The sequence below is a fragment of the Argiope bruennichi genome, chromosome 4, assembly GCF_947563725.1.
Source record: "Argiope bruennichi chromosome 4, qqArgBrue1.1, whole genome shotgun sequence".
Lineage (NCBI taxonomy): Eukaryota > Metazoa > Arthropoda > Arachnida > Araneae > Araneidae > Argiope > Argiope bruennichi.
In genome coordinates this window covers 41,466,415-41,538,503 of record NC_079154.1, presented here as the reverse complement: position 1 = coordinate 41,538,503, position 72,089 = coordinate 41,466,415, and positions in this window count along the sequence as shown.

The following is a 72,089-nucleotide window of genomic DNA, read 5'->3' as shown; positions in this document are numbered from 1 at the left end:
GTCCATACTAAATGCAATGATTGTAAATTTTCTTTGTTTCAAATTGGTAGCTTTGTGATATTTCGTATAACTTTTAACCTTTGAAGCATTTATATTGAAAAATCAACATTTCATCAATCGTATGCTGAAAATAGTTTGAAAAAATGACATTATTTCTTTTCTATTTCAACGAAAATGTTGAAAAACGATTTTTAAAAGACATTAATTTTTCGATTGCCTTAATGACTTCCAACTGCAATCAGAAGTTTATTAAATAATCATAATTCTTTAACTAGTGTGTGTCATAATTCTTTAAAAGTGTGTGTCAAGCTTTTCATCTTTCAAGAAACGAAGTTTGTATTGAATATACTCATAATATGTCAAAAGCGAAGAAAAGTAGGTTGAACCTTTCAAAAAAATCCCTTTATCGATTCTACAAAGAATGAAATGGACTCTTCTAAATTGGTAATAGAGATAAATTGTTGAACTGAGATTCCTTTCCAAACCCTTCTCCCCCCTCCTTCACGCAAATCGCATCCATCACGTGATATTTCAAAAGACGTCACTTCCACTCGAAGACTAATTAGAGACTGAAGATTCTTTCTGGAAAGCTCCGATAACGATTTCGGTATCGGAAAATCGACGATGCCAAACTTTGTAAAGTATACGCAGAACTTTTTTTTCTATTCTATCCCAGTATTTTCATTTTTTTCCAATCTTTTAAAATGTCTTGTTTAATGTAAGGATTTTGACGATAGAAGCAAAGTCCACGATCCCCTAATTTAAATGTCCTGTCTTAGGGAAAAAAAAATCCACGGAATAAAAAGTATGGAAAATATGGTTAAGTAACAGTTTTACAGAAAGAGGGTTCTCTGTTTTTCTTCTTACAGAATGAGGCTATTTATCAGGGAATTAATAGGCTGTTTTGGAAAAGCAATTGTCGGCATTTTGTAAAATGGTATATAATTCAGTAAAGATGGAAAAAAAATACCAATAATTTTTCGAACGCATTTTAAGGCTGTACTTAGAAGCATTATATATTTCGATATTGATGTAAATGTTCATCTTTGAATATTTAAAAATTGGTTTATATCATTTTAAGAAATATTATCATTTTATTAAAAAGGAATTTATAATATGTAATTTTGAGTACATATTACTATTTTACTCATTATTATAGAATACATTTCCTAATATAAATCCGTTAAGGAAGAAAACAAACGCTTGCATAAAATTACTGTATAATAAAAGACATATAAGATAGGTTCAAGTAAACTGCCTGCTAAATATATCTAATTGAAAAAAAGCATGGATAATTAAACACATAATCGTTCTCAAGGTGAGCAATAGGTGAGCAAAAATAGATATACTTCTGTAAAAAAAGAAAGAATAATACGCATTTGTAACAATCCTTGAAGTTCATTGAAAAAACTAACGTTAAAGAACACTGTGATTTAAAGTATTTTAAAAGGAATACTTTTATTTTTTACCAATAATATATATCAATATTTTATGCACTTTCTTATATAGTAATTAATCATTGGAGTAAATATTATTTTAAGATTCATCTGACTCTATCTGGGCAGTTTACAGCTTTTCTTGCGCGTTTAAAAGACATATTTCATACTGAATTTTTTAGAGTTGTCTTCCATAATTTTATCAATTTAGCCAACTACGGAGCAGTTTATAAAAATTGCACAAATAGGAAAACTATTTTATATGATCTAGACCAACAAATTACACAAAGTTGGATACTTATAGAGGTAAGAAATGTATTGGCAGAAGTATTTTCTGTTATTCTATTGCCAAAGCAATTAGTAGCAGAATCGCTAAGGCATACATAATACATATAAAACGTAGCATACGTAGCAGAATACATAATACATAGAAAATATAATACAAGATCACCGTTATTCGCATCGTTATTTATATTTTTATTTCCTTTAATTTTATTGTTATTTTAATTATTTATATTATTATGGAAATTGCATTTTGACCGTAGTAATAAAAGTTTATCACTAATGCTATATCAGTATTTTTTTGTTAGATTTGTAGCTTAATATTATAAATACTTATAGAGTGAAAATGACTCCATTTTAGATCATTAAATGATATTTTAATGCTTCGAGAGTTTAAACAGCGAAAAAAACCTTAAAACCAATGCTACAAAGCGAAAGGTTCGAAATATTTATTAACTCTTCGAGTATGTACTAAGGTAAGGTCTGACTTAACCTGGATAGCTCGTAGCCTTTGATTGTACGTTTGAATGATGTATTTTTTACTGATTTTTTTCAGTGTCAGCTCTCATATATTTTCAAATAAGCAATTTATGGATGAACACTTCTTAATTTTTAAAAACTGCAAAAATGTTTTTAATGCACTTAATCAACCCATTACACCAAGTCAAGTATATGAAAGATATAAGAAATTTTTTTACAAAAGTATTGTTTCTATTATTGTTTTGTGCATTGATTGCTCTTGCGTCTAGCAACATAATTGAAGGTAGATACAATACACTATTACCATTATTCGCTTCTGTTATTTTATATTTTTATTTCCTTTAATTTTATTGCAATTTTAATTATTCAAAATTACACGAAAATTATCTTTTGACCTTAGTAATATATGTTGATATATATTTTCGATATTTTTATATCTGTATTAATAATTTTTTTTTCATATTCCTAGTTTCAAATTATAGATGCCTATAGAGTGAAAAATTGTTCCATTTTAGACATTAAAATAATATTTTGAATTTAACACTCCGAGTGTTCACTTATTTATATATAAATGCAAATATTTGTATATGGGAGCAAAAAAAAAATCCTTGGTAGAAATGCAGCAACGAAAAAGATTAGAAGTATTTATAGCAGCAAATGAAATACAAAAGTTTTCTACAAAGATTAAAATATCAACCTCAGCTTATAAAGCGTATCAAAGGTTTCTATGTAAAGGATTTCAGGTATCATAAATTTTTAATACCGGTTAATTGAAAAAAATCATTACCTTCAAAATACCTCAAAAACATATAAACTTTGGAATATTGCAATACTTCAGGTGTTTATTAAAGAGGATTCTCAACCGATGTCTGTTTCGGTGGAATCATTCTGTCGTTTTCTTCTTACACCATTTACAAGAAAAGGCGTTAAATGGCGTGGAACCGCCATTTCGAAATGCTTTCAGCCTATCCTTTTTCCTTTCTGAAATGGTTTTCACGCAGTTCACGAGGACAGCCATTACATAAATAATCGCCTGATTAAATTGATCGAAAAGAATGGGAAAGAGTTCTTCGCTCTTTATGGGATTCGATTTTTTTTACAAGTTTGATGCGAGATCAGAGGTTTAGAAACTGTATATTTCGTTATTTTTTTAATATTTGCACGTAAGAGGAATGATTGTAATTTTTAAGAATCAACACAAAAATCCAGCATTGCAGATAAATCATTTGTATCACAATAGTATCTGAATGCATCTTTAATACGAAATTAAGATGTATCAGAAATTAAGGCATAATAATCGGGGTATTTTAGTCGATCCTTTTTATTTCTGAGTATTTTTTTATATGGTTTCTTTTTCCATCAATTTCAAAATAGATAATGCTGGATATTAACATAAAAATAATGAAATTAATTTTCAATGTAAGAAAATTTTGAAAATATTTGAATGTTTTGGTTGTTTTCTATCTATGGACTTAAAGACAGTTTAGATTAAGATAATAATAATAATTATTATTATTATTTGCAAACACTGGCAAATTATACATAATTTTCACTACTAACTATCTTTGGAAGATAATCGGGGAACCGTATTTCTCAATGAATAATTTTAAAAATTGCTCTTTTTTTTTAAAGTAAACCTATAATTATTTTGTAAATAGGGGAAATACATTTTAAAATATTATTTCGTATCGTAAAAGTTACAATATAAGATGAATAGTTTAATTTCATGTATCTTATACTATATAATAATGAAACAAATGAGATGCTATTCATATAGGGTCATTCATCAATTTCTTTGAAACCCTTTACATAATACTCCTTTTACAAAATTCAATTTTAGTTACATGAATGCATTTAACAATGCATATTAATAAAATCTTTAGATTCGAATTGAAATTGAATTTAAGATGTAATTTTCGTGAAAATATTAGTTTCATATTGTATTTCGAAAACAACTTTGATCATAATTTCAAGCATTATGTTTCCGAGCAGAAATAGCTCCTTCTTCTTCTTGGTCTTCTTTTTCCTTTTTATACTTGTTAAGGTTTTAGGTAAGATTACCATTCTTAAAAGAGTGATAGTTAAAGTGTAGTTTTAGGCTAGTATTAAGGCTGTTGTTAGAAATTCAAAGAACTGTGTATGAATTAATGTTAATTTGAGGACATTATGTTCAACATTACATTGATCACTTGAATGAGGCTGGGAATAGACTTCTACTTTCAGTCAACAACGATGTGAACAATTAACTTTCACACATTTTTCGTTAAGAAAGGCGTTCTTAAAAACAAACTTGATTACATGTCCCTTCTTTTAAATTGATAAAGCATTAACCAGTCATTGCATTGAAGTCAATGATTAAATTGTTTCCGATTGCGTGATTTACTCATTGGAATTGCATTGGAATCAAGTTTACACTATTCTAATTCTACTAATATAAGTGTCATTTAACCCCTAAAATCCTAAGATCATCCAGGTGTAAGATAGGAACTCCCGACTTTCTTTTTCAAAAGATAAAAAAATATCTGCCTCTTCAAATATTGCAATGACACCCTTCTTAAGGACTTAATATATAAAATAAGTACCACGTTTAACTGATGAAAACTAAACAGATATGTGCTCAGACTTCCTTTCAAATCTCCCAGAAAAACTTCACTGTCCCCCAAACCAAACCCGAGCATTTCAAAGCCTTCGATATGAATATTCAATATTCCATACTAACGGAAGTTTAGAGGAAATATAGTGATATCCATGAATCTCTGACGCCCACCGAAATTGTGTTGAACGGACGTTTAGGGTCTTTCAGTGTCTGTAAAGTTAATAACTCCATAGTTATTTCCATATCAAAATACAATATATATATATATATATATATATATATATATATATACAAAAGTATTAAAATCAAGTTAATAGAAAAACCAAAAAAAAATATATATAAAAAAATAATAAAAAATAATCCGGCCTGAAGACTTTTTAAAGGGTCACCCTCAGGCAGGGATTCAAAGAAAGGGATTTTTTCTGTGAAGGAAATACAGACATTAGTCTAATAATGATTCCTCGTGACCCGAAAATCCCTTGAAATTAGGCCCAAAAGATATACCATTTTAACAGAAAGGAAAATACAAAACAACAAATTAGAAGAAAATAACCACTACAAAGTAAAAATACAATAACAAAAATAATAATAAAAATAAAAAATAGCACTAAAGGAAAAAACGAAAAGGTCAGAACATATATATATATATAGTGTCTAGAGCAATTGCTGATGAGTGAAGATAATAATAAATTATTCTAATGAAAAAAAGAAATTTATCTGAATTAAAATCCTCTAAAGACTTAAATAGTGAATAAAAATACCCTAAAGTTTGTGAAAATTCTTATTTTGAAAAATATATTGAAATTTCTGCAATATAAACTTTAAGAAAGGATTTTACATTTAGTATATAACTGAGTATGATCTTAAAAGATTCTCCATTATAATATACACAGATTCTTTTATGTTAATACTAAGCCAGTACGCATATAAAAACCTTTTATTATATCTATAAAATTACCAGTCCACACTAAACTATAAAAACACATAAACTCTCTTCCCTATAGTAACCACACAATGCACCCCCTATAGGGTAAAGTATGTCAAATACACGTAACCGAGAATGCCCTAGATTAATGCGTAACTAATTCAAATAATACTCATAATTTGCATGTTTTTGTGCTTAAACAATTTCCAACTTCGTCTTCTCGTCACTGGGATGTAGTCATAAAGTTTGATAGCTCCTTTGTGAATTTAGAAACGACCACAGAATGTCTTAAGAGCATTTATTCTCTTCTATCTAAAATGGCCTCGGGCGTCCCACTTACCCAAAAGTGTAGTTATGTAATTGGACCAGCTAAACACTATTGAGAGGGATACGAGGAGATCAACCAAGCTTACATGCTTATCCTTCTCGGAAATGAGAATTCTTAGAATTTCATTTTTGTTTCTTTTGGCTTATCTCCTAGGCGAAGAGGTAGCGTTTGTCTTTGTTGTTATTTCAAGTAAATTTTTCAGTTTGAAAAATAGTTGGAGTCGTTTTAAAGTCTGAATAAATAGAAGGAGTAATTCCATAACGTTTTATCTTTTTCTGTCAAGTGTAATCTGATAGGCAAATAAATGGAAGAAAACTTTCTTTCAAAAGATTTTATGAATTATATGAATGAATCAGTTCTATTTGTGGATAATTATTTTATTTTTAATGAAGAGTGGGAATTCAGAGGGAATTTATTTATCTCATATATTTTTAAATCTTGATCGTTTAATTTGCACTAGTAGAATTGAGATAAATCTTTTTCTGTTATTGGAGATATATTTTTAAAAATTCTGACTAATTAATACTTGGGTTCTATATTTTTTTATTATTTAAAGAGATGTCATTGAAAGCTATATTAAAGATATTTAAAATGAAAGAAAATCAATGGTCGTCCCTAAAAATATATGGACATTTTTGTACTCTTGACAAGATTATACGTCTTAACATTTTTATCATTTAATGTATGCAGAAACGAAACTGTTAGAAATCTTTAAAAAAATCTTCACATATTAGAACATATTTATCAATAAAGAATGGTTTTAGCTTTTGCTTGCAAAAAAATTGGCATGAACGCATATAATGATAAGTTTATAAATAAAATCAGGAAGAATTATTGAAAATAATGAGTAATAAGGTACCATAATTGCAACCTTGTTAAAAAACTGTGAAACGAAAATCCTCCTTAGCGTCAATATTTATTCGAAATAGGTTATTTTTCAGAAACATTGAATTTCTGAGACATGGGGGATATAACTAGGAATGAAATAAGTTTCACCTTTTATTTTTGAACTTTCATCTGAGGGACAAGATGAAAATTTCAAGAACCGGAGAGTTACTTTTCATAATTTTTATCGCAGGGCACTCAACAGCCAGTATTTATTTTATTAAATATTTGCATTTTTCGTGGATTTGAAATAATTTACTATATCATAGAAAGTGATACGAATTTAGGAGCACAGAAAAGCCCGTTTCCGCAAAAGTGTTCACCACTTTAGTTCAAATTAATAACTGTACTTCATAAGAATCTGTCGCATAATTTATATTACATATAGTGATTTATATTATCTATATTAAATTATAATCTATATTATCTATTTTAAATTATAGTCTATATTATGTATATTACATATTTCCTTTTCATGGAATTTTGTAATTAATACCGATTTAAAATTGATTGACATCAAATATGGAAGGTTATAAGAAAAACGGCATTTAGAGGGGGAAAATATCATGTTAAGGGATGAAGCTGAAGAAGATGATTTTGATGCTTTTCAATACGAAATGGAGGATGTGGAAATGGAGAAAATAAATATTGCTGACTCATTCATGGTTGAATTTTCAACAAATATGCTTATTTCAGTATCAATTACGTTAAAAGTATTAGAAAGAAAAAACGTTATTTGTATATCCGTGAGATTAATTGAATTAATGTTGGTCAATTGAATATGATGGGCTGGGCGAGAATGAATATGAATAAATTCCAACTTATTTTAGTAAATAATGATAGTTTGCAATTTTTGAGAAAGATTTATTTTCAGGAGCATAAATGTCAGAGAATAATAAATTTAACAGGTATGTTCTTCTTGAAGTAAGTATTGTAGGCTACTAAACGAAACAACTAGTTATTACTCATTTTATAGACTGTTCATAAATCTTAAAAATTTTCATCTCGTATCTCATAATTCATTCATTTCTGCTACTATGAAAGTTCATCTCCTGTCAAAATTAGGGATGGTATGATTAGAAATTATTTCAAATTGGAGATATTCAATAAATTATGATAATTTATATATCATATTCAATGAAATAAAATATATAATTCCTTTGAAAATAGCATAAAAACTGTACTTTAAAGTAATTGAGACCTGGCGATTAAATAAATTTATTAAAAATAAAATATAGTTGAAATAAATCATATAATTATTATCAAAATAATCCTTCAAATATATTTCCCTAAATTAATTCGTTATTTTGACCAGAATTTGATATTGTTTTTTTCCCTATTACTTATACCATAATCCCAGGGGTAACTGGGAACATAACAAAGTAATTATGAACATCCCTGCAACAAAAACAACTTAAGTAACACATTAATGATTGATTGATTTGTTGTGGTTTACAAGCGCAAAACTATTTCTGCTTATGTACCTCCAATCATATGGGGCAATTATTGAAATTGGGAAAAAATGCTAAATGAGCTCTCCAGATCATTATGAATGCACTCACATAATTTAAAGATCCATTGTCTATCTCCAGTGATCAATTCAAATCGAATAAAATGGTAAAGTCTGTGATACCAATTCCCAATTGCCCTAATTAACCCTAATCATTTAAAAATGTTTAAATAATACTTTGAAAAGATAAATTATTATTCATGAGATATTTTAACAAATAAATTGAAAATAACAAGTATAATATTTTATATTAAAACATGATAATACTTATTTACATAATCATCTAGGGATGCTTGAATCATTTCTTTTTAAAATATAAAATTTTTCTGCATTTATTCTCTTTATAACAAAATAAATAGTTATGTTCACAGATTAAAAAAAAATTCATCATTCACCTGATAAAAACGGTTGCAAGAGCAATACTAAATATTAAATACCTCATTAAAATAATATTAAATATTAGTATATATTAATAAGTAATTTAACTATTCTTGTTATCATTTGCCATTTTCAAATACCCGTAATACCTTACATTTCAGATTCTTGCCTAAGGAAAAAGGCTATTTTTGTGAATATTTACAAATGATTAACAAATGAAGTAGAATCTTTCAATATGTCAAATTAAAATTTATATTAAATATATTTATTTGCTTCTGCTTTTAGAATAATTTATTCGTTTAAACATATAAATATATTTATACTTTTAATAAAATCAATACATTTTGGAAAAATTAATTTTTGTAAACTTATTTCCATCACAACGCAGCAATTTTCTTCTTAAAGGAAAAAAACTCATTTATCTGAGATCGTATTAATTTTGTAACAAGTGAAGTGGAATATGTATATACTTCAGACGTATGTAAAATCAAGCTTGCGGTTTTACTTTCCGAAAGTCGCTAAAAAACGAACTCTATTCAAGATTTTATCATGTTATTTCCAGAATTATTATCCACTTGCAAAAATTAATCAAAGAACTTTTATACAATTTTAAAACTAAACTAAATGTGGTTGATAAGCAAGAAAAACGAATATGTTAATACGTGGTTAAATATTAATTTATTGAATTATTTTTTGACTAAGTTTAAGAAAGTTATTTGAGCAAAAAATTTTTATACTCACCCGTTCAGAAAATTATAATTTTAAAAAAATATGAATTCTTATTTAGTTTTGCTTTTCTTAGAATTTATTCTGGATAGCAAGAAGAGTTGGTTTTCTTGATATCTATCAGCAAATGTGTTTATTTTATACAAGTCATGTATGTCTCATTAGGCAATTAAATTTCTTAATAAAATTATTTCTTACAAGCTGTACACAGTAGTTGTTGCTGTGTCTCAATTTGATTAAATGGAAAAGAAAAGGAAAAGCGCAGACTTGTGCTATGCTTAATTTTACTATGTATGTTGATATTCAATATTTTTTCGTCATTCCATTGCCTATGTAAATATAAAAATTGACTCGTTTGCCGATTCTAGAACATGAAACATATGATTTTCCATGTGAGTAGTAATTATTTAGCAATAGATTCAAAATGTAGCAATAAATTCAAACGCACAATTCTTAAGATTAACCTTGGTAATTGCTGTTGTTGAGCAACAAATGAACATCAATGGAATTGGGAATTGTAATATCTTAAATTGAAATGACATATATGTTGGAATTATATGGATGCAAATAATAAAAGTCTCTTTATTTTTGAAAGATCCTGTCAAGATTGTTGTTTAACTTCTTCATCTACGAAAGATCTTGCCAAGATTGTTGCTTAACATTTTCACCTTTGAAAGATCCCGTTAAGATTGTATCTTCTATTACATTACTCGTAATTTTTTTTTTTTTTTACTGCAAGCCTCGGCCGTTACTAAGCTTCGGTTGACTGATATTTCGTAATATGATAATTGGCACGCAACTTTTCAATTGGAGTACTTGCGATTGCATACCTGACAAATTTAGTGAATTTAAAATTTCTGTTGGATAATTAACCGCTTCATATACTTTCACAATATTGTCTAGAACCTTGTATCTCATTGCCTCGTTTTGAATGTTGGAATGAATAATATTATTAAGTTCATTAATGTCTTTGTTCTTGGCCACAAGAATAGTTCATTCATTTAACCAATCCTTGTTCTTACAATTGGTTTGAACATTGGGAAATACTTTTTTCAATAATTATTTTTTGACATTATTAAATGGCAGAAGCTATGAGGCAATGCAGTGTGTCATGGTCAATTGGCAACTACCCATTCCCGATTTCCTGCAAGTGATGTGAGAATATCTCAGATGAACAATCGTTTTGCAGATGGAGAAGCATATTTGTAATTCATTCCAACCTTATTTTTTTTTTATCGTAAATTATTTTTTATTGTAAATTTTATTGTATTTGTAATTTATTTCATGTTGCCACAAAGTAGAGTATTAAAAGCAAGCATTTATATCATCCACTCATGTCGATCAAAGAATTCACGATAACATTTACCTGAAATCGGCATCAAGCAATATTAAGGCTTTCTTGAACGGTCTTTTGAATCGCCATCTTTCGCACTCAAATTTCGCAATGACTTGCTTGCATCTATCTAAAGTCTCGAGCTATATTTTTATGCGCCATTGTTCATTCATCAGAAACAATAAATTTGCATTTCTTCAATACATTTCTCATGCCATGACAATTTCAAAGCGGAATAATCATTTTTGCACCTAGTAGCAATGTTACAACTATTACGGAACGACGCAATATTTAATTTAATTAACGGCACAATAATAACATTTTTAAAATCCAGTTGCTGTTATAATCAATCTAATTAGAAACGTTTTACTAATTCCTCTTGGCGCATCTAAGAAGATTTTCCAACTCCGTTATTGTCAGTTTGCAGCGTTTGATTGTAAAATGCCTTTTACTCAGAATTTTATTTAGGAATATTTTATTTCATAAACGGCAAAAGATCATCCGCATCAAAATTTTATTAACGAAAGGAAGGTGCAAATAGATTTAGGGATAGCATTCTGGATTGATTGAGAACTTTGTTTTCACACACCTTCAATCATTATCAGCAGTTCGTTGCTGATTTCTTCTGTTAAATCAATGCTCATACTTGAATTTTCTATGTGAAGGAAAAGCATTTTGAAAATATTTCCATTTCCAGTCGAAAGAATATATTTCAACTATTTGTGATTTATATTTCTTCCGTAATTCTGGAGAACATGAAGTAAGCAAGTAGTCGAAATGATTGCAAGCAATATACCAATTTCATTTGGATGGACGCGTTGTACGTGTCATTCATGTAGATATTTTAGTATTAGTCGTTCCTCATTAAATTCATAATTTTTTATTGACTACTAAAAGAGGCATATGTAATAATGCCGTCGACAATTCTCTGTTACTGAAACGATGTTGGACCGAACACATTTAATAACAGCACTCGAAGAATGATGTATTAATCCTGATTGGAATGCACAATGCACAGTCTGCCTATCGTAGTTCCTCTGAATATGGCAGGTTGTCCGTCAAATCGTGCTTCTCGTTTGTAACATTCAAATGTTTTTCTACTCAAACTCCACGTTAAATATGTAGGCCTTCGCCTTTTTATTTATATAACTTTTATAATCGCATAACTACTGCTATTTTTTAAATGTTTATACTTATTTATGTATTACCCTCTGGCTTTTGAAGGCCAGATGGTCATATACAAGTGAGTTTATATCTGTTTCATATGTATTTTTTTTATTAATGGGAGGAGGAAATGGACTCGCTCGTGTTTACTCATCCCATAGGATAACATAAAATACACAGGTGTCACTAATTGTCTGATACAGTTGAGTCTGAAAAACATCAAAAGTTATTTTTTATAAAGATGCTTAAGGATAAAATATAACGGAATTTCTGAATTCATAAGAATTTTATTGCATACCCATTAAGCCAGGTTAGAAAGGCTCTCGTTCAATGCAGGACTCGTAATTCTGTTGCACAATTTTTCTGGCACATGTTCCATGTAACCTCTCATAGAACACTTCTTCTTCTTGAAAAGAATGTTAAATAGACTGCTTTCCCCTCGAAACATACCAAAACATCTTTTAATATCAAATGTACCAACATTTTGATGATTGATTTTACTATAGATTTCGTATTAACAATGAAAACAAGTTGAAAGACTAATTTCACATAGAGAAACTATAATTTGGTATGAGAAGAAAATGCTTATTTTTTTAGAAATAGTAACAATAGAACAGAATGAAGTTTTGAGGAATGCGCAAGTCTTCGTAAATAATTAGAACAAAATTGCGCCTCTGTATACCATGTTATGAAAAGAGAAAAACGCGAAAATTGAGAGCCTGAAAGTATATTACATGTATAATGTGTATGGAATATTATAAATGTATTTCGTTTATAATGACTGATTACTAATTACTTAAAAATTTAAATTTAAATAAGAGTTTTATTCTGATATTTTACTTATTCAAATAAATAAATATTTTAATAAATAAAAAGATAATAGCTTATTTTATAAAAATATTTCTTATTTTTAAAGTTAACTTTTCTAACTAAACATTACAAACTTGATAAATTGAAGTACTAATTCTTTTTGTAATCTTTTGAAAGTATCCCTCAACTCAAGGTAATTCATCACTGTCAAATATGAATAGCTGACAATATCCTTCCCGCCCCCCGAAGATGCCTTTGATAATAACTTGGTTTAAAATATACACCCCTCGTTTACAATAGAAACCGGCCAAATCCAGTAGTCCAAAATCGAAGAAGTCGCTTAAGTAATGAGAAGGTTAAAGTTTGATTGATAATTCTAACATAGATCAATCAATAACTTCAAATATATCGAAATGAAAAACGAAATATTTAAATTCGTTTGAACAAATAACACCGGAAAAGTCTATTTACAATTTAACTTGAATTCGAATGTAAATAAACTCTGCTGAATTCCACCCCTAATGGCACTGAAAATTAAGAAAGGCATTTGGAAAAACAAGATGAAAAACAACAACAAAAAAAACTATACTAAAGTGATAAGCACTGTGGTAAATGACACATATCAATTCGAAAGACAAACCACAGAAAATAATTAAACCAAAATGGAAATGAATTGAATTCTGTGAAAAATTCAGCTTAAAAATTAGAGAACACTGAAATGGAATCATAAAATATTTAGTACATCATGTGTTGCTTTTATGTATACAGATGGCATTGTTTTTCAAAAAAGCATATTTTTACCTGTTACAGTTACGGCATTTATATAAAAAAATATTTTTAAACGAAACCGTATTACTAAAATTACAATCAGGACATATATTTCATATTTATTTATTTATTTGTTAACAAAAGGGAAATATTCTCATTTTTATCTTGCACATATCTTTGGAAAAAAATTAAAGATTAGGCATTCTAGTCAGAATCACAACCCAGTCATAATGCTTTATGATTGATTCATTTTATCTTTATTTCATTTTTAAAATCGATTCTTAGGTGTAGAGCAGTAATTATATTCACTCACAAACGAAAGTATTTAATATTGTCAGAAGGTGTATGTATATTAACTCAATTACTAAAACAATGAAAAATGTTGCTTAGTGAAAGTATTTTAATTAATATTTCTCAACATATATTCTATATCTTGAAAAATTACTTTATAAAGAAGTTTCCACAACCACAAAGTATACAATATATGGTATAATACAAGGTATGAAAAATTGATATAAAACATTCCTAAAACTATAATTTCTCAAACCCAGTTTTCAGACTTCTGATCTGGCAATGATTATTTTTTTGTCTTTTGAATACTTTGGAATCTTAAATTGCCCTATGAGGAAACAATGCAAATAAATAATGTTATAAATAATAGAGAACATTTAAACGTCTCTTGTATTTCTTTCTTATTTAGCTATAAATATTGTATTAACCATCATAATGTATTTCTGTTAACAATTTTGAATATTTTCAATGGTAATAAATTCATTGTAAATTATTCACTGTAAATTTGATAAAAACTTATGAATGCAGAAAATTAAGTTCATGCTGTATTGATTCATATTAATTTTATTTTAAACACAAGTCGTTACAAAGCATGTTATTCTTACTAACCATCCAGAATGTATATTAAATCTTTACTAGCAACCCATTTTTCGAACTTCTTTAATTAACTACTTAAAAGAATTCAAATATTAATAAATGCCTTGTATGAAAAGAACACATTTTTAATAAATAATTGGTTTATTGCAGATTTAAAGAAATGCTTTACTCTATGTTAAGCAAAAATAATACAATTTACACCATTATATTTATCCGGAAATTATATTTTCGTAACACGTATAAATTCAGACTTTCAACTCCGACTATGGATTCAATAGCTCATGATTTATTAGTAAAGGTCTGAACACTAATCAAAGCTAAAAATTGTTCTTTATGCTCAGTAGAAACTAGAAAGAATAGAAATGCGCCTTAGTCATAAATAAATTACCGAAATAAAGCGTTTTCGGCTGTATTAACGAGGTTATTTCTCCCACTTCATCTCGAAACAAATATCGAAATTGCATTTACGATGGCTTCGATTGAATTCGAGAACTGCATATTTCCCTCGTGATAGCTAAACGGGGCTGAATTCTTACCATTTGAAGACATGATATGCCCTTTGGGAGTAATTAAAGCGAAGGGAGGAACGGACCTTTTCATTTAATTTTGTTAATGTACTGCCGGCGAAGACGTAATATAAATAACACCTCGTTAGCTCAAGTTGTTCGTTTGAGTTCCCTGTATTTGTAGTTTAAGAACCCTTTACGTCGATTAATAAATCGATATAAAGGGTTCTTAAACTATGAAGGAAGCTATGAATTTAAATTATTTGATTCAAACTTCCTAATTTAAAGCTATGATTTTTATTCATTTTCCCCAAAAAACGATTTTTGAAGCAATATGAATATTGATTTTGCCGCTTTTCTGTATAAGCTCTGTATTTAATGTTTCTTCATTGGTCTTTGCTAGGAATTAATTACTTGTAATTGTCATTATTTTGTCGTTGTAAATTCTAGTGGGCACGTCGTTCCTTATAAAAGTAAGAAGTATTGTATAAACAGAAAACTTTAATCTTTAATATTGTATATTAAAATATGTTACTTCAAGAAGGCTTAGTAACTACTGACAGCGATTTATTAACTTTTTCAGTTGCAGTTCATGCTATCGCTGTGTTGTTATAAAATGTTTTGTCGATCTTCATAATTTTTTATAGGTATTTGTATACAATGTGTACAATTTTAAATACAAATGTAAAATTAAGTAAACATTTAAAAGATATTAAGTGATGATACAATTCTTAGCAGGTATTCTAATAATGTTATGAAACTGTAATATTGTTTTTCTATAACGTTTTTATTATCATTGAAAAGAGATATTTACAGATTTATCAAAGAATACCTGAAAGAATGATCATTCGATGACCCCAAAAATTATTAACGACATTTTTTTCAGCTTTGTGACGAATTTGGTAACAAAAAAAAATTAAAGGTTCTGAAAAACAAAAAAAACTACGTCTAAATATCTATTATAAAAAGAGATCCAGATATTATTATGGAAAATTCTATACATTGTAGGTAAACCTATATAAAAACGAGGGGCTGAAATGCGTCAGTTAATTCTCTCTTTGACCGTAGAGCGAGCTCTCCAGTTGTTTGCTCTGAATTTTTTTTTTTTTTTTTATATAGTGAATTGCTATCAGCTTGTGTGATCAATGTCTTCAAGTATTGTCCTTTGCGTTGAGAAGTCCAGGAATAATTGTAAATGGGGTAAGTTGTAGCACGCACTTTTACACAGAGTTTTTAAATTTTTTATCAGAAATTTCGTTACTATAATTATATTCTTGTGACATAGTTTCTTAAATCCGAGACATTCAGCTTCCAGAGCCAATATATTATAAACATATCACCGTGGCCACAATTCTCTTGAAGAAGATTGGTTCAGTTCTTAATGTTCAAAATTCTGGTACAAAATGTGCATGTGTGCGATTGGAGGCAGTATATATATATATATATATATATATATATATATATATATATATATATATATATATATATATATATATATATATATATATATATATATATATATATATATATATATATATATATATATATATATATATACAGGGTGTCTCAAAAACCTTGACCACGGCTTTTATTCCTGAAATATTGATCGTAGACATATACTGTAAATTACAAAGTTGTGTAAAAAAAGGTGCAAATTGCTATGAAATCAATAAAAGTTTTCAGTGGATTAAACTTTAAAAAATACGAAATTTAAATTTTTATACGGACCCCGTACAAAAAAATTCCCAGTGAGTAAAAAGTGCCCCATCCTCTAATAAGGCCATGTACAAAATTTCAGAATTTTATCATGAAAATTCACGGCAGTTAGGAGATGAAAACTTTTGATAAAAACAATAAATTCACGCACACATATATTTTTTTGAAGAACTAGTTCAAGAATATTTTTACGAAATTCCGTGGAATCTGCAACGAATCTATATTTATTAACTACAATTGACTTCATTGATTTGACTGCGACCGTTTTTGCTGATGCGGGACAGAAGGAACGTGTTAAAACTTCTTGTTTAACAATGTGATAGCTGCTTCTGAAATAAAACGTGGACAATTTCCTTGTTGCTTCCAATTCCTTTCTGACAGGTAAGAGCTTTTTGATTGATCTATTTGCTAATCGAAATATGAATGCGAATTTGAATTGAAGTCTAATCAAAGCGTAACGTTTTCAATATCTACCTTGCCACAACAAGGAATATATTGAGATTAGAGAATTCGCCATGTTCGTTAATGTTGTTGCGCAGTTCGTTTTTATTGTAATGCTGTGTAATGTTGAACCTTTCGTGTAATTAAAGTCTAAGAACTATGAATTAATCAAATCTATGTTATTTTTTGTGCACATTATATAAATTGTGCGTGAGTATGTGCACCTCGGAGATATTTTGTAGTGCTTTAATTAGAAATTTAAGTAAACATTAGACAACATTAGATTAGACTTTAATGTTTTTCTACGAATAGTTTTCGAAAATATTGCAGAATAAAAATGGCTTTTACATTGTCTTAAAATGTAAATATTTATCTTTTCAGTGATACAATTAAATTTGTGGCATGATTATTTTTTTCTACTTTTAATTACTTTAAAATATATATTTTCTACCAAGAATCATAAAAATCCTTAACGAACGTATCATTAACAAAAATTTAAAAATAAGATAGACCAGTTTTGGTCTATTGATACTTTTGGTCATCATTAATAAACTGACGCCTACTAAAAATATAAAGATCGTTCAATCTAATAGCTTTCAAATAACTAATTTTTAAACAGTTCGAATACTATGCCCTTCGAAATGAAAAAATGCTTTAAATATCGTAAATGATTTTACTTTAATTTCAGTAAATATATTATTGGAAGATTTGTGAATGAACTAATTATATACTGCTTTCGTTCATTTTAATATTATTTTGTAAATAATTTTTACACATTAACACTTGCAAAAAATATTCTATTTTTGCTGGAATAAAAACAGCCAGAATTATGAATCTTTGAATAATCTTACATTAGATAATTTTTGGTGCTTTGAGTTGATACCTTGTTTCAGATCTACTTATTCCATAAGATATACTTGTTTGAAGCCGTGGTTAATTGGCCTTAAATAATTAAATTCAAAGCTATTAACTTTGTTATTTTTAGTCTCAGAGGAGTAGAGCTTTAATACTTGTTTAAAAGGTTAGAGTGTTGATAATAATTTATTAAATATTACTTACTGGACCGTAAAGGCTGTGTATAAACTTATATCTCGTTATTTCTATAGCAATTGTGGAAGTAAGGACAAGGATCGGTTGGAAAATATGAGGATAAACTTATCATCAATGAGTCAATCAGTATTATCAATAAGTTCATGATAATATTACTTAATCTTCATCACATTATGAATATTGATATATCTCCACACTCGTACCCTATAAATTCGCACCTTGAAGCCACTGCCGCCATTTTGATGTTTTTTAGATGATGTTCGTGAACTTTGACTGACAAGTTGCAATTTTAAATGTTTACAACTTCGGATTTCGCAATTTAACAGGAAATATATGTGGTTATCCTTTGTTATACATGGCTGTCTTAGACAATACGCATTTCATAATCACTATTTATTTCTTATTTTTGATAATCATATCAAACAAATTCAAAATATTTTAACATTCTGAATGAGGTCAAGATGACCAGAGTCATCTTGACTCAAGTGCTTCTAATATTTTTCTATATGGCATTCATACACAGTTATTGCTTATTTTGTACGGTTTTCTTGATAGATATGATCTACAAACTATTAAAAACCATTTTGTAAGAAGCATAACATTGCACGTAATATTTTAAAAACCTCACGTTTAGAGGGTACATTAGTTCCAATGGGAACATGTAAGACACAACAAGAGCTTTCAAAATAATAAAAGAAAGAGACTCGTGATACAAAAAAAAAAAAAAAAAAATATTTCGAAAAAATAAAACATTTCTTCACATTCAGGAGATACGGTGAAACTTTTTAAGAAAATACAATTCTTTTTCCTGTATGTTGTGAGATATATTTTCACCTTCTTTAAAAGAATAGTAGAAGAATGTTGCATACAAGAGATGCTCAAACTTAGGAAGAAAATATGTGTTCATTTTTTGATAATGAAAAGATATCGCTTATGAATTACTTTTTTTACTATGAATTAGTGTTTTACACACAATTATCCTTTCAATGGATACTTAATGTTTTTCAGAAAACGTAATGCTTAACTTATTAGAGTACAATCTTGCAATTTCTAGGAATAAAAATATATTCAGTTTTAATAAGAACTGTCAGTTTACCATGATACCATAACAATTTTGTTCTAACACAGGCGTGGGATGAAATTACATATATTCAAATTAATCGGTTGTTGAACCAATGAACTTAATTTAAGTCACTTGAAATCCGAAAATGTATTTATACAATTAGTAATGCATACCAGGATAAGTTTTAAAATTGCATTCGTTTTAAATTGTATTCAGAAAAAAAAAGCTCAGAGCAGGAATTTATGAAAAAAAGGAAGATTAGGTTCCGTATTTGCAATGAAAATTTTGTCATTTCAGAGTATTAACTTTTTAAAACATTCTGTGAGCTTAATTTAACATTAAACCTAACATTCTTGCTTTTATTATTCTTATTCAATATATCATTAACCTTACAAGAATGGCAAATAATGGAATTTCAGATCATTCCAAGTTAAGAATTGTATTGAGATTTAAGGCTATACTTCCTTTAACAACTTTAAACTTCCTTTATAACTTTTTCTTATATCTATAGATCTCTTTATTCGCTTAGTTGTATATTGGGCAAGATTTTCCTTTACATCAGTATGTTATTAATTTTATTTTAATTACACAGTATTTATCAAAAAGTATCTGTTTATCCTTACGTGTTTTGGTCTTTAATATGTTGAATATGATGAGAAGATAAGATAAATCCTTAATTATAAGACTGATTTTTGAAACATGTGCTCTTATAGCAATTAACATTTCTCTATTTTCTTCTGTTATTTTGAGAGTCAAATGCTGTTTATAGTATTAATAAAAATGAAGTCACATTTGGAAACATATTTTTTATAATGCCAATTGTCATTATGTAAAGAATTCTTTCAAATTGGAGCCCATATTAATCCCTTCTTAATTTCTTATATTTGTCTGAAAGTTTGTTAAGATTTTCTTAAATTCAAAATAAAAACAATCACAATAATCCTTTTTTGAAATTCTGAAAAATTTAGAAATTATTTTTAATAGTTTAAATATAACATGACAGCCATCATTTGTTTCTTTAAAACTACTAAAAGTTATCTCCAGATACTTTTGATTTCAGTTTAAAAGAATTAAAATATTTTTACTGTTTTATATTAATTTTAAAGGTATCTTTAATTTGTATTGAACTATTTTTAGCAAATATTTCTCAATATTTAAAAAACAAACTTATCTCTCTATTAAGTTTTGAAACTAAAACTAGTTCAAATTGTTGCGTGTTAGGGCCCAAACTATTGTTTAATAATATGAGAAATGTGATGAAGTAGAAAGAAATAACCAAAGAGTGGGTTTGATTAAACGGGATTCTTTCAATTCAAAGGCTTGCATTAGAAAACGAACATATTTATATTTACTAGTTTATGCTGTTATATCTTAAAATATTATATTTATTGACAACAGCGAACGCTATAAATGCGATCAATTTCTACGAAGATTAATGCTGTCACAAGAAATAGAATTGATACTTATTAAAAATAATATGAACATGTATATATACTCTACTCAACTGTTAGATTGACGTATCTTATATCTCATATCAGTTGCGTTTATTGAATAGACAAAGTCAAACCCGCTTCATATAAAATAGTTGTTTGTTTAGATATCAAATGGAACGATTTACTCAAAGTTAAAGAGAGACAATATGGATTGGAAATGAGAGGAATTGTTTTCTCAATTTAGTTGCCAAAATATTAAACACAATCGTTTATTTAGTAAAAATTTATTTTAACAGAATTGAAGCTAAGTATTTTAATTTTATAGTTTATATAAAGTTAATGCTTCATATGTTAAAGCGCAATTATACTAAAATAGAAGGTAGTGATGGCATTCGAATTTAATATTTACATAAAATGAATATTTCATATTTTATTGCAACCGGTAAATGCAAGGGCGCGCTTTCCTTTCTTTCAGATACTAATAGAATTTTTACTACTGCCATTTGTTCTATGTTTTATCAAGAAACTCACAGTGGTTTGAATTTGTTTTTTAATAACGTTTTGAAAATTTCTCCCCTAATGAATTTATTTTCCAGGTTGTAAAAAATGATTAATCTTCCTTTCTTCTTTTCTTAATAGTTTATAATTTCATATGAAGAACCATTAGATTCAAATAATATGCTTTTAAAAATTTAATTGCAATTTAATAATAATTCAACATCTGATATATACATAAATATATATATGAATAATCTAAACGTAACATTAATTATAATTAAAGATTTAATCTGTTAATAATAAATAATTCAATTATTTGTTATTTGTTAGTACAATTTTAAACATTGTCAAATACCGAAAAATACTTTTATATTAATCAGATTCTGGCTGAATAGAATGTAATACGCTATTTGAAAACGGTAAAGATTTAAAGTAAAAAAAAACATTTAAAATTAAACATAACAATTTATTTCATTTACATAACTATAATATTTCATAGTAACCCAAGGTTATTTCTGGATAGGTGAGATGCTGTGAAAAAATGTGAGCTGGTAATCTTATTTAACATTTCCATTCTAGCTAAAAGCTATTTATGAAGAATATATATGTTCAGCAACTCATTTCTGATATTTTATAGAATGGGATTCAACCATCCGAAAACCCAATGCAGGAGTTAGGACCACCACTAAGCAATTGCAACCTATGGTATATATAAGAAAGAAAAGATAGGAGAAGCGTAAGGTTTGTTCAACATCTACTCATGAATGAATATCAATCTTCATAATAATTTTAGCCATGATTTCTTGGTGAATTATTTTTTCAAAGAATTTTAATTGTAACCACAGTAAACGCAATTTTCTTCATATAAATTTCGCAGTTACTGAATGATCAGATTTCGGTTACAATAACAATAACTGAATACAATTGATTCGCTTACAATACTGACTGATTCGGTTACAATACTGGCTGATTCGGTTACAATAACTGAAAATTATTGTTAAAATAAGCATTACTAAATCTATACACAAACAGTATAATAGGAAATAATTTCTTACAATTATTAGAAATCAGTACTGATGCAATTTTAGGCTTGATATTGGAAATGAATTCTTAATAATGATTAAAAGATGTCAGATTGTTGGTATCCGACCGGAATATAGTGATCTGAAAGAGAAAAATTAAGACTCTGGAATATCCAAGAACTTCGGCTTTATCTCTATTAGAACCCAATATTTAAATATCCTTCAACAAAATTCCGGGGGCTTATACAAGAGCTTATATACTTTTGGACGCTTATACAAGACGAAATTCTCACACCAGAATTAATTCTTTCTTTGGAGTATTATCCATTCTGAACTTTTGTGCGAATTGCTATTTTATTGTCACCATCATAAAGTAATTATTTGGAGTCTATAGTGTTTTCTTAATTGCTATTAGCTGTTATTTGTGTATATCTTGACTGAGATTTTGTTATCCGTGCCTGGTGGCTCTTGTGGAATAAAGTTGATTTATCTTTATTGTATTAAACCAGTTTATTGTATTAAATTAAACATGCACCATCACAACATTTCTATGAAATATAAGAAATGTGGCAAACACAACCATACCATCATCATCGTACCTTTCAGAGAACGATAATTCTTTTAACTTCCAAACGATTTCCCTTCTCCTTATTTTAGCTTCTCTCAGAAGGGATGGATTTTAATTGTAAGGAAATTAACACAAAGAGTATTATCTCTTAAATTTATTATAATTCTGAGTAACAAATAAAATTCTAGAATAAAAATTTGATATTTGTATCGATAGATTTTAATAGCAGTTTACATTTGAAATCATTAGAAATCGCAAGAATGTTTAACGAATGCAGTTTATAAATCAGATTAGTCAATTAAAGATTAACCAATGTTCAAAATAAATAAACGAAGATTTTCACTGAAAATTATTGAATTCGAAATTATTTAAAAACTATATTTATATTTTCTCTGTTGAACTATTGTTTTATCATTTACTTTGCTTATATCAGAATTTATTACCATATTAAAATCGCTATATATAGGTTTAAATCCAATGAATTTAATCAGAGATGTATTGGAACTGAATATTAAATGCAATTTTAATTTTTTTTTTTTTTTTTTTTTTTTTTTTGCTTTTTTTTAATGTCGATTAAATGAGTACAAATTTTTTTTAATTGGGGGAAATAATGCATAACTGATTCTGAAATTAAATTATTTTCAGTATCAACCAATACGATTATGAATTAATAAATTATTTTGAGTAATAAAAATTAAATTCAAAAGCGATGATTAATTTGAATGATTAAATATTACTTTATTAAATACTATTTTAGAACAGATATATCTAATTGACGAAATAAACTGTCAAACATAATAAAATATACATACATAAAATTTACGTGTGAATGAAAGAAAAAAAAGAAAATATTCAAATGTTATATGAAAATATATGTGCGAAAAAAGTCGAAATATGCGTTAGCTGTATTAAATCGAAATAAAATTGTTTCCTTCTTGTTTGTAAAATCGAAGTAAGTTTGAGATAATAAAATAATACGTATGGTCGAATTACTTTAAAAATAAAACATTTTATATTTGCAATTCCAAAGACATTTAAATGACTAAGTTTCATTCATCACGTTCTTTTAATTTGAGCCAATAACAACATCAACAAGAAGCAACAAATTTGCTGGCAAAAAGCATGCGCAACATAATAAGACTGCTAAAAGAAACTATGCAATTGAATCCGTTTACATTCCTGAATGCAAGAAATATCATAGATCGAAAAATGCAGTGTTATCTGATAACTTTAAACGAGCAATTCTTGCATAACGTTTTGCTTTTTAAGTTTATCTGTATAGTTATCTGTATAGTATGACTAACTATTAGACCCTCTTTCTATCTGTTCACACGCTGACCATGTCATATAGCGTCATCTTGTAAACTTTTGTGGTACTTGCCTTTTTGCCGTAGGATGATAACCTACTGGTACCTCAAAATATTGTGAGATGGCACTGATGGATGTAAGATGAGGTAAGATTGAAAAATAATCATATCTGATCAATATGTGGTGCGTATTTAAATATTTTCTCCGAAAAAAATACAATTTTACAAAAGAAAACCCTCACGTACCAAGCTTGGTTTTCCAGATATTATATTAAATAAAGTAACACCATTTCTTGTCTTCTTTATGTACTATCTATTACCATATTAAGATATATATATGTATATATATAAGTAACCATTCTAAAGTTAGAAATAGTTTGAAAACGAAACTAAAATGAAAACGAAACAAAACAGTTTCGAAATCGTAACTAAAAATTATTACCTATTCAAACTAAAAAGGAAAAGGAAAAAAAAAAAAACTTTATAGTATTTAGAGAGTGCAACTGCAGCTACTTCTAAAACACAGATGAATTGATAAAAAAGAATTAAATTCAAGTTAATAGGAAAATTAATATATATATATATATATATATATATATATATATATATATATATATATATATATATATATATATATATATATATATATATAAACTTACTTAGTAGTGGTTATTTTCTTCTAATTTGTTGTTTTGTATTTTCCTTTCTGTTAAAATGGTATATTTCTTGGGCTTAATTTCAGGGGATTTTCGGGTCACGGGGAATCATTATTAGACTAATGTCTGCATTTCCTTCACAGAAAAAGTCACTTTCTTTGAATCCCTGCCTGAGGGTGACACTTGAAAAAGTCTTCAGGCCGGATTCTTTATATATATATATATATATATATATATATATATTTTTGGTTTAATTTTTATTTGGTTTTTTTGATTTTCCTATTAACTTGATTTTAATACTTTTGTATATATATATATATATATATATATATATATATATATATATTTCTACAGTCTTTTTGTAATAAATTTCCGCAATATAATACTTATTTAAACAAACAAACTGCATGACAAACACGAGTGGTCTAGCAATTTCTTTATTTTATATTATCATTTTATACAAAATCCCTAAATACGAGAAGGGAAAAACGGCATCAGTTTATTTGAGATGTAAGCTTACAGTATGAATTCATGTTGTTTTTGAAACTCAACCTTCTGCTGTATATAATGCAGAAACATAAAACTTTGATAGACAGAAAGAAAGTAGAGCTCGGAAAAATCAATTTCTGTGCCTGCAAAAGGAAGCTCTTTACGATTATATTAAACAACAGAGCTTCCCGCTTCAACATTTCTGACAACCCTGACACATTGCAAAAGACATATTATTCTTCCTGTAGCCTTTATCATGATTCAATCGACTACATCAAAACTAGGTGTATTCTTACATGTCGGCCGATTTCTTAAAGAACGTATGCACATATTATCTCCTCATTGAAGCAGAAGCGAATCACAACAAACTTACGAACAAAGAAAGATTTTCCGTCTTAGCATCTTTATTATTCTTGGTGCCCACCTGTCGAGGAGTCACCGGGGGATTTAAGTATATATTGCTCTCATTAAGTGCGCTGTTGTTATCAGGGAATCTTGTCGGATAACTTTTCCACGCTACGTTAATTACATCTTTTTCAACCCTCTTTAGAAATCTTCAGCAGCGGAATTCATACTGTGGAAGTGACAATTTATCGTTCAGTCGTTTTATTTGACGAAAATTAATTAAGGTTAGTGACTTTCGCAAGTTTTGATTATTATTGGAGACAATGACCTGTTAGAATCTAGATGCTGGTTGTCACAATTATTGAAAAGTATTTCAATTCAATGAACTCTTTTATGAATAATCCTAATTAGACATAAAAGAGCCTCAAAATATTTTTCTCTATATCAAATATCTAGAGTACGTTGTCCTTAGTATTCAAGTTTAGTAAAATATTTTCAGCTAAGTGTCAATCAAAATTAAAACGATTTCAGTTGTTTTGGAAAATAAAAGTTTAAATCTGACTTTTCTTTTACTATTTCAACAATTTCCAGAAGGAAATTAGTTCACAAAGCATTCCATTTTCTCGAGAAAGTCGAGAATAGGTTTTTAAAATAATGGAATTCAAATATTCATAACGTGGTTATTTTTGTCTAAAAAGACTTAAATAGTGTATTAAGAATATATGATTAACAGTCAGGAGGAATGGATAACAATTTATCTTTCTTTTATTTTCTTAACTTTATTTATCAAATCAAAAATTGCATCAGGACATTTCTTATAACTCGCAAGCAGTAAAATTTAAATTCAAGATGAATATGCCATTTGATTAGTAATTATATGTTTAGAAACATCTTACATCTTATCACCTTAACAATTTCCATTTACAGAAGATACCATCTATATATTTATGAGTGTACCATCAAATTTTCCAGCTGTGAAAACCAATATTTAGTCTTTTTAATGAATGCATGTAATGAGAAATCCTCAAACAGTAAATATTTTTAAGACAGAAAAAAATATTGGAGATATACAAGAAAAATAGGATTGTTTCAATATCTGTAAAGATAACAAATTGGTCGCTTTAATACTACTTTCATTCATTCCATTTTCTATTTTAGTCGTTAATGCAGCAATTTCTCTCTAAGATAGATAAATGTTTATAAAATAGCAGATTATTGATTCGAACTGCATGCTTTTATTTTCATATTTAATTACAGAAGTAAATAGAATAGAATTACACCACAATTTCGAGTCATGTTACTTAAAATAATAAGAAGTTTTAGATAAGTTGTAGGATGACCGAAACAAATTCAAATTAATAATTTTTTAGAGTAGCTGAAAAATTAAAAGCAGATGAGTATTTTCTTTAATATTCCTTTAAAATTAAAACATAAATAGCATAATAGTTAATGATTTTTTCAAGTTCAAACAAACAATACATTAAATTTATTTTTAAGAAACGTTTGCGCCTAATCTCTTTTCCCTAAAAAACATTAAGCGAGAGCAATTAATTAACGGAAATGTTGTTAAGCCTTTGTTTCATATTTTTTTCAAAGTTATTCTTTTGTATTTTGATGATGTAATGAGGTTCTATTTATTTAAAAGAATTAATATTATACAATCTCGCACTTTGTATCGAATTTCCTTCTCTGCTTTTTTCATTAATTTTTAGATCTCACAAATCATTCTTTCACCTGTAAAAATTTCCAAGTGGTCCTAAACAAAATTTCATTTGAAATCTAAACGGAATATAATTGTTGTTCTTATCAATAATTTTCCTTCATTTATTTAAAGCAAAAAACGACTAAATGCCTTATGTAAAGCAAAGTTAACAAAGATTTTCGGTTCCCCTTACTGATTTTTTTTATTTCTGACAGCGAATAATTTTGAAAATTTGAGATGCCTGCTACTCTAAAGAAACCAAAATTTCTGATAGCTTTTGATTATTGATACACATTCTTAAAAATTATTTCACGGAAACGGATAAAATTTGAATTAGTGATATTTTAGTTTTTGTTACATTCATTAGTTTCAATTTTTTTTACTTGTATTTCAAAACGTCTTAAATTGAAATTTAAAAAAAATTAGCAAAATTAATGTTTATATTTTTAAAGAAAGCATAATTTTTATATTTTTATGGTACATTTTAATGTAAAACTTTAATTATTGATAAAGATACATTACATCTTAAAATATATTGAAAAACTGGTAATTCTCTTTTTAATAATAGGATTGTCCGACGAAGGGGCGCCTCGTAATTAAGGAGGAGAAACTTCCGGCATGGTGGTTGGTTCTCGCCACCCTTGGGAGTACACGAAAAAGTGAGGGTCTAGCTTCTTCCATTGTAGATGGCACTTATTTTCTTATCGAAGAGTAGTAGTACATGGCCGGAGATGGCCCTTAGGACTCGACACAGTTCCCACCAGTGTTGCTGTTGCGACTGTTTTGTCATTCAAGTTTTCCTATGTGCCTTCCGGCGGGTCAGAGTAGCCAGTTTTTGGTTTTGGTTAATATTAGAATTTCAAAATTTGCTTACGTTTCATCAACCATTTTCTCAAAATTACTGAATTATGCATGTAATCATTTTATTTTAATCTGGAGAATTTGGATTTGTATTCGAAACTCAATGAGAGAGTTGATTATTGAGAGTGATTGAGAGTTGATAAAGTATTTGGGATAGTTGAATTTCTGCAAATCTAAATATCCCTTTCAAGACAAATATTTTATATTAGACATATTTCTACAAAAATAATTATTTACAGTTTTACTGTGCGACAATAAGTTTTGAATAGCGATCAATTTCTGGATATTTTTAATTGATAATATATTTGCTGACTGAAACAATATCAACTAAGATTTAACTTAAAGTGCATTCTTATTTCTAGGAGTTTTGAAAGTGGCTATAAGACTTATATCTGGAAAAAGAAATTAAATGATTTACACTGCATAGTTTTAGATTTTTTAAAAAAAATAATAAAATTTATATAAATCCATTTAATTAAAGTCCTTTCTTAAAAAGAAGATTAAATCACAATGCGATTTATCTGAAGTTATAATATAATTTCATTATGTGATAAAATTTCAACGAAAGTTTTTAACAGATCATACTTTTGATTTTCATCAAAAATTGATAAAAATCTGCGAAAATGGCTCTATTTTCTCGGTACAAAACCTATGAAAAATACCAAAACGAAACTCATGTATTTTTACAGAATTGTATCTTTAAAAGACTTCTTTCTCGAACTGTGTCTTCTTTCAAAATGCCTCATCTTTCTTTCACAAAAAGAGAATAACGAATTTCGGTAAACATGGCATCAAAGAGAAATAGAAAAAAATGAAAAGTTGCGTGGAAAGATATCTAGTCAGGCCTTTTTCCAAAAAACTTTTGATTTATTTTATTATGCGCTTTCTTTATCTTCCGCTGTCACCGAATCGTCCGTGTCCTCTTTACTTACCGGAACAAGGAGCGAAATACCAATCCAGATAACAAGAGGAATAAATAAGAATCGAAGGACGAATTCGAACGAAGAACGTCCCCTTTTTTTTCTTGATTAGACATTTGTGGCAAAACTGCTGACGGGAACAGATTTTCTTTTGCTTTATTATTTCGTTTTCGCCTTTTGAGCTGTCTCTTTTCTTACAACGTTTGCTCATTGCTCGGGTAAAAAAGCCAAGTCACCAGATCCTCTCTGATTTCCGTCTTAATTCTGACCCAATGACCATCATCAGCAATTTCATTCCTCCTTCATTTAATGATTTGAATCCTGAATTCTTTGTTAAGTACATTTCCTAATTCTAGAATTTAGTAAAATACTTAATATTTTTATTATAATAATTCCAATTAATTTATTATAAGAATTCCAATTTTATTTATAAGAATTCCAATTTTATTTATAAGAATTCCAATTTTTACTATAAAAATCCAGTTATTAAGAATTTCAAATTCCAGTTAAGAAACTATTGCTTGAAAATTTTAATATTCACTTATTTTAATGACGCTATTTTTTCAGCTATATTAAGCGAAAAAAATTCAAGTATTTACAAATTTAAATATTTTGTTTAATTTAAAATTATGTTTAATTATTATGATACATATTTAATTATAATATATTTAATATAATATACTCATATATTTATAATTAATATTAAATATGGTTAGTATGTACTTAATTATTTTTTAACCTAAAAATATTCGAAACTTTAAACAATGCATTATTTTTTCATATATCTGCATTTATTTATTTTATTTATAAAATGTAAGATTTATTTTTTAAAAGGAAGACGTGAGAGGAGAAGATGAATTTCTACCGTCCGAAGATATAGAGAAGAAGAAATCATCTCCTTTTTGAACTCTAATTTTTGGAAATTTAGTGCTAAGTAGAAGGAAAAGGAATATGAGGGAACATAATTCATGACATATTTTTAATGATCTCTCTCTCTAATATACTCTCATTTGTAGATTAAAAGACAACCGAAATTAAGAATCAAACTTCTGTTTCCGATTTATAAATTCTAAGTAGTTACATTTATTTAAAAATATTCCCTTCGTAAATTGATTTTTATGATGAGAGAATAATTCAATTAATATCAGTTATCAATCTAGCTTAAATTAAGAAGGAGTTATGAGGAAATGAAAATTTTAAGTCTTCATCAGTTCCAATCCTTTCAAGCCTCATGGTGTAAGTCGGCTGGCATTTTAACCCTGCTCGCAATGTATTCCTTTCTTGTTCAAATTCAATAAAAAAATAACATATTTATTATACTCAAAACAAAAATTATAATATCAATAAATAATTATATATAATGTGATTATGAAAAAGTTTTCTCGATATGTGAACCTTTAAAGGCTTATCCACTCAATTTATTGAAAGAAAATTTCAGATATTATCATTTGAGGGCATTTGAAAGTGATGATATAAATCAATATAGTTCTCCATGGTTTGGATTCATTGAAAATACTTCTAATTTTTCAAATGGCAAATTCTACTTTTTCCCAGTTTGGATCGATCACTGCATTGGAAAAACTGTTATTGTTTTTAAAACCATACATACATGGTGAAAATCAGGACATGGAACGATGTCAAATAAGGTCATAGTAAAGGACCATTGACAACACAGAAATGAGGAGCTTTTAAGCTCTTTGCATAATTCACAGGGATAGACAGTAGATGCACAGATTACAAAACAGCGATTACATATGCAAAGCACGATTACATATGGAAACCTTTAATAAGCAATGCGAGAATACTATTTATCTAGTGAGGTTGACCAACGCGCTCACAAGAAAAAATTTACAGTGAAAAGCAAAGTCATTTGATGAAGCTATTTTAATTGAATGGTGAAAATAATGAGGAAGCAGAACGGATTTATTGGCGAAATAATGAACTATGGATGCAAGATGGTGCTTATTCACAAATCGTCAAATGCGTTTGACAGTTGCTTCAAAAGAAATATGGCGATGCAATCATCTCCCATGACTTTGCAATTTGAGATCACTACGATCTCCCGATCTGCCTATGATGGACATCCTTTGTTTGGTATTATATGAAATCGGAGATGTACACACAAAATTCATAGATTTGTCAGAATTGAAAGATGCCATAAAATTTAGTTATATACGTTCCTCTTCTGCATTCGTCATTGAACAAACTCCAGCATGCAATGCATAATCATCTGTGTAGGTGGGCACTTCAAAAACGTTTTATTTCAATAAAAGAATTTTTTTTTCTTCTCCCATCTAATATTATCATTGATTTTTCACAATGCGCTTCTTTGCAAATGGTTCATGATAAAAATGTTCATCATATGTGTATCATTCCAATGCTATATATGTTGTGTGATGCGCTTTTGAGTGTGGCAGCAGAATAATGGGTGTTACTATTCGAAAATGTTGATTTTTTTTGTAACTGTAACTATGAAAATTTATATTTAAAAAAAATATTTCATTCTCGGGAAAATGCTTTCAAATTATAATATTTGATATTTCTATTGATAGGGATACGCTGTATTTGGGACTTATACAAGAGGGAATTTTTTTTTTCAAACACACACACACGTATAGAGAAAGAATGACTGACTGACAAAGAAAGAATGAAATAATCTGGCAACCACGTCATCAGAATCGATGCCAAAAATATTATACTAATAGAAAATTGAATATTTTGTTATATTCTTAATTGAAAGGAAAGAATATTAAATGAATGTGATAAAAACAATGTAAGATGCTTAAAACTAAAAGAAATCAATTACATTTTTGTTGGACATTTGGAAAATATCCATACAGAAATTTATTTCGGATCCGAATTTTTATGGTGTCATTGTGTTTTTCCAATTCCGCTTCATGATCTCAAGTAAACAAACGGATTCGAACCCGTCCTTTTTCTTTGCAAGTTTTGTGATTTGTGGTTGGCAGAAACTGCAATGCAAATTTGCTTACTATTTAAACTCGCCTCGTGTAACTATTTTTAGACGGAATATGAGAAGTGGTTTAAGTTTTTCGGTCGAGGCGGAAGAGAAGTTAGTTGTGTGCAGTTGGTTTGTTGCTTCACTATTTTAAGATAGTTTTTTTTTTCAGTTCGTTTAAATGTTAGACGGAAAGGATTAATGGTTCGAATCTGTTGGCCAAGGTCTGGTAATGTTAATTTGAGCTTTGATTTTAACATTTATCATATATTCATTGCTCCAGTAATGAGCACATTGACTTTATACTTTACAATCAAAAACAGTTATTTTAAGGAGACTGCTTTCAACTTTATGCCTCCTCGACATAAAATTTCATTGTTAACTTTCCTAAAATTTAGGTTAGTTTACTCAGAGGAATAACAATTTTCTCATTAACTAAGATTCTATAATTTTTTCTCTATTTATAATTATTTGCACAATATTAAATGTTACATAAAATTTTAATCTTTATTAAAATTTTACAAATATAAATAATTAAACGTTTTGTATTCATTATATAAAATGAAAAAAATACTTCCAGTCTTGCATATTAAAATTTTAGTGTATAAATCTTTTATGACTTTTATTTTTAATGACTTCAGCAAATATTTCATTCATTTATAAATAATAAAAACAGACCCTGGATTGAGTTTTTGTGAAAATAGTATTTTACTATACATATTAAGGTATTAGCTTAAAATTACTAATATAAATTTACCTAATAATGAAATTTCACATTTCATTGTCCAGGCCTTATTGATTATTAAACAAAGAACCGAATAGAAAATATTTCCTTTGACGAAATTTCTGCAAGAAAGTATACCACTCCAATCCAAGCATTAAGGCGGTATAATTGAAAGAAAACAATGTACATGCGGATTTCAGGGGAAAGAAGGGATTATAAAATCCTCTCTAATTAGATTCTTAAATATAGCATCAATAAACTGAAAGAGGTGTAAGTATAGTCTAAGCATTCGAATATTTGGTATTCGTGTTGCTTATGTATTGGTATACGTATACTTGAGTTTCGTATTGCTTGTTATTCTATATGTTAAAACATAAACACGATTTTTCTTTGACTTTATTCATGTGTTCACTTTTAATAAATGTGAATCGTATTCTCCTGGGTATCCGTATTTATTTTAATCTGTAATCTTTTATCCTATAGTCGTATTTATTTTAAGGTTATTTTCAATTTTTTCAATAGGAATGTTCATTATTTTTCTTTCGAAGAAATTTATTATACTTGGAAACCTCAGAAGATGAAAATTAAGGAAATGTAAAGCAAAGTAAAATAAGACATATAAAAAAGATCAAAGGTGTTATTTGAATACATGAAAATGTACAAAGTACAATCATTCTAATAAATCATTTCCTTATTATTTTCATTCCATAAGTTGATGCCAAAATTTAATTAAAGGTCTTTCAGAAGTTCTTGAGATAATGCCCTCAGAATGTAATAAAAAATAAACTTATTACAATATGAATCCAAAATTATATATATTTTTCTTGTTTAATTATGAATATAAAATATTTATTGAGAGAATATAAAACATTTGCGTATTAAAAAGCAACACGTCGTCCATCGTCTCCTTCGTAAATTATATTAATCTTCTTATTCATAAATAAAGTCTGTCTATACAATTTAAAATTATTTTCTTCACTTTAGATATATATAAAGTCTGATTTAAGAAAATCAATTGTTTAATACTTCAATATATCAATTTTAATGTTTTACTATATTAAACTATATTTTTCTAAAAACAATTTAGGTAATTATTATGAAATAAAAAATATTTATCGGATTATTTTATTTGTTGTGACAAAGATAAAATGCAATTCTTTTGAAGAACTCTTTTATATGTGAAATATAAATTTCACCAAACGAAAATTAATCTTGCTTCAGAATATTGGGTTTTGAGATTTATATTCAGTTATTTTTTTTATTTGTTGGAGAGATATTAATAAGAAAATGCAATATCCTATAAAGTTTCTAAAAATGAACATTATATAAAAATCCATTGACTGTCTTTGTTCAATAGAATAGTTATAGAAATTCTTTGTTAATAAAATACTTTATTCCTTCATATATTTATTAAATCATACCTTTATAGTTGTATCTTTTGTCGTCCACACAAGTTTTTAAAAACATTTTCATTAAATTTTTTTCTTGTAAATAAATGATTTCCATAATTTTCCAAAATTTGAATATGTTCAGTCCTCCTAAAGCAATTTCGTTTAAAAGCTAACAATTTAAATTTGTATTCTAATTTTTTTAAAAATTTTTTCTGCATTTTGCTTTAGATATATATATTAGTTTTAGAATATCACATTTATTTAAAAAAGAAAATATCATATGTATATTTAATTATTATATTTCCTGTCTCCAGATTATTATAACTCCAGATTCATCATGTTGATATTCATTCCAACTAATCGGTTTGTCAACTTCAAAAATCTGCCGAAAAAAAGTAGAAATAACTGCGTTCATATACTTTGTAATTTTATATATATTTTCGACATTACTAAACCGAAATTTACCTTTACACTGTTAGTGTTTCAATTGCAATTATTTTTATTAATATCAAAATGTTTAAAACATAAAAATCATTAATAGAAAAACTATTATTTTTACTTCGGAAAAAATGCATTTTTATAAGCTATGTAAAACTTGCATGTAAAATAAAAAAAATATTATAATTGATATATCTTAGTTTTAGATATATCGAAAAGCGCATTTAGCATTAAGATCTCGGTATCATAATGTTTAAAGCTTTTTCTTGGAAACACTGGAAATTTTGAAAAAATAGAAGAGAATATTCCGTAAATATGCACATGATCGGAAGAATATCGTTCACTTCAATTTGAATTTATATTCCTTTTTTACTGACCAAAGCCTTTAATAAAGTATTTATTTCCATAATTTAAATAAAATGTAGTCTTTTCTAACCAAGTTTACTAGTGGAAGAAACCATAACATTTACGAGTAAACCCGCATAGCATCGAGATAGTTGAAGTTTTTCAATGTTGATATAATGCATCACTTTTTATCGAATTTTTTTCACCTTCTTTGATTGCATTGGAAGTATTCGTACATTTAACAAGTGTAAATGAAAAACCACGCTTGAAAGGGATAAAGCACTCATTGACTAAAGAAATTGCAGAGGAGTTATGAAAAGTGCATTATTTTCCAAAGGATTTTGAAAAACCGCATATTGCGATTCTTGAAAATTTATATTTCAAGACTTCTAATCTTTTTGTATAACAATAAAGCGTGCGCATTTAATTACTAATAACAGTGAACCAAAAACAATGATAGCATAAAAGCACGTGAATGTATTGAAAATTTTTAAATGTTTCACATAAAATAATTAGAAGTATTTCTGTAGATCATAAATTTATTTTATAGTTACTTTCAGTGTCCAGCTGTTTCATCGAGGATACTTATGTTAAATTGAAATTTAAAGTATTTATTAATTATCTATGGATGTGGATAAGCCATACATATGTTTTAATTATATCTATGGGTGTAGATAAGTCATAAAACTTCAATATTTATTTATTAAAATATAGTTGAAAACCTAGTATATAGTCATTTGTTTATAATTAAATATAATATATATATTCCCAGAAAACTGAATGTCACTTGAAAATATTAAAACATCATTCTAAAATTACAGAAAGCAAATATCATACCACGATAAATTCGAAAATAATTTTTGGGTGTTCTTTTTATTCGTAAAGATTTTCACAGGATTATTTAAATTGTTGGTGATGCAATGTTCAACTGCAATTCAGTTTGCATAAACTTTGTATACACACAATAGTTCCATATTGTTTGTCGAGCAAAGAGATATGGTAAAATAAGGTAACATAAGATGTTTTCATATCACGCATCGTGTTCAAGTAATGTAATTCTCATTTTTGTCTCAGAAATTAATTGTAGAAAAGATTTGGCAAATGTTAAATACAAAAAAAAAATACGTATTTTTTGTAAACCCTTGAAAATTATTCACAATGTAAATAAACTAATTAAGTTTTTGAATTTGTCGAAAATGCTATTAAGAATCATTTATGTTTGAACATAATACATTAAATTATTTTAAAGTTAAATTTATAACGAATAGTGGCATATTCTTTATTTAGCAATTTATTGAACAAATATTTGAAAAATTAATAATGAAAGGGAAAACTTCTCTGAAAACAATATGCTTCAAATTAATGAATAAGATTAAATTATGATAAAGCAGAAATATCTGTAAAGAAAACAAATCATTCCTAATATCATTGGGAATTTTAAAAAAAGCAATTATATATAAAATCCCGATGCTTTCGATACAATATTTTTGAAGCAAATATTTATTTTTTTTAAACTGAAAAATATTTTTCTGAATGCTAGTAAAGTGAATGCAATATTTATTTTACTATTCTAGAGTAATAGCCTGAGTTGTAATAAGTTCAAATTTCAAATATTTATCCAGCATTTCTCTTTCCGTCTCTTTAAATATTGTTACGAAATTTCCGGGGTTCGTTTGGATAGTGGGAGTTATATGGTGTGGAGAACACTCAATCAGCAGGCGGCAGTAGAAAATGAAACAACGACGTTTATTTACATGAAGATACACAGGACAACACAAAGACGACAACTATATACAGCACACAATTATCTTCAGCCGAGACGTGCAGCATACAACAATATACACAGCAGCTCTACTCCGTCGCTGCTCCGCTAGTCCCTGGAAGACGAGTTCTTCGCCGTCGCTTCCGACTACTCTTCGACTCCACTGGTCTACGACCCACTTTACCACTGCTTCACAACTACGACGACTACACTGGTCCACGACCACTCATCTCTGTCGCTTCCAACTACTCAATTCACCACCACTCGGCAGCTGCGGGTGCTTCCTTTTATGAGGTCTCAGGTGGCGGGGCTAGAAGCCTCTCAACCAATCAGGGACGTTCAAGGCGTATCTCCGTTCCTACAGGACTGATCGGGAAAATTCTCGATGTTTCGGGTATAATCTATTTTGGCGGCAAAGTCGCCAAATTCATCGCCAAGTCGCCAAATGGTCGCCAAGCTCTGGGATCTTTTATGGAACCCACTATGCTGGGAAGCCGCATCAAGGATTCGAAACAATATATTAATTAATTATATAATTATGTACAAAATTATATTTTTTTACGAAATTAAATTTTTTAAACTTAATGTGTTAAAATGTAACCAAATATATTACAGTGGAAATAAAAATATAATATTCTAAAACATTTGAAAAGCTGAAAGTTTTGTAAAAAAGACACACACACATACATTTAGGTATGTGTATATATCCGAGTATATATTTTTCCTCCTACAGAACTCGGCTTTTACACAGCATTACTCAGATTCCATTTACAAACTTTTAGTTAGCAAATAAAACAATTTAAATTAATCGAACTTTGAATAATATGACTTTGGATTTCGAAAATTCATTTCCATCATTATCCATGCTTATGAAGTTTTCATGTTTATTTTTATTTTATTTATTGCGAATATTATAAATGGGATGAAACAAATTAAATATTTTTTTTAGATTATTGGAATTAATATATTTAGAATGATTTAGCTCACTATAGATTACCCTTTTAATCGCAAAAATCCAAATTTTATGTCCGTATAACTTTATGATAACTTCATATTTTATTAGTAGTTTTATCTTATTTTGCTTCTCTTAAAAGGCAGAATTGGGATTTGAAAGAGAGAAAGCTATAGACAGAGAGAAATAATGGCCTGATTCTCAGGTGGCCGATAACTTTTGTACGTGCTATCTGTATTACATTGGAAATAAATTTCCTTCATGAGTCTTCATTCAGATTTCTGGAAGAGGAAGTTAAGGTATTAAAACTCTTAATAATACCGGGCAATGATTACTTTACATGTACTTCATTCAGAAGTAGATATTTGTACATTAAAGTAGGCTTAATAATAATAAAAAAAATTGCGTTGACAGTGTGTTGTTTTTATTGAACATGGCTTGGAATGAGGGCAAAACTGCAAACCACCATATGAAGTTTTTCTTTAAATTGATATTTTAAGGATGGTGTCTTGAAGAATAACAACAACAACAAAAAAAAAATAAATAAACTTTCTGTTTTGTGGTAGTTTGTTCATTTTAATACTGTTATGATAGAGATAACCTATTATTTGCTTGTAATGATATTCTTAATATTACTGTATTCAATATATAATATTTCAAATGCATATTACAAATTTTAGCTAAATATTTTGATTTTATTGCTTTAACTAAAACGGGTTCAGTTTATCGATGTCCCATGGGAAGTACCTCGTAATTCAGGATGAGAAGCTTCCGGTATGATGGTTGGTTCTCACCATTCCTGTGGGTATACGAAAAGGTAGAGGTCTGGCTCCTCCCGTCGATGACGGGACGTAATTCCTCACGGAAGGGTTGCACCGTGTCCGGTGATGGCCCTTAAGGCTCATACACAGTTCCCGCCAGTGTTGCTGTTGCGGTTGTCCGGTCATTAAACTTTTTCTCTGTTCTTTCCGGTGGGTCGGAGTAATCAGTTTGTGATTCTTTTATCGAAGACTGCTTTATTTTAGAGTAAATAAATAATTTTCAATCAAACTATTGTATTTTAAACTACCATGGAACTAGATTTTTTTTTGTTATAGAAAATTTAGAGGAATTTAAATTTGAAACATTACAAGTTGGTTTTTAAATATATGGATACTCATCAAAGTTGAATTGATACAAAATTTGTGGATGAAATATTTTTGAGCATCAGACTGTTTTGAATAACAATTATGAAAAACAAATATTGAGCAAAACAAAAACTAACAAAGAGAAACGAAAGGTACGGAAACTTGCTGTTAACCATTACTTTGTATGAATATTTTTCTAATATATGTTGAAGTTGCTACTTATATCAGTTATAGATAGTTATTTATCATGAATCAAACTCATAAAACTCATTATTATTCAACATTGATTTCATGAATAAACAGAAGAAGCTTTCAGTTTTTTTACAGGTAATATCTACATAAAGAATTGGTTTTCTATACGTCGATAAAGTAAAAAATAAATAGCAAAATGATCGAGAAAACATATTGAAAACTCTTTCAATGAACCTTTCTTGCATCTTATTATCAATTAATTTGCTGAATATCTTGGCAAAAGTATCTTTCTAAAGGTAGAAAATTTTAAGGCCTGTTGTCAAATTCACATTTTTGTTTTTGATTATTCTAAATAATTAGTCCTATTGCCTTACTTGTTATATCACACTTGACATTACTTGTCATATCATACATATCATTACTTGTTATATTATACACCTTTTGCGAATACTGGCCATCACAGATTCAACACTAGAAACATCGAATCATTTAGGTAATATTTAAAGAGCCCTTTAAATTATTATTATCGTCTAGTTATCCATTTCAAACTCGGCAGATTATGCATTTATTCAGAAAAATTGAATTCCCCATCGAATAGGAAAAGCCCGTGCTAAATTTTCCCTTTTTAGGGATTTCTGTGGTCCGAATCGTCACAATCACAATAACACAAATGTACTGTACAATATTGTATATTAAACATTATTCGAAATAACATTCACTAATATTTGGAATTCTGCACAATATTGTAATACATTGCTAAGTATTGAATATTAAAAGTTTGAACAATATTGCGGACCTGGAAGCTTTGGTGTGTTGGCGAGTCCTGATTCCATATTGATAGAAGCAATCAAGTCCTGCCCAAAAAACAATAATCATTGCTTGACATTTTGTTTTTGTTTTTAGTAAGTCATTTATTTTTAATAATGCTCAGATATCATTTATTGGAATATGTCATGCATCCATAATAATTAATTGCCATATGACAACTTGCTTCCAAAAATTATGTTACATTTCTTGGTTTTGGAACATATAACATAACATAGTATAATATATTAGTCACCTAACATAATATAGTATCTGTTAAGTTAAAATATCATAAAACTACGATCCATTTAATAAAATACAAATTGTTACAGTTTTGATATGTAATTCCTTGATTCCAAATTGCTATGTGCAAAATAGCTACAGCATTGATTAATATCTTTGCGCCGACAATACTAATAAGAATTTTTGTCTCACAGAATGAAATACTTTTATATCATAACATTTGATTTTACATCTAGAAGAGACAAAATGAATATATTTCGATTACTTTAGATTCAGAGCACGAATACTAGGTATAAAATAAACAACGTACACGCATAATGAACTTTGAAAATTTTATTTCGAAACTACAACGAATGTGGATTAATTCTAAGTCATTCTCAACATCAATAATTTAGAATCATATTTGAATATTTCAAGTATAAACTATGGAAATTAAATATCCTCTTATAGAAGAGGTATTTTCGGTTAAGAATTAAGCATTTTTTATTCAGTTGGAAGTCAGTTACAAAAAAAATCCATTTATTGCATCTGTGTATACAGAACATGCTTCTCAACATAAATATGAATTTTCATAAAACCTCTCTTGATGCTTGGAAATGAAAAATTAAATAATAAGTATGGTAATTAGATAAACATCGAAAATTTTAATATTTCAAAAGATGATTTCACTGCTTAGTTAACACGTACAATTTTTAGTGTAATAAAATACTCTGGTCTTCCGTGATTTCCTGGAAGAGGATATATAGTTGAAATTGAAAAATTAAATTAGTCATTAAACAAGTCATTATTAAATTTTTAAATTTAAAAATTATATTAGTCATAATTTAAAGTTTTATATTAATAATTCTATATTTCAAGCAAAATTTGTTAAAGCTATTGCACCTATAAAATGGAACGCAGTAGCTGTCATCAATATGAATGTATATTAGTAGCAAATATATTTAGCAGGAGTTTTTTATTCTTCGCAAATGTTTGTAAAATCACAATTAGTAGTTCTAATACACTTTTCAAGTCGAACAACACCTTGCATAACATTGGCTTACAATAGTTACGAAATATTAACTTTTGGCATGAATTTAGTATTTTTATTGAATCCACCGTGTCGTCCTTGGCGATTTTTTAGATTGATTAATCTCTGGCATGCGGTTAATGGTATCAGAAAATTTTATTTTTGAAGAATATATTCAATATAGGTATTTGCAATTTAAAAGCGATTTCTTCGCAACCTATTGAAAAAAAAAGTTTGATACAGACTTACAATTGTAATCACAAAATCTCATACCAAATTTTATATATTTGAGTTAATGCGTTTTTGAAATTTCGTATTTACATGTTTATAAATGTAAAGACCGAAATATAATCAACCCATTATTTATTTTGGTTAAAACATTGATAGGTGACAATTCAATTTAATGCGGTTTACATAATCTTATTTGTCTAGCTCTATTAATTTTATATTTATTGTGTTTATTTATGTTTGAAATACGGGACTTACTCTAAACAGTTTTTACACAAAATGTGATATAAATCTGCAAATTCGGTGTCAAGACGGTATACCAAATTTCGACAAAGATAACTTAAAGTGTTTTTAGTTATATTTGTCACAGGCAGACCAACATTTTCTAAAAATGTGTTTTCCGAGCTCAGACAGTATAAAATGTGAAAATTCGTTAAAATCTTGAGTTCGAATTTTTTGACGATCACTATAATTTCTCTATACTACGTATGCAAGAAATAAAAAAAAAATATGTATCTAGATATATACAATTTGAAAATTGCAAGGATTGATAAATTAAGAAAATTATCCTTTTTAACTTCATATTTTAGTTGATTTTTTTCCTGCCCGATTTCGTTGCTTCAAGAAGAAAAAAAAATGTTTAACTTCGATAAATATAGCTTCAACAAGAAATGAAAAGATTGGAAATGCGCCATGGAAAATAACTAGTCAGGACTTTTCCTTAAACCTGAGTTTTATTTTATTAAACATTTTTTCTCTCTATCAAGGCTATCTTATCGTACGTACTCTCTTTACTTATCAGAATATGGAATGAAATCCCTGTCCAAATAATAGGAGAGATAAAAAAATGTCAAAGTACGAATTCGAATGAAAAAATTCCTTTTTTTTTGTTAATTAGACATTTGTGACAAATCTGCCGACTCGATCAGATTTCATCTTTTACGCTTTTTATTTCTCTATAGTCTTTCGGTTTGTCTCTTTCCATTAAGCGCTTGCGTTTGGCTTTGATAGAAAAGCTAAATCACCAGATCCGCAGTGATTTCCGTTTTGGTTCTGGCCAAATAATGTTCGTCAGCAGTTTGAAATCTGCAATGTCTGTTTTGAAACCTTATAAATATAAAATTTGATCGATGATTTGTGAATTTTTAATTTTTTTCAAACAGGCATCGTTTAAAGCGTAGTTTTAAGAACTGAAAGTAGGTTTAAAATAATGTCAAATATTTAAATACTTATGCGCACGAAATCATCTCAGGAATATCCTTTAATTTATATTTTCATGCCAAATCTCAGTAATAATAACATAAATCTTTTAAACTTGCGAAAAATAAAAATAAAAATGATTAAAAAAGTTATTAAACCCAAGGGGGGCACCTCCAAATGAGGATGAGAGGCTTTCGGTATGGTGGTTAGATCTTGCCACCCAAGAGGGTACGCAAAAAGGTGGGGATCTGGCTCCTCCCTTCGATGACGGGACGTACTTCCTTCGGGAAGAGTTGTACCGTGACCGGAGATGACCCTTAGGACACAACCACAGTTCCTGCCAGTGTTGCTATTGCGGCGGTCCGGTCATTCAGTTTGCGTTATCCGTGTGCTCTAGGGCGGTTCGGAGAGTCAGTGATATGACTTATGAAAACTTATTACTATCCCCACACTTTGCAATATAGTAATATCTTATTGAGCGGATATTCTGAAATCGCGTTGGTATTGCTTTAAAATTAGTTTTTCGCAGGTTTATGGAATTTGAGGCAGATGTAAATTGCATTGATATGGTCATAATGAGAATGAAAAATATTATTTTCAGAGATCAATATCAATTAAATTAAATTAAATCAATGTTATTAAGTTGTTTAATTTTAATTTTTTTATAAGAAATATGCTTAGATTGTACCATTTCTATATAAACTATTATCACATGTAATACATAGCATTATACTTACATGTGCCACATGTCTCACATGTATTAAATGTGATGTGTAAATAAACCATACAAATTTAATTACTTGAAAGTCAATAATCATTTTAACATAAACTAACTAATATTAATCATTAGTATTTTAAACTAGTAGTAGACGCACACCTAAGAAGAAAAATTAGTTTTAACCTTAAGTATACCTGCACCCGATATGAAATGGGCATGCCAAGCAGCATCAAACAAACATAAAAATGTATTTAGAAATAATCAAAATTAATTGAAAAACCATTTTTTAATGCGCACATTCAGAAATATTGCTTATGCTTTGATATACAGCCATTTGACGCCTTGGGAGGTTAGCAATTTTTCGGTAGCGTTTTTGCTAACATTACGCTATTGCTGCCATTCTGTCATTTCGCTAAAATTTGGCAATATTTTTTTTTGTGGCGAAAATGACTGTATATTAAAGCTGTTCCGAAATATTTAGACTGTTAAAAAGGTAAAAGTGAAGTTTAGTGTGCCCCTTTCTGCGCCAAGGATGCCAAGTCGCCAATAAAGATGGCGGACAAACTAAACAAACACTTCTGCGGAACAGTTACGGTTAACAATTTTACCAATATAGTGATTTTTTACTGATAAGTATTGTTTTTTTTTTTTCAGACCGGCGATGCCTTCGGCATCTGTAGAAAGCACCGGGCAGAATTTTTTAATTTAAAAAATAAACACCCTACGGCTTTGCTAGTACATTGAAAGTAAGAACTGTATAGTTAACAGGAGCAGTACATAATCAATAGAAAAGAAAGAATGAAGGACGTTATAAAAACGGATTTCAGGGGGAATTTTAAAGAATTAATGCACTTTCTTGATTTATTTAATACACACTTAGAAGCAATCAAACCATTCGCCATACAAAATTTCAAGCCAGCATCCTTTCCTTTCATGAACTCGTAAAATGTATATATAATCCACTCGCCCATCATTCCTTCTGCAGGTTCGAAATACTATCTTCCATCCCATTTACCCGATATCCATTCTTGCAAAATTGCCGAAATAACAAATTATCCAGGGAACCAACCGTTACAACACCAAAAGAATAACGAGAACTGCGAAGAATTCCATTGCAGTTGACTTTTAAAGTAAGAATGCAGACGATTTCGTAAAGTAAGAATTCAGACGATTTTTTAAAGCGCATACTGACAATTAAAAATTGCAAATGAATAGATATTTTCTGTTCGTATTCACATTAAAAATAAAATTGCAGTGTCTAATCAGTTGTAAAAAACCTTTTAATTATAATAAAGAACAAAATTAAATCTTTATTTTTTTATTATTTTTAATTTAACATTTTTTTTTTCAAAATAGTTGTGCAACTCAACCATTGTAATAAGTAGTAAACAAAACAGCATTAGGGTTGCTAGAAGAGCGTCCTGTTGGGTTGCCATATTGGCGACAAACTCGGAGGCACACTAATCTTTACTTTTTCCGGTAAAAATATCATATGTTCACAGACCAAACAATACACTAAAAATATACAATAGAATACCCCTGTATAATTTGATATGAAAATGAAATTCAGCTTGCTTTATAATATTTCTTTCTAAACTATATTAGCTGTTTTTCCTCCTGGAGCCAAGTAAAAAAGATTTTATTTGGATGCAACTATAGAAAGTGCCATATAAATTTGCCCATACGAAAAACATTCTTCGCTTAGGTCAATTCCAGCAGTGAGAAACATTTGTCCTAGAAATAATTAAAATCGCAATTTTAAAACTCATTTTTATATGATTTCAATATAATAAAACCTTCCCCAATAAATGCCCTACAAAATGGTACACATATCTCCAATATCAGTTAATTTTGGGGATAATGTATTTTGAATCGCTGTTTAAAATCAGATGTAAACAAAGAAATGTATCACATAGGCATACCACAGCTCTTGCTATTTGTGCAAGCGCAATTTGAAGTTTTAGCACATGCTCGGGTAAGTGTATTACGCATACGTGAATCGTAGTAGGAAAATAATTATAGTCGTAATTATAAAACTCCTTTTCTCATTTTAATATGACTTGAATGTACTAAAACATTTCCCAATAAATGACCTACAAAATGGTACAAATATCTCCAATGTCAGTTAACTATTTCTCGAATTTTTCTGGAGTAATCATACAGACGCTTTCAGGAGAATTCATTTTATATTATTGAAATAAAGATATTGCTTCAAAATTCAGTATTTTAACAAATATCGATATTTTTATATAACCGGGATGCCGTTAACCATCACCTTGGGAAAGAATATATTAGTATGCGATATTTGGTGATTGACCGCTAATTAATATACAGAAGTCCAATTATGTCCTGCTATTTTTTTCTGGTACTTACTTATTAACACCACCGCAGCTACAGCTTGGTAGTTTTTAAGTGCATCCAATCTACACCTAAAATTTTTGCGACAAATCATAAAATAAAACACTTTATTTAAAATCAAAACATTGCTCTTTAGTGGCGCATTAGAGCAAAAACCGCCAAATCTGTAGCTGCGGTGGCGTTAATACGTAAGTACCTTTTTTCTTCATTAACTTATACCTAATTACAATGTTAGAATAATTTAATGAATTAAATATTAGCGAAATGTATCAAAATGCTAATGCATCATGCTAAGTTGGTGTTTACACACAGAATATTAGTTTTTCAACACTTATTTTGTTTTAACAATGTGATATTCCTGAAAGTATCATCCAATATATTCCAAATATGAATTTAAAAAAACATCTTAAAGGCATTTAATTTCTTACATTTTTATAAACTAAATGATTGATTATAGTTTAAAATTATGTATAGGAGAATTCTGAGTGGAGCTGGTAACTCTCTCATCTTTTACTTTAAAAAATTAAGTTGCATCCTAAAAAAATAAGTAAACATATAGAATACAAGAATGAAAAGCACCATTTAATGGATGTTAATAATCCATGCAATCGAAGAACTAGGCATAAAATACCAGTACGGATTGGTCAACAATATCGTAAAATATTCATCAACTGCTCAAATGGTCATCAGTTGGTTGGAATTTTGAATTGACAATTTAATTCATAATTTGAAATCTTTTGAATTTCTTAATTTGGCGATTTACCATTGAAAAAAATTAGTTTTGGTGTTCTTACTGTAAATTTAAATGTAAACGAAAAATGTTACAGACATGACTACTAACTGGAATTTAGTTTAGGAAGCCATTCCACTTCGTGAAGGATTCTGAGTCGCTAAAATAATTTTCATGTTCATATAAACAATACGTTAAGTGCAGTTATTATCAGATATCGTAATTTCCAACTTTGACAACTTTGCATTATTGGCATCTTTGGCGGCGTGATAGAACAATCTAAGCTATATTTCAACCCTGATTTTTAAAATTACTGCATATACTTGAATTTAATAATGAATAAAATATATTTTAAATGCATTGCCCAATATTTAAATTATATATTTTAGTATGCTCTGGTGCTTATTTTATTATGCTTTAATACCAATTCTGTGCTGATTTTATATAATGTATCGTATACTATATAAGTATAATGCTGATAAAAGAAACCTTGAATTGTCAACGAAATCTATAACTCAAAACAATTCATTACATAAACTTTAATATTTGTACAATATTATCTGAATATTTTAAAAGCAATCACACTACACTTTGAAACACTGGCATATAACTTTTAGCAACGTAAAATATTAGCCGCATGAAGTAAATCTCCCATCATTGCTTCATCTATTTTAAATCGGGGAACTGTTTGAAAATGTCTGGAAGTGTAATAAGCTTTGAAAGTGAAATATTGGCAAACTTTAACTAATAGATGCGATGTAATATCCTCAAAGCGGGCGGCATTCTCATCTCCTCTGTTTAAAATCCTCCTCGTCAGAAGCATTTCTTTCATAGTCTTCGAAACAATAGTGTATTTCTGCTTGATGTAAATTTCATGTCCGTCAGATGATATAAGTTTAATATATTCAGCATCTGGTCCAGTACATCCTCCGTAAGTTAATACGTTATTTTCATTCATAGATGTTGTTCCGCAAGAATTGCATACACTAATGAGGCTGTAAATACAAGTAAACACATGCAGCTTCTCGTTCCGTCTAACGATAGCTTAAGAGGATTAAAGTTGTCTTTGAGCTTTCTTTCAAAATATGTTAAAGTTCTGCCCACGCGAAGCTCAATAAATTAATAATGATTTTACAAATTAGCTTTAAATTATTGCTCGACGTTCTATTTTGACTCTTAGGGGAAAAGCTGATTTTTCTAGTTAAGAAATATGCTGATGCGCGCTGTCTTTTGTCTATTAATAATATTTAGTTTCGTAATTAATTGAAGGTCTTATATTGTTCATGCAATTAATTCTAAACTTAATATTATCTTAAGTTAACATCCATTAATAATTAAAAGATTAATTCTTGCATTTTTTCAGTAGAATTTCACATTAATATATGACATTAAAAATTAACACTTCTGAGTTGAAGCCATTGATTATGTGTTTTAATAATATAAATTAATATTATTTAAGTCGGTTACTGCAATGCAAGTTATTTAAATAACTAAATTTGAATGATACATATATTAATAAAAGTGTATGGGCACTAACTCACATTACATGAATAATATTGCGAATTCAGCAATTACAATAATATATAAATTAAGTCACTGTCGATATGCAATAATCCCTTCCTACCCCCCCCCCGGAAGATTTAACATATATTAATGGAAGTCACTAATTTCAGAAAAAGCATTGAAGCAAAACATATAGCCCAGATAACAAACCACATGTTTAATCACTTCCCCTTGAAATAAATGCTGGAAAAGGAATGTAATTCCCTGTTCCAAAACTATATAATGTCTTGCTTTTATTTCCAAATTTTGATTCAATATAATTGTGATATTAAACATTTATGTAAACTTATGGATTAAATTTATTGATAAGAAATTCTTTTAATAAGTAATATATATAATTAAACTTTTTTTATCTATTAGTGAGGTATTTAAATGTCAAATTTTGAAGCAACTGAAAGATTACTTTGATGTAGACTTATCATTTTCAAATGCCGTCAAATAAGGAGAAGGACATCTAAAGATATTTTGATCAAAGCATTTGAAGTCCACCAGGCCCTATTATATGATGGTTCTTTAGTGAATTAAGATTCAAATAAGAAACCTGCCACTTCCAGCATCGAGACATTACAACAAGTTTCTGCGGATATTAAAAGAAGTAGACATGTTGTCTTACTTACGTTTTTTAATATATTTGCTTATGGACATAATTTTGAAATTAGAGACGTAATTTTGCATGCACTGGAATTATTCTTTTTAAATGCAAATGTTGTGTTATTAATAAAGTAATTATTAGTCTTGCAAAACAAATAATTTCTTTTTCAGAATCAATAAAAGTAATGAATCCAAAATACTTATAATTATGTTTCTGTTTTCTGCTGTTATTTAGTCATAAAATATATTAACAAGAGGTTATTAAACTTAAAAATATGTGAAAGTTTATTACACAATTCATAAATAGCAACACACTTTACGGATATCGTAAAATTGAGAGTTATTAACTACTATAGCATTTAAAAAAATGCTTTAAGACTTTAAGTAAAGATTATGTCTTATTTAATTCTAGCAAATACTATCAGCATTCTAATAGATAAATTGATGATTTGAAAAACAGTTTCATAAATAAATGATCTGTGAAGGACGAATTCTTAAACAAAAACACATAATAAATATTGCTATCAGAATTAGTTTTTTGTAGAAATGAATGGATTATATGAAAAGCCGAAAGGAGAATGCCTGAGAAAGAAATGCACTGCGAGGAGTAAATTAACGTAACTATCTAATTTCCGCTACGATATAGATTAATGGAAACATCTAAACTAATTCTTGGTAGTTAATTTGATATTCTTTTAACAGGAGTGGATTTGGAAAGAGTAAGTGAGTTTGGGATATAGAAAGTAAGCGCCTGTTCTTACGTACTTAGAAAAGCGACTGCAACTCTTTATTACTCTGGCTTACATTAGGAATGGAGTTTAATTATTAGTTAGAATTTTTCATTTCTTTAACACATACTTTTCTTTAAGGCATGCATTCTTTTAATATTTTTTAAATATTTTAAATTTTCCAAAGAATAATGCATATGATTCGAAGCTAGCGAGCTACCATGTTGAAAATGGGAGTGTAATTTATTTGTTTTATTTCTTCGGTAAAAACAGAAGAATCTTGTACCAGATTTCCTGCCAGGGCGGAAAAGATTTCTAGCCAAATTCATAAAAATTTACCAAATTAAGTAATATAATAAAAAATTAGGAAAAAAAAATTAACAAATTTCGCGACTTATAGTTTCAATAAATTGCATTTTGGCTCAACACGACAGTATATACCTGATTCTACTGAATGATCATTTCTACTTTTAAAATAAAGTAAACTTTCTAAAATTGTAATTTTTTGGCGTCAATATTCGTAAAAGCAAAATATCAATGACGCACTCACTGATTACGAAATCTGAAACGATAATTATAGCCAAATCTATCGAACCTTGCCAATCCTACATAATTAAAAATATATATAAAATAATTTTAACGTATTTGACGATTTATCATTTTAAAATATTATACTGATGCCATATTCTGCCACATACTCGATTCTCTTGGATCTTGGAGGAAAAGAAGTTTCTTTCAAAATATATTACCGGAATGATTTAATTCGTACTTTACTTCCAAATAAATATTTATCATGAAACTGTCTATTATATCGGTCACCCATTTTATTACTGGATGTAAATTGTCTTGCTAAAGTGTAAAATAGACTGAAAGTAAAATATTTAAAGATTATAGATTAAAGTGTAAAATATTTGATTATATTTTATAGTATACTCTATATTAAAAGTAATATTTTTATAAAAATCTGCTAATTTTATGCAATAAACATAAGCTTTGCTTTAAAAATGCATTTTTTAAATAAATTATTCGTTATTGTTAATTTAGTGGTTCTTTGGTTTTGTATCTGCTTGAGTTAATTAAAGTATGTTGCATTACAACCCCCTCCCCATCATAATAGCTTTTATAATAAAGCTACAACAGCGATTTATCAACAAAAAGAATAATCGAAGTTATCATTTTAGTCTATTGACTATGTTCAACAATGGTATGTAATTAATACACAAGTAACGAAATACGCCTCTTAAAAGAAACTCATGATGTATTTTCTTTTATTCCGACCAATTGAAATATACAAAAACGCAACATATAAGATATGAATTCCAACATTAACTGAGAAAAGCTGACGATTTGTTCCTCCAATGTAACGAAATATCAAATGATAAATAAAAAAAAAAAACTTTCTTTCATTCAATGGCATTATTTTTATTTAATCAAAAGAAAAAAATCAAACTATTGCTATTTTCTTCAAATATGTTTAAAATATAGGGATACATTTTTAGTTCTTGATAACGTATGCAGACTTTTGGCATTTGTTTAAAACATCAACGTTTTCCAATAGTAAAAACTTGATATCAAGTCTGTATTTGTATATTATTTTTGTAACATTTGATACTTTAAATATTTTTAGCAATACCTATAAATCGTGCCATAGAGATAGAATCATTATCTATGTTTCTTCAAAATGTAATATTTCTATATTTTTTCTTAAGGACTGAAAGGAAATTGAAAACTATAACTTAGAAAAAGAATCTACTTTTTTTCCAGTTTGACGAGGGAATTTTTTATTGCTTTTTTATATGTATTATACTTTTATGGCATTTAAGCTTCTGAAAATATCAACTTATTACCATGGTAAAGCTTATTTCTACACTCATTTAATAAACTATAACAATTCAGAAATAAAACAATATTTTATACTGACTTCGATACATGCAAATAATCATTTCCTCTTAAAAAGAGATATAAAGGAAATGTTTTATCTATCACCAAATTTTAAAAGAATATATTTGATTAATAGGTAATTAGGGAACATGTAAAATATCTTATTATGCTGAAAGAAAATTTTGTTTACTTTTCTTCAAATGCAATGGAATTGGGGGAATATCTAAATATCCAGTTTTATGTTTATATTTTCATCTGTTATCTTATTTTTATATTTCACAGTAAAATTGATTTCGCACCTTTTATATTATTTTATTCTATATTTTTTTGTTTTCTGTAATCCCGTAAGTTACGAGTAAATAAATAAGTATCACAAATGTGTCGTTCCATAATCCATGAATAAGCTCATATAGCACATAAGAAACTTCGTAAAGATGAGAGGTTTAACCCTAATAGCATCTAAAATTTCCATGTAATAATTAAAAAGTATGTTTTTAATAAAGCTATGAATAGCGTGTCTTATGATAATACACAGTTAATAATTCTTTCTTCGAAAAACTGAAACGATAGAGAACTGTAAATGATGCGAAAAAGTATTTTTCAAGCCTTGTAAGTAGCACCTATTAATCCAAAAATAGAAAGAATTCACTGCCGTTTCCATCCAACTGCTTGGAATTCAAAGACAAAGTCATTTAGTGTTATGCTTCTCCAAAGAGCCATTGTGAATTTTGGTGGAGTGAAAGAAACGAAGAGAGAGAAATCGCTGCCAAATGCTCAAATGCCCTATTATCTCTGTACGTGCTGCTGTGTTACATCGGCAATAAATCTTCTTTAAGAGACTTTTATTTAGATTTCAGGAAAGATAGAATTATCTATGGAAATTTCGCATAATATTTGTATGCTGAATACCTAATATGTATTTAATAATTGAATTTAGTCATAGTTTATTGAAATGTAGATGCATTTTGTATTAAAATGGATATTTGTGTAATTTGATTTCGTTCACTTCGAATACATTGAGTTAGAAGGAATGTAATAAACAGGGATATCGAGAAATAAAGGGAGGTGTTAGGAGCCCTGTAGCGTGTTATGAATTGGACGAAATATAACAAAATTTGGCCACCATACACATTAAAGTATACGGTTTCGATCTGTCAAGAAAAAAAATTAGTACAAAAAAAAAAGGCGATAGGGAAACTTCTGGCCCTGCTATCGAAAACTTCAATATATATTTTGCACATACGGGTAATTTGTGATACGATATCGAGGATAAAAGGAAGGATTGCGGGAATTCAAGTTATTCTGCAAGAATTTGCGTTGGCGTTTCACTACTTGAACGTGCCTTATTAGTCAAGTTGTTTCAGAGGGATGAAATTGCCAATGCTGCTCTTCGTGAATATCGGCGGTAAAAACAGTTACGTAGAGGACCGGTGACCACAATTAACTTACGAAGAATGGTTGAAAAATTTGAAACAATAGGAATTCTTGATGTGCAATCGCGCCAAGGACGTAAAGGTATCAAGTAGGAACAAGTTGAAAAAGTTGCACCTGCCGTTATGGATCAGGCGATAGCTAATAAGCAGGATACCAGCAGTGCACATTCAATAACACGACAAACAGATACCCCGTTCTCGACGGTGCAAAAGATATTGCGTAAAATCCTGATTTTTTTCCCGTATAAGATAACACCCATTCAAGAATTTCTCCCAGGGGACAGAAACACACAATTTCAGTTTCCTTTGAGATATTTGGCTCGATTGGGAGTGGAGGACGAATGGCCTTGATGGATATTAAGGAGCGATGAAGGTCAATTTCATCTGAAAAGATCAAATAACGTTACATGTCAGACAAATAAATGTCGATATGCTGCTAGTCACTATCGAAAACCTCGTGTACCGCAATTTAAAGTTTAACCTCGTGGAATGTTTTTCATTGGTATTTGGTGTATTGTTATTTGCAGTTTCCATTGGCATACTTTAATGTGTATGGTGGCCAAATTTTGTTATATTTCATCCAGTACATAATACGCTACAGAGTTCCGAACACCTCTTGTTATTTGTTAATTATCCTGTATATAAGACTATTACCATTTTTTTTTCAATTAATAAGAATGTTTTGAAAAATTCCACTGCCATTTAAAAAAATATTTATCTTTGCTCTTTAGCTATATTGTTTTTCTACTTTCAATTGTTCTGTTATTTGTTGGTTAGTTAAATCATATATCATTCTTTTTAAGCATACTTTTCATTTCACTTATTCACTCACTGCACAACTCTACAAATACATAGCACACCCATACACACAAACACACGCACAAATAAACAAACGATTTTTTAATTAATACGCCTCTTTCACGCTGTATGAAAAATCATTTGTGTTTCGAGACAAATAAGTAAAATATTCTGCTTTAATTAACATTACTTAAGGATGTAGAATTTCCTGTCTCTTCAGATGTTTTAAATCTTATTGAAATAAAATATCTCTCCTGTTCTATGCCATATAATAAAGCAATTATCGAATCTATATTATTCAACAAATCTATTTATATGTTCAAATTAAGAATTAAAATAAAGTTTTAAAAAAATCAGCTATTTTAATAACGCTAATTTCATGAATGGATATACGAATTCCTTTGAAATAAATGTTTTAATATGGTTTTAAATAAGTCAAATTTCATAAAGCAAAATTTCGTTTTGACATTAAAAATTCGTTATTTTATTAGAAAAAACCATTGATTTAGTGAGGTGAAGTATGAACGTCCAAAATATTATGCATTTCTGTTATCACAGCGATTTTTATTGTTCTTATCATCATCTACTATCATAAGCAATTCTATCTTCAAATGGAGCATTATGTTCAACATTGAAACTGATAATATTTATAATAGTTTATCTCATTATGTCATGGGTATGGGCTACAATTCAATAACCACTGAATAAATTGTTTCCGTAAATAATTATTAAAGATATAAGGAAGACCTTCAAATAAGTTATTGAATGCGAAAAGTGGGAACTAAATAAATAAGTATTCTTTTTTTTTTTTTTTTTTTTTTTTTTTTTAGAGATACTAATGAGTCTTGTAGAAATCAAGGATTTCTTCGGAAATTGCTCGAACTTCGAAATCAGTCTGCATTGCGACCTCGCTCATGAATGATTTACACCATAATTTGAATCATTAAATATTTCAAAGTATTAATTTAATTTGTAAGGTATTAAATTAATGAATTAATTTTAATTATGTGCACGTATTATTCTTGGAACGGAAATTTTAGTTCTAAACTGATGTTGACGGCAACTGTGTTACTTAAGAGTAATCATAATTTCAAAATTTACACATCTCAAAAAAGTGAAAGCGTTTAATTTATAGAATCAATTTTAAAATCTTCAGGTTTACATGCACACAGTGATATTTACTGATATTAAGTCTTTGATCTCCAAACTTTCGACCCTGAAAGTCAAATGACAGATCATTAGAACCCAAGAAAATTCTGCAATGTTTTTTCATGCATCTGAATTAGAAGAGTTCAAAATGCATTAGAAAATATAAGTGATTTCTAGAAATTTATTTGCCTCAGATTTTTTTTGTTTGTTTTTAGGGTTAAAATCCAGTATTAGTTGTGCCCCTGGATTGCATTTATAAATTAAATTGTCTTAGAATTTTTTTTAATTTTTATTTCTTATTTTCTAATTTTAGATTTTTTAAGTATTTTACATAAAAACTATTTATTTTTTTTCATCCTCTCCAACTTTTATTATTTTCACGAATACCTTTATGAAAGAACTGCCGCTGCACTCATTAATTTATTTTTGCATCTCCTTTCAATAAACTATCCTTTCTGTCATATATTGAGCCACAAGAATGACGCATCGTTGATAATTAGGCAATCCAGATGAAATTACGAGTTTTCGTTCCTCAATAATGTCTCTCATCCTGTAATCCGTCCACAATACGATGCACCCGGATGAAAGAGTTTGGCTGCAAACAATAGTCGGTACTTAAGCAGATGCTGAGCTTCTTCATTCCTCTATCTTTTTCGCTGTGGTAATTACATCTCCCTTTGCCGATTAATTGACTAACATTTTAGAAACCGTCATTAATTAAAATGAAGCTCTTATTCTCTCAGTATTTTCCCCGTCTTACTGGTCCTACTTATCGAAACTACAATAATGAGGAGGATTCCTAAGTTTCTGATAAAAATAGAAAGGTTTACCTCAGAGCCTTATGTTCCCTGTTTAGGTTTAAGACACGTATCACGACACTTGAATATAATACTTTGTATTTTTTTTCTTGTTGGCTAAGTCTACGCAGAATTTAAAACTATCTAAAGTGCTTGTTTAAATGATAAAGTGTTACACAATTCTTAATTTTTCTCGTCCGAAAATCAGAATAAATGGCAATTTATTAACACTTTAACTGTCATTTTTAATTTTATATTTACTTTATGATTACTTCACTTTAGTTTATATACTTATTAATTTATATTAATTAATTTATTAACGGTTAAATGAAAACTCTTGGAGTTATTTACAATTTCATTCAAAATTCCAAAATAGTTTTGATATAATTCTAATCTCTATAAATAATTATGGTTTCACAGCTAAATTCGTAATTGCTATGGTGATGTTTACAAAATTAATGAGAGATTTATTTAATAGCTGAACGGAATATTTCTAATTAAAAGAGCATCAATTCATAGTATTTAACACAGTCAATATCTCATGTCTTAATTACAGTATTTAAATCAATTTATGCCATGTTTTATGACTTTTTAATTGTAAAACACAATATGCAGTTTAAAATATCTGAGATGAATGGTTTAGTTAGCGAAAGTGTATCATAATTATTATTTTCATCATTTGGATTTGATATTTAATGACAACATTAGTCTACATTAAGGATATTAAATGATTTTTTATTACTTTAAACATTTCATTTTTTTAATATTTATTTATATTTTACATTACGCTAAACCTTTCATTCAAAAAGGCATTTAAAGGTAATACTTACAAAAATGAATTCATTTTTTCTGGTAGAATTAAGAGATTTAACTTATTTAGAAAGTTGAATAACCATAATAAATATTAATAAATTTTTAAAAACAGGACGAATAATAATACTTTAAACTAATATGTAATGATTATATTTTTAAAAAATAATTCTCAGCTGCAGATACTACTCAGTTAAAATTTAAAAAAAAAAAGTGACTGATTTATAATTAAGCTTAATACAAAATTTTGCCAGTAACTCCTATATCATAAAACATAAAAATATCATAAAACCTCTGAAGTTAATAAATGAATGGTAAATGACTAATTAGAAATATAATAGCAATTTTCATAATCATAAAAAAAGGTAGAGTCAGTATTAATTAAATAAATAGATAAAATTTAAAAAATTTTTTTGGCAAAAATGGCCAAAAAAAAAAAAATCAGATGAAACAAGTTAGAAATTAAGGAAAGTAAAAGAAAGGCATTTATTATATCAATATGAAATTAATATAATAAATTATACTAATATATGATAATATTTTAATGTTAGAGATATTAAAATCAATTCATCAGATCATAAATATAATTTGGAACATATCACAATATAAGGGATTTTTATCGTTTACAAAATTTTTATACGATAAACATCGGAATTCCAAAACAGTGTTTATTTTAGCTAAATATCAACAAGACTAATGAGAAATCCTTCATCAATATAATTTAAACTTAAAACGGAAAAATGGAGAACATGCAAGAATGAGAATATCATAAATGTTACACAAAAGTATTTGCCAGAGATTGTATTGTTTATATTATAATAAGTGAATGAACAAATGAAAATATTTTAGTGATGAAAGAATTTGTAAAAGAAAAGTTAGAAAATCCTTTTTTCCCGATGTTATAGATATGGAATTTTTTTGATAATTCTATTGAATCATGTTCTCGAAAAATCTATTGTTTCAAGATTTCGATTTCTCTGTTAGAAAATGTTTCAGTAAATAAGTGTAGGCAACTACCAAAAATTCACTGAATTGCAAAATTTCCTAAATTGAAATCAGCTAAAATACTTAAGATGGGACAATTTAAGAAACAATTCATGTTATTATTTTGTGCGTAATATTTATAAAAAAACTGAAATACAAAAAAACGTAGTATTAATACTATAAAATCAGATAAATTAAGAAATAGATGTAAAAAAGTAAGAAATAGAAAATAACAAGAAAGAAGGAGTAAAGAATTATATTTAACAGATCAAAGTGAAGTTGGATGGATTTGAAACATAAATTTTTGGCCAATCCACAAATAGAAAATTACATGAAATTTTTTAAAAAGTAAGACAATATTCATTAGGAAATCTGGAAATAATAGGAGTTAATTTATTGTAAAAAATTTTAAATGACTCTTTGACTGAAAGAAACATATTTGTCGAAAAGATTAGTGGAAATATATTTTATGAAGTTTTAGAATAATCCTTAAGATAAACCATGGAATTTAAAGAAGATTTAAGAGATCTCTTAATTCCATAGATTATAGTGAAAATGTGTGCGAATTTGTTTTTTAAAAATATACAAAAGTTTAAAAGAAAATGTTATAATTTTCTAATTTGATGTCTTATCGAAAAACATCATAATTTTTTTTCAATTTCATTCAACACAAAAAGAGTTTTTTTAAAAGCTTAATTATTAGAATGAAACAATTTATCTTAATATAACTAATTCTCCCTTTATAAGCAAAATATTGAATTATCTTGAAATATCATTTAAAGTCATTAGAACGAATTTTTAAATAATTTATATTAAGAATTTTATAATGATTAAACTTTAATATTTTAGGATTCGATTTTCAGTATTTATTTTTACCGGCGTTTTTTACTTTAAAATTGAATAAAATAAGCGAAAGTCCCACTGGCGCTTTATACAATATAAATTATATTGAATTAACATTTTATGGACTTCTCGCCAAGTTTAATAAGAATATAAAAAATATTTTATGCCCTAATACGCAATAAATTTCATCGAAGAAATGATGTTAAGCTTCAGTCAATAATGTAGAAAATATTTTCTACGATGACATTTATCACTTATCCCTCATTACGAAACAAGTATAACTTTGCAACATATCCTAATATTTGCTAAGTATATCTACAAACACATTATTTTAAGAAAATAATCTTTTATAGAGATTAAAAAACTCCTAATTATAGTTAATTTCATAATAATATCATTATAATTTCAGGAGTAATTGCTACTCTCAAATATTTATGATCCGTTATCTTATAATGAAAATAAAATCAGCTGATATATAGAAATTAATAAAGTAGAAATATTCATTTGGGATGATAAATATAATTCAATTAATTGCTGTCATTTTTAGGTATTTTTTTTATCATAACCATTTTCCCGCTGCAAAGTTTTACTGCAAAATATTCAATATAGGAGGAATATAGATATTTCCTTAAAATTAATATTTATTCCCTTCATCTTCATTGATGATCAAAAACGATGAACTGATTATTCTGTGTCTAGACATTGTACAAATATTATTCTGTAAAACAGAAAATTTGTAATGTGTGAATCGTTATTATCCTAAAAAAGGATTCTCTGAGTTCGAGGATAAAAAGCTTACTTAATCAACTTCACTATGAAATGCAGAAAGAATACCAATTATTTCAAAGGTAGAAAAAAGGAGTATTACAAAGTTTTCCATTAAAATTTGTTTTAATCTGTCTATGTATTAAGAATTTATACATTCTATAAATAGCAAATTGATTATAAAGGTATGCATTCTTAATAATTTTGCAAAACTCTCTGAAGGGTAGATCATTGTACATGGAGTTATAATTTTTCTGAAATTTTTACCCATTGAGTAGGATATAATACTTTAACGGGGCCTTTAAAATGCTTTATTTTAGATTTTTAATTAAAAAGTTATAAAATTCTAGTATATTTCCTCACTAAATTCAGAGTACATTAGTACAAAGAGCCTATTTTTACACACATTATTAGTCAATAAATAAGTTTCTCAATAATACTTTGTTTATTTCTGTATTATTATTTTTCTAATTTTCGTAAATATTTAAATACTGTTTTAATTACAATTTACAACATAATTTTAAGTAATATTTCTTGATTTTTTACTTGGTCAGTGGCTTTAATTACATTTTTTCCGTGTATGTTATCACTGCTAAAATTATGATTAAATGTTTAAAAATAATAGGAAGATAGATTGATAAACATTCAGGCATTTTTATAACAAAATGCTTCGTACTAACAGTTCAAAACTCTTAATGATTTAAATATTTGTTCCCCAAGAGATTAGCACTCATTACGCTGCTGATGACTCTTTAAAAATCTATAGTTGTAACATGAAGAAAAAAAAAACATTTTATTCAGTGCTACTTTTCTCATTTCTTTAAAGTTTAAACATTTACTGCTGCAGGGAACATGAGAAGTTTACATATTTGTATTGTATAAATTGAAAAAAATCAATTGTTAATATTCCAATGAACGATTTTAATTCAAAACTAAATATTTTTACATTAATATTAATACTGAAAATATTTAATTTTAAGTAAATGAAGAATGAAATAAGACAGACATTTGCTTTTTTGCTTGAAAAATAATATTTTTGTTATCATACAGGCATATTTTCCGAAAATAGTATTTATAAAACTGCAATTTTATATAACTGAAATTTTTAAACTCCTTTCCAGTGGTAAGTCCGTAATTATAATACAATAATTATATTTATTAAATACTAACCTTCTTTGATGACCAGCCGGTTCGCCAGTTTTAATGCTGGATAAAAGGTTCAATTAATATTTTATGTAACTTGGTAAGTCTCATAATAGGTTTTTCAGCAAAATAATTTTAAGCTTCAAATTTTGATAATCTTGTAATTCACTTATACTACTACGTAAGCCTTAAATCGTTTTCTGATCATTTTACTAATCTCTCTCTAAATTTCTATCAGTGAACGTAAAATTCAATTTTAAATTAAAGTAGAAATGATGAAACTATAATTAATATATAGATATTTTTTTACTGAATCCAAGCATGTCTTTAAAAATAAATATGAGAACCGAAAGCAGAATCATTTGACATTGAAATCTTATGTGCCTTACAGAATAAATTTTAGAATATCAAAGAATTATTCAAGAAAACTTTCATGCATTCTACGTAAGATTACATTTTTAGCTTATTTTTAAAAGTAAAAATTTAAATGTTAGACAGTCCTTTGGTTTTATAGATTTAAATTCTGCTAAATATTCTTGGCAGTCCAACTTCTATATAAATAAATAAACGTTTCTATCTTTGCAATCAAATCTGACCCATTTATTATGTCTTGAATATTACGATATTAGAAAAAACATAATCTAGGCCAATCATTCTTGAAAATGTCTGTCAGATTGGCTTCTTTGAGATGGCCTATCAAGTGATGTAAAATCACACGTTTTTATAATTAATAATTATATTGAAATTTTCATCAATTGGTCATCTTTAATAATTGATTTAGTTGATTGGAATGAAGCTTTTTTTATTTAAGATATTAATGTATTATATAAAATATAATAATTTATTTCACTTAGACCATTTGTTAGCTGGTGTATGCCTATTACTGAAGATTTCCAAATTAGCTGTCGGGCTCCAATTTGAGTAGATATCTTATAGATATTATACCATATTTGTCTTGAATAAAACTGTTTTATTCAGTTAGTAATATTGGTATTGGAAAAGATCACAGAAAACGCATTTATTTTTCAAAAAACATTATATTTATTTCATTTCATACACACACGTGTTAAAAATTACACTTTCCAAGATTTAATTCTCAGTAACAGTTAATTTATATTTGAGTTTGTGGTTTTATCGATGTGATGCAACACGCTGGTAAAAGCTAACTTTTTCGCATGCTTGCGAAACGTGCTCGTGCAGATTAAATTTTATTTTATGGGAAACAAATTATTGCGAAAATAAGGTTAAAATATTTATTTAAAAATTCATTAAAAACATAAATTTAATTTGTAGGTAAAAACATTGGTATCACTAAAACGATAACTTCTTGAACTTCAATTGGATATAAAAAACACTTTTCCACTCATATTTTCGGAAGTTATAGAGGGAAAAACAACAAAATTATGCTTAATTTTTAATTAATTAAAATTTTAGTTAGAATTTAATTAAAATTCTAACTAAAAATTAGAAAAAAAATCTCTCTGAGGTGCACATTTCCGTCCTCCAAATATACAGTGCCAAATTCGGTAGCTGTAGGTGAAACTGTTTGGCCTGTAGAGCACTAACACACATACACTGAGATTTATTATAAGTATAGATATGCCACTGAAAAATTTCACATTTGCTTCTGCCATTGTAATCATTACTGCTAAGCAGTAATTATCGTACAAATGATGCAATGAAGTAGAGCATAATTACAAGAAATAAATTTAGAGAAACGTTTATGATATTCGCGGTGTACACAATTTACCTGTTTGCTTTGCAGGCGCATTTCGTATTTTGTAAAACCCAAGGAATTTACAGCCAATTCATGAATGTAAATTTTCTAAAGGATTAATAAATAATACTGACATCGAATACTAGTTTGGTTATATCAACATCCCTTTTGAAAATAACACAAGCCTTGTTTTATGATAAATCTTGTTCCATGTGGATTATCTACGTCCACATATACATGTTGTGATCGTTGAGCACTCATATACCATTCATGAGATTTTATTTTCATTTTTAGCATTTCTTTAAAATTACGAATAATAGCATTTTGAACAGAAATTTTTGAAGTTTGATTAATTGCATATTCTACATCAATGCTTTCATTAAATATTCCTAAAATAAATCAGATTCTCCTTATTAAATGATCTTGAGAAAGAATCAGTTAGTTTGCAACACTTACTGAGCTTCTTTTTTTCCCTATTGAAAACATTTTCTTAACTTGATGTTCATAATATTTACTATGCAGATTATTTTTTATACTTCATGCTGAAATAGGAATATTATTAGTGCGTAATTTTCACTGTCTTTGAGAGGAAAATCATATTATTTTTATTTCACATGAAATTTTAGAGCACGACTCTGAGTGTTTACTTAAAAGCTAAAATGATTTCTAAATGTCTAAATTTAAAGTTTGTTGATAGACATTTAAGATATGGATAGATAGACATTTAATTAGTATTTTTATCGCATGCATGAATTAAAAAAAGGGAAAGCATTGTAATAACAAAAAAAATCAAAAGCAGGAATTTTAAATATATACAACTCTTAAAACTCCCTTAGTTCGAAAACGAATTTGAAATAATGTCAGTCTGTCTGTTCCGTTATTTCCTTTTCAGTTTGTAATCTCATTTCAATGTAAGTTCAAGCCATAGTCACCATTTGTTTAAATACTCTTGTCCCCCTACATTTAGTTATTACTTCACCAAAAATTGAATACAGTCGTAGGGATTCTCTCTGGAGATTTTGGATGGTTTGTTGTCTCTTTCTTTCTTTTAACATTTTATCTTTCTTTTTTTCTTCCTTCCATCTTGTGCTCATCCAACTGGTTAGATAACTTAGTGTTATGGCACAGGATGGCGTTATGTTATGTGAACACGATAACAGTAAATCGTGTTGAGCTCTACGAGACCTCATTTCATTTACACTCAAATTAAATTTTCTAATAAATGTATTAGTATGAAAAACTGTCAATATATTTTGCAGATATTTTTCTTGATATCTAGATATGTTTTAGAAATTTTTCAAAATATATTATTATTGAAAAAAGTAAATGCGTTGGAACATACATTTTCTTCTTAAATTACATGTTACAATGCATAATATTCTTAATAAAACATATTACTTTTTACTTCTTAATTCATATTTATTTTTGCAGTATATGAAGGTATATAGAAAACAATATAATGTAAAATTCAACAATTATATGAAAAAAAAAATGACAATATTTAAAATTGGCCCTTTTTTTTATCGGCTTGTGTGACTTTCATAACACGGTTTTCAAGGGTATTTTAAACATAGAGGTTAAGAACTAGTATAAAAATCAACCTATAAATTCTGGATATATTTCTCTTGGTATATTAATTTATTTTGTAAATTTTTCAAAATACATTATCACTAGAAAAATTAAATATTTTTAAACATACATATCAGAATCAGTTGAATGCGAACTTTCATCGAAAAACGCTTCTTACAATTATCCTTATCACTAAAATCACTTTCTGCTTCATTTAAAAGTGTCTGGAGCTCTGCTTCATTATAGGATCAGTAAATTGGATGATATTTCGAGGCCCAAGTTTTAGCGCCATCTGCTAAGCCTTGTTTATTACTGGGACACTAACAGGGAGGTGCGGTCTTAGAGACCGCGTTTGAAGAAATAACTGAATTATTTTTTAAAGTATCTGCTGAAATCGGTTGAAAAAGTGCACGTGTATTGAAGGTCACAAAACAGGAAGCTACAGGGTCAATCCATTCAATTGAGCTAAAAATAAAATAGGGATGACTGAAAACCCATCGCTAGCGGTCTCACAGACCGCACGTTCCCAGTTAAAAGTTAATATTTTTTTGGAATCAGACATGATAAGTTTCAACAGAGGGGTATACTTTCTTGGTTGCGAAAATTTATCATTCAGTTCTTTTATGTGACAAAAATTAATTAAATTTGGTGAATTTATACGTTTTGAATATTATAATGGCATTTTTTCAGGGAAATTTGAATAATATCTATCTTAATTCATTTTTATTTAAAAAATAAGTGGGTACAAGGAATAAGAAATATAAAAGAATATTCGACATTTTGATTATTTCTTAACTTAATTTAAAAATCTCTAATATACTTTTAAAATACTTACAATTTTCTTAAACTAAAGACACTGTTATTTCAAAGTTGCTTTAGAGATGAAGCTTCTCATAATCAAAAAAATTCTAATCTATATGAAAAAAAGCATTGAAAATTATATAAATTTAAATTTCTTACTTGTCCCTTACAAACTTTTAAGACAGTTTTTCTTATTTATTCTTTTCATAAATTGATTTGCAAATGAACTCTTAAAGTAGTTTATAATTAGAATTTGCTCTTAAAACCATTCTAGAAACCACATCTTTAAAAAATATGATTAGAAATATTTAAAATATTATATTGAGAAAGCTTTCAAGTTCCCTAAGGACTCTTTTATTTGACTTTACGTTGGCTTTCGAATTCATTTTCAAAATCCATCTTTTATAAGTACCTTTTTTTTATATGTACTGCCATTATTGTAAGTTTATTTAAATGCATTTAAAATAACAGTATAAATAATTGAGGCTGATATTAAGTTTATAAGGAAAAAACTGCTTATTCTTTATAACAGGCAGAAAAAAAATCCCTAATATTCCGTGTTTAAACATTTTTACTAAATACTATTGCTAATCCGTAAATATTAGTTGTGTCTAATTTCAAAGGATCTTTCATTCATTACTTGTTGCTTACCTCCTTTTCCTTAAAGCACAAATATTTAATGATATTAAGGTATTTTTTATCCTACACAGGTAATTTTTATTGTGTAGATGATCCTACCTATTTTCATAATATAAAATGATATTTAAAAATTTTTCTAATCCTCTAATTTCAGGCTGACCTTCTTGGTATTGTAGCATATATATATATATATATATATATATATATATATATATATATATATATATACACAAAAGTAATAAAATCAAGTTAATAGAAAAAATGAAATTAAACAAAAAAAATTAAATTAATTAAATTAAAAAAATGAATCCGGCTTGAAGACCTTTTCAAGGATCACCCTAAGGCAGGGATTCGAAAAAGGGATTTTTTTCTGTGAAGGAATACAGACAAGATAGTCTAATAATGATTCCTCGTGACCCGAAAATCCCCTGAAATTAGGCCCAAGAGATATACCATTTTAACAGAAAGGAAAATACAAAACTACAAATTAGAAAAAAAATATCCACTAATAAGTAAAAATACAAAAACAAAAATAACAATATTAACAAAAATACCAGTAATAAAATCATAAAGGAAATAACATACTAGCAGCAGGCAAAGAAATTTTAAGCTATCGATTGTGATTCCCGCTTTTTAAGACTAACGTATTTAAGGTAAAAAACAATTGTAGGTCCCATCGCCATCTATTGAGTGATTCGATATGCAAGGAAGGTTTTATTTTAATTTTAGGTAAAGGGTTAATCCCAAACCATACCTTGTTTAATCAAAAAGTTGACATAACAGTAATTTTTAGGAAATTCATTATTAATTAAATTTTTAATGAGGTTATTTGATGCTTCAATATAGGAATTTTTATTATTGCAAACCCTTTTGATCCTGTTAAATTGTGAAAAAAATTAGATTTGTGAAAGTTTTAGAGTTTAGATTGGAATGATAATTACAAAGTTTTGTTATTTTAAAGTTGAATTCATCCCTTTTATCGTAGATACCAACTACTGTTTTATCATTAGCAATTTCAATTTTTAAATCCAGAAAGGTAGCCTCAAGTTGATTCTTATTTGTTTCTGTTAGAATTAAATCTTTTGGATAGCAATTTGTAACAATATTAGTATTGTCTAAGTTTATCAAAAGTAGGTCATCAATATACCTCCACTAAAAATAATACCAATAAAATTTCAGAAACCACTCCATTATCATTACTAAAAAAATGTAAAATTAATGGTTTTCAATTAATATAAAAGTAATTCATTTAATTTTATTTCAAACAATATAGGTTAATAATAACATTTTTAAAAAACTTATTTCGCAAATTTGTGTTCTTTAGAGGAATTTATTTCTCGACTTTACTTCCTGCTACAATTTCTCCTTTTTTTCGAAGAATGAAACGAACTTTGGTAAACACTGCAGCACACACACACACACACACACACACACACACACACACACAAACCCTCCATGAAGAGATACCTAGTCAGGCATTTTCCAGGAAAACTTTTGACTTATTTTATTATGCGTTTCCCTTATCTCTCGCTGTCACCATGTCGTCCAGGCCTCCTTTACTTAACGAAACAAGGAGCGAAATCCCACAAGCGATAGCAAGTCGAATAAATAGGAATTGAAGAACGAATTTGAACGAAGAATGTCCGTTTCGTTGATTGGACATTTGTGGCGAAACCGTTGACTTGGCAGATCTTCCATCGCTTTTTTCTCGTTTCTCTTAAGCCTTTTGAGTTGCCTCTTTTTCTTTTGAGTTTGCCTTTTCTATTGAAAAACGCCATGTCACCAGATCCTGTTTGATATTCGTTTTCATTCTTATCCAATGGATTCTTTTAATATTTTAATATATATAGCATCTGGGTTAAAATAATTAATCTTCATCATTTTATAGATTTATCACAGAAATATCGCGAAATAGCTTCTTTTTTTATAAACATTAAATAAAGCAAAATAACACAGTTTGAATTAGAGATGAAATTTCAAACTGTGTTACAAGTATTAAATACAAGGTGAAGTATTTCATGAAATGCTTCACTTTGGTTTTCAGTTTAACTCAATTTTAATAAACTTTATTTAAATCGAATGAAAGTTCTTTTAAAAAATCATCAACTGTTTAATCTAGAACTAACAAAACATGTATGCAAATAGTTCAAATGATTCTTTCTTTTAAATTTATAATTAATACTTTTGATTGATTGTTCTGATATCAGGAAAACTGAACTATCATATTTGATACGTATTGTTAAAAATTAAAATTCAGTAATTTTATTTCTTCAAATGATTAATTTTACTTTAAAAATAACAATTACTATAACATTTTTTTGCATCCGACGTTAATTTATGTACTAGTGCAATAATGGCTGTAAATTAATAGTGCTATTAATTTTTATTATTTATTAGCAGAAGACTGAGCTTTAATTTTAAAATTTGAAAAATTATCCAGTTTTATTAATGGTTTCGCTATTAAGAATAGCTGAAGTATTATATTCGATGCAAACTATTTGAACAAAAATATAGAAATTTGATTATATGACTAATTCAACTTTGATAGTTTACTAGCAATAATAAATATTTGGACTGGACATTATAAATTAATGTCCAGTGCAATAATAATATATATGCATAAGTATTGCTAGTAGTTAATTTTTTTTTATTTGTAAATAACTAAGCAATCAAGTTAAATTTTTAACATTTTAAAAATTTGCAGCTGCGAATATAAATTAGCAAGAGTTTTATTAACTATCTTTTCTACATTCTCAAAAACTGATGCTATATTTTAAAGACAATTGCAATCAAGCTATAGCTTTAATTTGAATGAATCTTATCTGAGTTTCACAGACTATAAAAAACATGCATTGAATAAAAAGGTGCATTATTAAACCTGTTTTACATTTTTCGAACGATTAGAAAGTAATTGTGTCAACAGTTGTAAAATGTAAAGCAAATCGCGGAAACCACGTACATTAATCCCATTTAATCTGAGAGGCGTGCCCGACTTAATTAAATAGTATTGTAAACAAGGGGGGAAAAGACGTGTGTTTATGAGTAAATAATTAAACGCGGATTTTTTTTTTCTAAGAGAAGTCAAAAAGATATTATCAAAATTAATTTTCTTTTTTCAATCGAAGACGTGTGTTGTTGAATGGCTTTTATAATGTATAGAATAATAAAAGTGTTACTTTAATCCTATTAATAGTTCATATAAAATATTCTTACATTTAATTCTTTTATTGAAAATTTTGCCTTAAATCTCCTTTTTTTAATCCTTAACTGGGGAGTTGAAATTTTAGGACTTAACTGAGGAGGTGCGGTATACGAGACCGCATTTCATTTACACTCAAATTAAATTTTCTAATGAATGTATTAGTATGAAAAACTGCCAATATATTTTACAGATATTTTTTCTTGATACATAGATATGTTTTAGAAATTTTTCAAAAAATATTTTCATTGAAAAAAGTAAATGCGTTGGAACATACATTTTCTTCTCAAATTACATGTTACAATAAATAATATTCTTGAAAAATCGTATTATTTTTTACTCTTTAAATCATCTTTATTTTTAAAATATATAAAGGTATATCGAAGACAATATAATGTAAAATTCAACAATTATATGAAAAGTTAAAAAAAATTGACAATAGATAAAATTGGCCCTTTTTTTTATCAGCTTGTGTGACTTTCATAGCATGGTTTACTAGGACATTTTAAACATGCAGGTTATGAACTAGCATAAAAATCAACCTAAAAATTCTGTATATATATCTCTTGGTATATTAATCTTTTTTATAAATTTTTCAAAATACATTGTCACTAAAAAAATTAATTATGTTTGAACATACATAATACAGAATCAGTTGAATGCGAACTTTCATCGAAAAACTCTTCTGTACAATTATACTTATCACTAAAATCGCTTTTTGCTTCATTTAAAAGTGTCTGGAGCAATGCTTCATAATAGGATCAGTAAATTGGGTGATATTTCGGGACCCAAGCTTTAGCGCCATCTGCTAAGACGTGTCTATCACTGGGACACTAACATGGATGTGTGGTCTTAGAGACCGCGCTTGAAGAAATAACTGAATTATTTTAAAAAGCATCTGCTGAAATCGGTTGAAAAAGTGCACGTGTATTGAAGGCCACAAAACAGGAGGCTACAGGGTCAATCCATTCAATTGAGCTAAAAATAGAATTGGGGTGACCGAAAATACATCGCTAGCGGTCTCACAGACGGCACGTCCCCAGTTAAGGGTTAAACGTTTTAAAAATATTCACATTTTTTTACTGTCATGTCATTGAAATTGATCTAGAATAAATGAGGAATTATTGTGTTTCAGAATTTGGTTGTGATGAAATTAGATGTGATACACAGTCAATTAACACATACAAATGAAGAATGTGCTCTTTTAAAACAAAATTCGCATAATTTTATTAATTTCAAGACCAAATAATATATTTACACAGATAATGTTAATGCAATTCTTTTGTTCAAATTAACCCTTTATTATTATTTTCTTTTTTTATTAAAACGAACTTGTAGTGTCTATTTTTGTTTAAAATAAATTGATCTTATTGACTTAGTAAAGTTTGCAAACTTCAGGAAAAGTTCTGATTTACCATATTCAACACACTCAAGAGTCTAATTTCTTAGAGAGGTTAGACATAAAATTACGATACAGACTTGCCAAAGTTTCAACAATAATTAATAGGTCATCGTCTTAAATTTGGAATCAAAATTTCCATTTTTAATTCTTTAGAATTGTTTTACTTGGTGAATTACAGGCTAGAAAAAAAACTTTAGATACTTTATCGCAATTTTAAATTTAAAAGAAAAATGTACCAAACTATCTTTTTTGATCCTTAAAAAGCATAAGATAGTTTCGAAAAATATTAAGTATTCTATATACAAAGATTTTTTCCACCGCGAAATATTTTTTAACATTCCTGATCTTTTGAATTATCTTTCTTAATGTCAATTTTCAATGTAATATAATTATCAAAATCATTTATTACATTAACTTTAGCATTTTTGGCATTATATTTTAAACATTCTAAGTATAATGAAACATATTTTAATGTATAGGCATGGGAGTTTTTACAACGCAAAGTATCAACCACAAGAAATAAATATTCCATCATTTCTTCACTTATTTTAAATCTAAAAATAATTTGAAAATGCCTGGAAGTCTAATAACTTCTGAAAGTGAAATATTGACAAACTTTAATTAGTTGTTGCGACATAATTTTCTCAAACCGAGAGACATTCTCTTTTGCTTAAAACCGTCCTTGTCTGAAACATTTCTTGTTTAATCTCAGAAACAACAATGTGTTCCTTACAGATAAAAATTTTCATATCCATTTAAAACTATAAGCATCTAGTTTATGGTGCCTTCGTAATTCAAAACTATATTCTAATCCAAGGAAAAGGCTTTCTTAAAATTACATATACTGATGTGGCCTTTAATAGTTATAAACAAGTCAAATATTTCTTCCTTTAATGTAAATCAAACAACATTTTAAATTCCTAAAAATGTAATTCTTATAGAAAATTAAATATTTGTGAGTTTTATAGATTTTTGTTTGAAAGAAGATATATGTATTGTCCATTGTATTTTTTAATCTCACCTTCATCTGTATTTAAAATTTCCCACTTTTGAAACCTTTGTCAGACTTAAAAAAATAATTTGTGTTTACTTCATGTAATGTTCATGTCCGTCATCCGATTTAACTTTAATGCTTTTGAAGTCCAGTGCATCTAACGCATGCTAATTCTATCCATGGACAATGATTTTGCATAAACTGGATAGTTCAAAATGTGTATGCTTCGTTTTAGATAGGTTCAAAGTTGAAATAACATGCAATGAACTAGTAAATCATAATATCTGCAAAAAACTATCCACTCTACAATATTTAACTTATATAGAAATGTTGCTAAACAAAAAGGAGTAAATATGCATTTGAAATATGCACAACCTTTTCCTCGAACCATTTCCAAGAACATAATTCATCAAAACATGTATCTTAAAAAAATAAAATTCAGAAATGGATTAATAGCTCTTTCGAATGTCTCTTAAGAAATTTAAAACACTGATCATCCTGATAAAAAAATAAATTGAACATTAATATTATAAAATGTGACATTTTGGTGTACATTTGAAAAATCATCTTGTATCTCCACTTATGTCTATTCGTATTAAATGACATATTTTTAAATTCCATCTACAATTTATATTTTGCTTTATCAGTTGCCCATTCCCTTATATCGGATATGACTACCTCGATGAACATACTTAGATGTTGTCACTGTTTTTTTGGCGATCTATACGGAGATCAGAATCAGTTCGTCGATAAAAGAAAGACAGGGAAAAACGTTCCAATGAATTTCGGGGGAAGGAATGCACCCCAATGACCAATGAATATAATCCCCGGATTTGTGATATAAACCGAATTGTGAAGATCCCTGTCTTATCTGCGGTAGTTAATATGAGTAATCCACTGAATTAGATTTGGCGAAGATATTGGTGGTAGTAGATTTCAGTGCAGTATAATTGCTGCTTACAAATTTTTATTTTACTTGTCAATAATACAAAAGTGAATACTTAATAATTGGAGTGGATTCCCTTACATACGCTTTCGGTGTAGTTTCATTTCTCATGCAATGTTTCTAATGTAATGTTTTCTAATGTAACATTGTTTCAGTGAAAATGGTTATCTCCCCACATTTATGCAAATAATTACTTTTTGTTCATCTTTATTCCCAATCACGCTTATTTTTACTTGAAAATTTTAATAGCCCAATATTTTACTATAACAAGTAAGGCATTCTGAAAGTCCAGATAAACATTTTAAAAAAGCGAGTAATACTTGCATCAATATTCATACTATCTACTTAAAGAATTGAAAATTAAAATCCTAGGTAAAAATCCATTAGCAATAAAGTCCATTAATTCAAGCTCCTATGAAACATTTAAGATTGTATATAAACTTTGCATTAAAAGATAAAAAAGTTCTAATACATTCCTTATTTTTTTTTTAATTCTGCATTTTTTTAGAACGCACCTTCTTTCAAATATTTTATTGCTTAGTGGTGAATTATGAACTTAATTAAATGACAATTCAAGAAATTGAGTTCTTATACTTGAAATTATTCCTAAGAATAATTTTTTATTTAAAATATTGTGATTCCTGTGTTTTAAATAAAATTATTTCACAATGAAACGAGATAAAACCCTAGAATAATTATTCCCATAAGATCTTTCCATTCGTCATTCTTAGAATTTTAGTTTCTTTAAAACTTAAGACAGCATTAAGTATTGATCGTACTTAATATTGAGTATAATTTTGGTTGTGATCGAACTTCCAATTTTGATTGAATTTTCATGTCCATCAAGAAGAAGTCCAACAATATTTTCTAACTGAATTTGGTGACATCGAAACCAATCCAAAAAGGGGCATCTTAGTTGAAAGAATGTTTGACCTTCATTATTCGAATTCATTTCAGATTATAAATGACTAGAATATTTATTCCATTATTGTTTAATATTTTGTCCTTTATTTATTTTTAAATGTGCAATATTTTGAATTGATTAAAGAATATCTATCATTTTAATTGTTT